Source organism: Parasteatoda tepidariorum, chromosome 2 (genome assembly GCF_982258835.1).
Source record: "Parasteatoda tepidariorum strain Cologne lab strain chromosome 2, Ptep-v5.0, whole genome shotgun sequence".
NCBI lineage: Eukaryota > Metazoa > Arthropoda > Arachnida > Araneae > Theridiidae > Parasteatoda > Parasteatoda tepidariorum.
In genome coordinates this window covers 29,207,470-29,268,417 of record NC_141756.1, presented here as the reverse complement: position 1 = coordinate 29,268,417, position 60,948 = coordinate 29,207,470, and the positions used below count along the sequence as shown (strand labels likewise).

At 28.6% G+C, this 60,948-nt stretch overlaps 2 protein-coding genes across 8 annotated transcripts in view; one reads left to right on the top strand and one right to left on the bottom strand.

Moving 5' to 3' along the window:
- Positions 1-681: 681 nt before the first annotated feature.
- Positions 682-57,798, bottom strand: LOC107453953 (sister chromatid cohesion protein PDS5 homolog A). 7 transcript variants are annotated; one of them, XM_087157104.1, is made up of 35 exons: positions 56,070-56,123; positions 54,837-54,864; positions 51,244-51,368; positions 49,413-49,610; positions 48,931-49,017; positions 48,751-48,851; positions 47,066-47,192; positions 46,900-46,980; positions 44,734-44,868; positions 43,767-43,882; positions 43,588-43,685; positions 41,918-42,063; positions 40,513-40,658; positions 39,978-40,091; positions 39,556-39,588; positions 38,957-39,048; positions 37,124-37,263; positions 35,616-35,825; positions 32,562-32,722; positions 32,347-32,476; positions 30,492-30,668; positions 29,672-29,740; positions 28,555-28,688; positions 27,413-27,536; positions 25,913-26,117; positions 23,307-23,421; positions 22,821-22,953; positions 17,600-17,719; positions 14,278-14,334; positions 12,801-12,895; positions 10,886-11,494; positions 9,024-9,629; positions 6,015-6,305; positions 1,723-1,831; positions 682-813 (listed from the first exon to the last, which is right to left on the bottom strand). In XM_087157104.1, the coding sequence occupies exons 3-35, from the start codon at positions 51,337-51,339 to the stop codon at positions 787-789; spliced, it is 5,082 nt and encodes a 1,693-aa protein (XP_087013230.1). In that variant the 5' UTR covers positions 51,340-51,368; positions 54,837-54,864; positions 56,070-56,123; the 3' UTR covers positions 682-786. The 7 variants fall into 7 exon arrangements, with proteins under 7 accessions (XP_087013230.1, XP_087013227.1, XP_087013231.1 ...); XM_087157101.1 differs by having other exon boundaries at positions 54,768-54,864; positions 56,070-56,101; XM_087157105.1 differs by lacking the exons at positions 54,837-54,864; positions 56,070-56,123 and adding an exon at positions 57,780-57,798.
- Positions 57,799-60,050: 2,252 nt separating this feature from the next.
- The window catches only part of LOC147814895 (uncharacterized), a 5,163-nt gene continuing 4,265 nt past the window's right edge, over positions 60,051-60,948 (top strand). Inside the window, exon 1 of the mRNA XM_087156532.1 lies at positions 60,051-60,948. This exon is cut by the window's right edge and continues 2,979 nt beyond it. Within this exon, the coding sequence (XP_087012658.1) occupies positions 60,051-60,948 (898 nt within the window).

Sequence of the window (60,948 nt, the reverse complement as noted above, 5' to 3'; positions counted from 1 at the left end):
AGTGTAGAGTACAAAATATTGTTAAAAAAAAAAAAAAAAAAGAATCGATTCTTTTTCAAAAACGAACTTGATGAATCGATTCACAAAAAAGAGTTGATTGAAATATCGATTCGTTCGTTTTTCGCACATCACTAATTAATTATAAATTAATTATTTAAAAATTTTTTTAATTTAAGTATTAAGTATAATTTATAGGATATATACTTTTTATATAATGCCATTACATATTTCTATTAATATAAAAAGTTTCAGAGCTTTTTATTCACTTTACTTTTTTGGGATTTTATGAACTGAAAAATGACAGTTTTCGTGAGAATGACCCATATATACTTATATATTCTAAATTTCCATCACAGCTCTGCATTTTAAAGAAACTTTTAATATAACAATTTATTTGCTGAATGTCTTAAGCAGTCTTCTAAGACATTTGCTTAAGGACACTAAGGCTATTGGTGCTTAAGAGCTCTTAAAAAGTGATTTACTCAACTGAGTTAAGTATGGTGTGTTTGGGGAAATTTTTGTGATACACTCAACGATTTTTGTCCCCAGAACTATAACAAAATGAATATAATAAATCAGGAACTTCCTTATTAGTGCAACAAAAGATATCTTGAGTAAACTAGACACGAAATTATAAAAATTCTAAGTAATAATAGGAAATGTGAAGGTCCACTACATCATATATAAAAGTGAATACATGAATGTTAATAGAAAGTTGTTGCAAGTTCATACATAACATACATTCATAACCTAAGAATGAGGGTTGAATTAAGATGAGCTTTTGTATCATCTTCGCTTTGGCCTTGATTTTGCCTGTAAAAAAGATAGAAATACTAATTAGGAAAATATTTGAACACACATTATTACAAAAAAAAAAAAAAATACTGACATAAAATTACAGGTTGACAAGAAGTAACTTAGACACTTATTTAAATGGTGGTTAGGAATAATGTAAGCTACTTCTCGTTCTTATTAAACAACTAATAAATAAATCAGTTTGATTTGAATGAAGATTTAAATGATTTTTCCTTAAAAAAAAAAATCATTGATTTCAATCAAATGATTTTTTAAAGATATCATTAATTTAAAAAAACATTGTAACATAAGATTTATTGATTTTTATAGTTTCAAAACATACTGCAAAAATAAATATAGTGCTATGTTAATAAGTTTAAATTAGCAAAAATATATAAGTAACTTAATGCAGAACAAATTACAGTGCTTTTAAAATGATATTTATTTAATAAATTACTTTATTCATGTGAATTTTTTAAATGCAAACTAAGAACAAAGTAAAGTTTAATGAAGTTATTACATATGGATTCATTTTATATTTAATAAAATAGAGAAATTTTTTAAATTTTGTGGTTGTTGGCTTGCTGACATAAACCTCAGACAAAGAAATAAAACAGAATGAAATCACATGATATTGACAGATTTTTGACTTTGCTCTTTTGAGTAGTATTCCATATTTAACTTTTTTTTAGCAGCTTCGTCTTTCTGTTGGCAACATTTTATTTCACAAACAGTGCAAATTTTGTATGAATTTTGGGACATCTTTCAGTTATAACATTATTAAAGCAAAACAAGATGAACAGTATAAGTGCTAGTCATTCAAATAGATTTTTTTTTCCTGAAATACAAAGCGAATAGCGAAATAATAAAATTAAAAGATAAGCATATTTTTTAGGTGAGAGAACTGCAATAGTTACAAGTACTCACTTCAATCATTTTATTTTTTGCTGTTCTAGCAGATGCTCTTGTCACAAAAGAGTTAGTAGTCTTTATGGAACTTGTTACCTTATGACTCCTTGTAACAGGTTTCTCCTTTCTAAGAGGAGGGGAAAGAAGTAAAGAATACCAAAATAAATGGAAAGAAACAAAAAATTGAGTAACTTATACTGTTTCAAATCATAAACATAAGTGAAAAATAAATCAAATCAAAATCACTTATTAAACACTAGTCATTCAACATACAATTCTAATGCATTTTTCAATCAAAATAAATTTGGGGTCTAAAAAGAAACTATCTTTGTGTCTAGAATTTAATCTTAGTGTTTTAAATGTCAAAATAAGTGGGAAAAAAATATTATTCAATTCTAAATGTAGTTTTGTAGTTTACTTTAATAATAATAAAAAAAAACTTTAATAAAACAAAAATCTTCAAAGTTATATGAATGGTTACCAGTGTAGCAAATCACTGGTTTTGAAAGCATAAAATTCTAATTTAATTTTTAATTTATTTTAACACAAAGGCTTAAAACAGTGGCCTTCAACCTAGAATGTGCTTTTAGGAGTTGGAGACAGATGGACTCATTATAAGTTTAAAGAGTTGTATACATTTTTCTACATGTTTATTCCTTCCTTTCTAAATGTTTTTCACACTTACTCAATATTAAGAATGATACAAAGTAAAGAAGAAAAAAATCTCATAGATTAATAGCAATTCAATATTCAAGCAATTAAATAGTAAAAAGGGGCAAGTTCATTCAACCCATAAATTTTATAGATAGCAACTCATAATATAGAGATAGCAAGTCATAAATTTTAAATTTATTTAGAGTTTAAATGTAATATGTGTGATAAAATGGGATAAAGATTAAATTCATTATTATAAATTTTCTTTTAAAATAAAGGAATTTTGTTTGATATTACTTGCAATTTTTATTACAGAAAGATCTCCCATTACAGTCTGTTCTTTATGAGAACTTATCGATTGTAAACAAAATAATATGGTCATCATCTATAAGTTCAGTTAAGTATAAGAACACTGCTTCATGAATTGTTTTTTTCTTTTTTTTTTTTTTTAAAATGGCGGGCACTTGGGGTTTGCCCCACTGGCCACAGAAATGCTAGAACTGCTACTCTCTTCTTGTTACCCAGTGGGCACCTGTGGCGAAGAAACGGTGGTGGAGCAGCGTCGCCCACGTCACACAACCACAAACCCGTTTATAGGGCGGGTCACATTCACACACAAAGGAGAAAGGACATAGAACACAAAGAGAGAGAAAGAAACATCCATGCCCAGAGCGGGATTCGAACCCGCAGCCACTGGCTCCGCAGTCAGGCCCGCTAACCGCTCGGCCATCTGGCCGGCGCTTCATCAATTGTATGGGAATAATATTTTTTTCAGCATAACAGCAATACATTTTTTAAAATATAATTTTAAAGGTCTTGATGAAAGTCTTTAAAAGTAGAGGTATTGGTGACTTCGCAAATGATGTACTAACCATACAGTTCCAGGTAGACATTTAAAGATTGTGTTTTTTCTTTCAATAAAAGCAATTTTAAGAATCTACATCTTTTTACACTAAAAAGAACACGTTTTTGAATAAAAATAAATATTAATAAAATTCATTTTATTCAAAAAGCGCCAAAGTTTTAAAGAATTAATCATTACAATAAAATTATTTGAAACCAAAATGATAATTTGAAAGTTATGATACAGTAGGGAACCGATTATCCGGAACTATCGGGACCATCGCTATTCCGGATAACTGATTTTTCCGGTTTTCTGAATCGCTACAAAAAGCCGTTTTTTTATTGTCAAACTCAACTAAAAAAAAAATATTTGGAAATTATCTTAAAGAGAAGAAAAAACAATGAAGTAATACAGTAATGATTATTTCCAAAATGATGGTAAGGTAACATCTTTCAAAAAAGAAAGAAAAATCCTAAAATCTTATGAGGAAAATTTTTTTTTAAAAAAAATGGCGGGAAAATTTATTGAATTTCGTTCCGGTTTTTTGGTTTTCCGGTTTCCGTATAACGGGTTCTGTACTGTAGTAAGTTTTCATAGCATGCTAATAGTTTTAACATATAAATTTTTTTCCAGAGCTAATAAATTAATATTGTTTTTTTAAAATAAAGTATGTTGGTGGTAGTGAAGTGCTAAAATGATTTTGTCCACTGCTGGTCTTTAATATTCTTAAGCCACCATCCAAAAATAACAAAAGTTTTGGTTAAGAGGAAAAAAAAAGATTAAGCTTGACAGAGTTAAGCCAAGGATTATCTAAAATAAAACTATGTGTTATAAAAAATATTTAAAAAACAGATCCTAAAAATAAAAGGATTGGATCTAAATTTCCATTTTATTACTACATGTTTAACCAAAAAAAAAAAAAAAAAAAAAATTAAGGTTTAAAAAAAAGATAATTAATGATTTCCAAAGAAGTTTTTATACAACATTTAAAATTAAACTTGTTCTTCAATTAAAATTTTTTTAGAATTATTAATAATAGGATTAAAAACCTAATAAGCAGGTGTAGTGTTGCTACAACTCTCTTTCCTTTTTATGACTATCAGTGAGCCTATTTCTGCCCAAACTGTCTGACTGTTTTAGATAGCCTCTCTGTAAATAAATTAAGCAGTTTTGGTCTGCCAATTTTTGTGTAAGGGTTGAAAACCTGTGAAGAGGGGCAGGAGAGAGGTGAGGAAGAGAGGGGGAGGACTGGACTAGCTGCTAGAAGAAGAGGAGAAAAAGACTTTTGGTAGAAAATTCTGAGGAATAAAGATACATCTACCCTGAAAGAATGGCTGCAACAGGACTGAACAATTAAGATATATCCAGCGAATAATATCCTGCCACTTACAAATAGTTCATCAGCTCCTCAACATTTTTAAGCACATGTGCAAGATAAGTGACTTTAGATTTTATTAACTCCAGCAGTGATTCCCTTTTCTTAAAGATTCTTCAAATCTGTTTGTCACATGTTGATATAATATAATTTGTATAGTATAATTTGATATAGTATATAGTATAATTTGAAATGATCTTATTTTATTATGCCACATGGTCAAATTAATTTTCATGAGCAAATCTTGATAATTGAGTTGATCATCATTAAAATTGCTTAAGTTAATTCTATCCCTTGTGATCATTATTTCTGGACAGATATTTTTTTCTTACTTTATTTGTATGTGTTGGTGATGATTTGGGATAGGCCTTAGTTGTAAAAATGCATTAGTACTAAATTGTAACAATTGTCCCACTATACTTTACCCAAATTCTCACCACACAGGGTACTCCAAGACTTGATTATTCCAAATTTAGAAGGCATCAAGAGGATGAAAGGTTTCGATAGATAATGAGATCACATATTTTGTTGAGAGGGTGAAAATAGCTAAGGATGCATACAGGCTTTGAGTTTAGGGACAATTCTGGACCCACTGGAGGATTTCATACTGTAGATTGTTGTCTTGTTTATCTGGGAATCACTTTACATTGATGTAGACTAAGCAATGACGTCAGAGAGTGCCATTAGGAAAAAAATCTTGTAATAAATAATCAAATAAATCCTTTAGCACTTATAATGTTAGTAAAATCTTTTGTAGTTATGCTCATGCATGGCGTCGAAACCCGCTAGGGCTTTTTCTCTCAATCTTTTCAATCTTCTCAACATGGTTTGTGACCCTTATGGTAAGTTTTCATCGTCATGATGCCTTTTATCACACCTCTCAATTCTTTACTCAAATTTCGGAATGTCCTGTAAATTTACCAGTAGTATGACTACATTTAAAAAAAAAAAATTAAGGATTAAAAGAAGAAATGAATAAATTTTCCCTGAAGCTTTAGTAACCAACTCTGAAACATATACAGTTTAAATTTTCTAAGATATAATGAAAAAACAAACAAACTTATAACTGACTATAAAAATTTAAACAAGTATTTTATCAAATGATAGTTTTCATTAAGTGTAAGAAAGCCACACAAGCTTGTCTTTTGGTGTATTAATAGTTTTAAATTGTGCAGTTAATACAATCTGAGGAATAAGGATGCAAGCAATGAAGAAAATAAAGGAGGAAAAATATTAAAGCAAATAACTAGTTGGTAGACTAAAAGACAATCTATTGAAATATATTCAAGTTCATTTAAACTGAATTTATAAAAATGAAATGGAAACAAACTAACTATAAGCTTGTAAGATAAACAGGATATTATAAAAGTAGTACTTACAATTCTGACCAAACGTTCTTAATTTATTAACAAAAAAAAAAAAAATTAATTGATTTACCTCGACAAACTGTTCTCCTCAACAGACTCGTTAATTTGATTGAACAGGATTTTAGATTTATTTTGCCATACGGCATTATTTTGGGAGTTCTGAACAATGACTGAAGCAACACCAGATTTTTTGGAAGCATTCTTTAAAATAATTGATGTAAAGCTTTGTATAGAGTCCACAGAAGAGCTCGCTTTTGTATCACTTATGGTGGAACTGGCAGTTTGTGAAGACTCTTCTTCCACAGTAGAGGAAGATGCATTGCTACGTAATGAGCGAAGCAAAGGGGCTGTATCTTTCTTCCTACAAAGAGTATTTAATAAAGTTTACATATAACTTATCACTCTTTATCAAGACAAACACAGAGTGTGGTAATTAAAGTGCAGTGTTTAGAAACTTTAACATATACAATGTACAGAGAGTAAAAACTAGATATAAAGAATACGGCATATTGAAAGAAGTTCGCTATTATGATTAGTTTCCAAGTAACCGTCAAAATGTTAATATACAAAATCGTATGTTTATAATGAAATAAAAATTCCAGCATCCCCACTATAGAGACGAGTTTTTTTAAAAATTTTTATAGAATAATACACTTTTCTACTGTTTAAGTTAGCAATGTTTAACATGCAAAGGAAAAATGGGGATATTTTTATTCATTTTAAGAGAAGGAAAAAACAAACATGCATCATTCCTCCTTTAGGCTGTGACCTACTGCACATGAACTAAGTTGGCAGAAGATTGAAAAAAATATATTGCAGGTTTGTTAGCCAAGATATGTTAGTAGAAAAATGGATTAAAACTTGATACAGAAACACAGCTGTACAGTATTCACAGTGGGCATGTATCAGAGGAACAGTTTATTGTACGCGAACAGTCTACATTAACAACTATGGTAAATAAAGAAAACAGAGTTTGTTGTAAACGAAAAACGACTACCACTATCAATACGTTTGGGCGACACAGTTTGCTGTTGATTAAGCACAACAGCTAAGTTAAATTCATTCTTACTATAGATATAGACAGGAAAAACACCACATTGTTGAAGAGGAAATACAACTGCTCGATGGCTAGAAGGTTGAAGTAATCCTTAAACTCCCTAATTTCAACCACAGTTACAAGTCAGGATATCACCTTTGTTGCTATTGGCATGACACACAGGGCTGACTCTCAACGTTCAACAACTCAGGGATACAAAATTCCACATACAGAAGAAAAAGGTATAGAATTCAGGTTTAAAATGTATATACTTGATATTTGGAATTGTTTTTTTTTAAAAATAAGAGTGAATTCAGGAGTCAATTCATTGATTCAATACTCGCAAAATTTACAATTTTGAAGTTAAACATGAAGGTTTGACTTACATACTAGAAAATGTATTTAAACAAGCCATAATTTATATCTAAACATCAAATGTTTTTCTTATATTGTAGAAATAAAATTTGAAACCAATATTGATTCACCCCATATTTAAAACTATAATTGCTATAAAATTCATTGATCTGTCTGATACACGTAAGATACTATTACTATTTTTTAATATTTATATTGGAGCAGCAGTTAAAATTTATAAAAGTAATATTTAAAAATCCCTGCTAAATAAAATATACCCCAATTTATAAGAAATATGCTTGAATATAAAGATTTTTTAATACATTTGGTATGATTTCTGTAATAGTAAACAAAATTATACATAAATTATTATTTTTTTAAATGTGTTTCTGCAAAGTAATGCCATTGACTGTTCCTTTAATTAAATTGAAATTTCATCAGTTATACTTTCTTTCTCAACCTATATAAAGATAAATAATAAAGAGTTCATAAAAATTAAGTAAAAACATTTTTCAAAATTTTCAATATATTGTAAAATATTTCTAACTCTCTATTCTTTTGTGCTGTGATATATTCTGTAAATAAATAATTTATTATTATTTTTATATTGAACTTTACGAAAACTGGAATATACTAATAAAACTACAAATACATAATAAAAAAAACTTTATTTTTTAAAAATAGTCTAAAAAGATAAAACAAGTTGTATGATGATGAACTGATGTATGAAAACCGGAATATACTAATAAAACTACAAATACATAATATAAAAAACATTATTTTTTAAAAATAGTCTAAAGAGATAAGACAAGTTGTATGATGATAAACTTACAATTAAGAAAAAAAAATTCAGAAAAGCTTTAAGAACTATTAAAAATGCATGTTAAATAAAAAATAATGTTGTCTTATAGTAGCATTTTTTTATAATATATATATACACATTGTAACTTGTATTTACAAGAATTTAAATTAAAAGTTAATTATTAGTAAAAATAAGATCAGTAAAATAAATATGTACTTTATAGATATAATAAAGATAAACAGGAATTTATCATATTTTAATTACAATCTTCAAAAGCATCAATGTTGCATTTTATTACCAAAATTGAAAGATTGCATATAGCCCAAAAGAAAATTCTTTATACAGAGTGTAACACAACCACACTGACAAACTTCTAGGGAAGATAAGGCATATCATAAGGATTAAAAACCCAGGACTGGAAATGTCATCGTACACGGCTAGGGAGCTTCCTTTTATGAACTGTTTCAAGGTATGTCTTTGAACAGGTATTTTTATTTATCAGACTTATTTTATTATTATGTTTTCTAACAACTATTGAGGAAAATGGCATTTATATTAATTCTGTATTATATATTTAATCTTAATTTAAAAGATTTGGTTTGTAGTTTGATAAGATAACCAAATTTTTAAACCAGGATTAAAAATCTGATTCTTAACCAATTTAAATGCCATTTTTGACAATAATTAAAAAACATAAAATCAAGAAAAAATTAGAAATATCATTGAAATTTCATAAAAATAATTAAAAAAGGGAAAAAATTCTAATTAGTGAAAAAAAATGACAAAAAAAAAAAACATGCATAATGCTCAATAAGAGAAAAAAAATGCATTTATTATTGAAATTCCAGTCCTAGCTTTAGCAATATAAAATAAGTATCAAACATTACTTTTTGTTATTTGTAGGCGATTCCTTCTCTGGGCTAGCAACCCTTTTTCTATTACTACTTCTTCCAGTTCTTTCAGATACTTCACTATCACTTAAATTATTCTGAAAGGAAGGAGCACCATTTTTTAATGATTGACTATTTAAAACTAAAGAGCTGTTTTTTCCCCTTTTCCTTTTGATGGGAGAAACATTGTTCAATCGGAGTGTAAATGTACCAGCATACTCTTCAATTTCATCAGAATTTAAACAAACATTGCACTCTTTGATCAAACGTTTGATGGAATCAGAATCTGATATGTTGACACTGATTCCATCCGAACTGTCCATCTGTACATCAGAATTACCACCTTCATCTGATGAGATGGTTTCAGAATTTGAAGCACCGACTTTCGTCCGTCCTCTCTTTTTAGTAATTCTTTTAGGTCTATCACGTTTTCGCACTGATCCATTTTGCACTTCAGTTACTCTTTTACTCTGGTTTTCCCTCGGGACAGCAAATTCCCCATTGCTTTGATTTTGATGAGAATTTTTAGGAGTTGTTTTTTTTTTCTTTACTACTGAAATTTCCTCTTTGTTAGCTAAATCTTCTCTGCTTCCGTTGTCAGATCTAGAATAAGTTAACAAATCAATAATAATTGATTTAGAAATAATTAAAAATTGTATCATGCAGCAAAATAAGTATGAGTGAACAAACAAAAAGAAAATAATTAGAAATCAAAAGAGAATAATTAATAAGCATGATAATTTTCATAAACAATAATTATCCTGTTATATAGAATGGATTTTTAGAATAAGACAAATAACCAAAGATACAAAGGATCTCTGGTTATTTATTTTAGTCTAAAACTCCATACAATGTAACATGATAATTAACAGAGAGATAAGACATGATGAACTTACACTTAGAAATAAATAAATAAAAATGCAGAAAACCCTTAAGAACTATTAAAAATGAACTTTAAATGAAAAACATGTTTTATAGTAGCATTTTTTAATAATATATATATATATATATACATATATATATATATATATATATATATATATATATATATATATATATATATATATATATATATTATATATATATATATATATATATATATATAGTAACTTGTATTTATAAGAAGTTAAATTAAAAGTTAATTATTAGTAAAAATAAGATCAGTAAAATAAATATGTACCTTATAGATAAAATAAAGTTAAATAGGAATTTATCATATTTAAATTATAATCTTTAAGACCATCTATGTTGCATTTTATTACCAAAATTGAAAGATTACATATTGCCCAAAAAATTCTTTATACAGAGTGTATCACAACCACACTGACAAACTTCTAGGGAAGATAGGGCATATCATAAGGATTAAAAACCCATGACTGGAAATGTCATCGTACGCTGCTAGGGGCTTTCCTTTTATGAACTGTTTCAATGTATGTCTTTGAACAGGTATTTTTAGTTATCAGATTTGTTTTATTATTATGTTTTCTAACAACTATTGTGGAAAATGGCATTTAAATTGGTTCTGTATTATATATTTAATCCCAATTTTAAAGATTTGGTTTGTAGTTTGATAAGCTAATCAAATTTTAAAATCAGGATTAAAAATCTGATTCTTAACCAATTTAAATGCCATTTTCGACAATAATTAAAAACCATAACATTAATAAATTTTTTTAAAAAATCATTGAAATTTCATGAAAATAATTAAAAAAGGGAAAAAAAATTCTAATTAGTGAAAAAAAATGACAAAAAACAAACAAACCTGTATATGGTCAATAAGAGAAAAAAAATGCAATTATTATTGAAAATCCAGCACTAGCTTTAGTGATAAGTGAAATAAAATAAGTATCAACAATTACTTTTTGTTATTTGTAGGCGATTCCTTCTCTGGGCTAAACACCCACTTTCTATTACTACTTCTTCCAGTACTTTTAGACACTTCACTATCACTTAAATTATTCTGAAAGGAAGGAGTACCATTTTTCAATGAATGACTATTTAAAACTAAAGAGTTGTTTCCCCCCCTTTTCCTTTTGATGGGAGAAACATTGTTCATTCGGAGTGGAAATGTACCACCATACTGTTCAATTTCATTAGAATTTAAACAAACATTGCACTCTTTGATCAAACGTTTGATGGAATCAGAATCTGATATGTTGACACTGATTCCATCAGAACTGTCCATCTCTACAACAGAATTACCGCCGTTATATGATGAGATGGTTTCAAAATTTGAAGCACTGTCTTTCGTCTGTCCGCTCCTTTTAGTAATTCTTTTAGCTCTACCACGTTTTTGCACTGATCCATTTTGCACTTTAGCTACAGGAATTCTTTTCCTCCGGTTTTTCTCTGGGGCAGCAAATTCCCAATTGATTTTACTTTGAGAATTTTTAGGAGCTGTTCCTTTTTTCTTTACCACTGAAATTTCCTCTTCGCTAGCTAAATCTTCTCCGTTTTCGTTGTCAGATCTAGAATAATTTAACAAATCAATAATAATTGATTTAAAAATAATTAAAAATTGCATTATGCAGCAAAATAAGTATGAGTGAACTAACGAAAAGAAAATAATTAGAAGTCAAAAGAGAATAATTAATAAATATGATAATTTTCATAAACAATAATTATCCTGTTATATAGAATGGATTTTTAGAATAAGACAAATAACCAAAGATACAAAGGATCTCTGGTTATTTATTTTAGTCTAAAACTCCATACAATGTAACATGATAATTAACAGAGAGTGTTTTTTAGTTTACTAATAAACAATAAAAATACAATATTATTAATGAAGTATTTTTTTAAATAAAAAAAAAACTAAATATTCTGATAACAAAGCATACCTGGAGGTAGGAAAAAACAGCAAAGAAACACAAAACACCCAATCAATGAATAATACAAACAAGAAATTAGTAATTCAAAAAAGGATTATTAAAATAATATTAACTCTTATTCTGTTAATAATCTTAAATTCTTTCTTTGTCTAGTAATCGATAAATTCAATAGGAATGTTTGCTTTCTTCCATATGTGATTTTTTTATGCCAAGAACTGTATCTATGAAAATCTGAATTGATAAGATTAGGTGAATATGGAAAATGTAGATTAAAATTTGTTTTATTCTATTTCGTACTTTCTTTGAAATGCCTGTTAAAGGGACAAAAAGTTCAATAGGGATGTTTGATTTCTTCCATGTGATTTTTTTATGCCAAGAACTTTGATAAGATTAGGTGAATATGGAAGATGTATATTAAAATTTGTTTTATTCTATTTCTTAGGAATGTCTGTTAAAGGGACAAAAAGCAAAACGAGTTATTACTTTAAATAATATTTTGCTTATAATACAATAATTGGCTAAACAAACAGCTTTGCTAGCCACATTTAACCAGAAGCATAGATTGTGCAACCTGATCTGAAGAAAAAATAAATGCATACCTTATTAGGAAAAAAAAAATTTGAATATCAATAATAGCAATAGAGATATAAATTACACTGATTCTACCTTATAAACAGATTCACAAATATTGGCTCAATAATTTAACAGGAACCTTGAATGAAATAAGGAATCTGAAAATTTTCAGAGTTGTTAGGGAATTTCCTTGGTCTTATTTATTTTTTCTCATAAAGCCCCAGCATCATGTTTGTAATGAACATATCAGAATGAGATTATCATATAATTTAGTACATGGAATTAACAAGAAAAATCTACTCATGAAATTCATTAGACAATAAAATGCATATTAATAGAGAGATATATAAATTACAATAATTGCATATACCTTGAAAGATTGTCTTCAATATTATTCAATGAAGTCCGTATTTGGGATGCTGCATTCTGAAGTATATCCGCAAAATCAATCTCAAAAAAAGAATGCTAAATAAATTCAAAAATAGACTTTGTTATTCAACACTTGATTAATCACAATAACTTTTGAAATTTTTTCTTGCAAAACTGATTATAGAAGTAAAAATGAGAACAAAACAGAAAATAAATGATCATTTTTTTTTTAAATTTAAATTTTCAGTGAAAAATTTAAGTTATATTCCGATAAAAAGCTTTTAATTAGGAATTCAGAATGAAATTTAAGTTATATTCTAATAAAAGTCTTTTAATTAGGAATTCAGAATGAAATTTAAGTTATATTCTAATAAAAATCTTTTAATTAGGAATTCAGAATGAAGTTTTAGTAATTTAAATGCAAATTATATTCTTAGTTATGACACATACTTATTCAGGGGTGATTGTGAGCCCAAGTCGAAATTCCAGAAAATTTCTTGAGTAAAAAAAAAAAAAAAAAAAAATGAATGTTTAAATCAAAAAATTTAAACAAGTTTTTTTCCTTTTTCTCAATATTTCTTAGTTTACTTAAAATATATTTAAAATTTTACACATACCTATACCATTTACGCATACTTATGATGACCTGGAGAAGTAATTGAAATTTACAAATATGTCTTTCTTGAGTTTATGATTATAATAACTATTTACTGATAAAAAATGAATATTAATCTTGAATATAAGCTTATCTAGCTTTCCCTTATAAACAAATAAAATAAACTGTGTTTTTAAGTTCCACCTTTGAAAATTTGATTTCCAGAAACTTTTGTGATCAATTATTTTTAGAAACGTCTGAACCTTCAATCTCCGGAAACTTCCGGATCACGGTTAGCGAAAAATCCGGATTTTTTCCGGAGCACAATCAGCCCATTGATTTAAAAAAAGATGGTCAGCACACTTTTTTACAAAGAAAATAGGAAAAAAATATCATAACCAAAATTAATAATGAAATTTTTTATATCTTTCAGCTCCGCCAATAAACACACATTTGTTTGAACCTTATTCAACCTACAGCAGTGCTAACAATTGAAACTCAAATCAATAATTTCAACAATTATTTACACATCAATGATTTAAAAGTTAACTTTTATTGAAAATTGAAATTCACACTAAATTAAAAACATAATAGCAAATGTATATAGTGATAATAGACAGTTGACTTCTAGTGATAGACAGTTGAAATACAAATCCATTATATAATAATTTCAATGACTCTTCTCAATATTCCAATGAATACTTTTAGTATATCAATATATTATCTATTAATATTATCATCAATAGTATATATCAATAATTCTAATGATAACGATTAGAAAAAATTGGTCAATTGGAATTCACTAAATGAAAGTAAATTTCTAAAATTACTAAATGAAATACAAATTCACAATATAATAGTATTTCAACAAAGCTCTGCTTACCACAGGTTGTTCTTCAAGAAATTCAGGTGGTAAATACGTTCTCGTATTGCTGTAACTCTATATAAGACAAAGAAATGACACATAAAATAATTTAAAATACAATAATAGCAATAGCAACTGCAGGCAAAAACAAATTTCTAATAAACAAGATAATTTCATATTTGAACTAGAATTTACACATACCTATGATGACCTGGAGAAGTAATTAAAATTTACAAATCTGTCTTTCTTTCTTGCGTTTATGATTATAACAACTATTTACTGATAAAAAATGAATATTAATCATGAATATAAGCTTATAAAATATCTCTCTGGCTCTCCCTTACAAACAAATAAAATAAACTGCGTTTTTAAGTTCCACCTTTGAAAATTTGATTTCCGGAAACTTCTGTGATCAATGATTTTTTGAAACGCCTGGACCTTCAATATCCTGAAACTTCCGGATCACTGTTAGCGAAAATTCCGGAAATCCGTATTTTTTCCTGAGCACAATCAGCCCTGGATTATATAGGAAACTACGATTTCTAAATGTAGAGTGCGTAGCCAAATCTTTTTCTTTTTTAAAAAAAAGCACCCTTTAAGTACTTTTTAAGCACCCAAAAAATATTTTTAAGTACATAGATACTTTTTAAGCACCCAAAAAATATTTTTAAGCACTATATACATTAACAAAGTACAAAATAATTTTCAAAGACTTTACATGATCATGACAAAATAACTAGTTTCTGACAAAGAACTCTTTTCTCGATTATATTAGCTACCATAAAAAGAGAGAGATTTTTCAATTCGATTTCAGAGAGTGGAAAATGAAGCCTGAAATGGAGAATAGCTAGCAAACTGTAGCAGATTTACACATGAGAGTGCAATAATCTCACCGAACCCAGCTCAGAACAGAAACAAAAGATACTGCAATAGAGTATTAATCGCAACATGTCTCTAGCTTCCCAGTAGCGTTCAGTGATAGAATTCCTGCAAAGTGCAGAGCAGCGGAGAAGGTACATGGAGACCATGTCCTCACCAGAACTGAAAAGAGTGCATACCGGGGAAGGAACGATACCAAATCTAGACAGATGTTTCCGCAGACAGTCATAATCGGTGGCCAAGCAGAATTCAGAAACCACTCTTCGTTTTGGGACATTTCGCAAATTTAGGATGGTAGCCCTCCAAGACTTAGCAGATGTATGGTCGATCAGTTCTTCATGAGCACAGGTCTTAAAGGTCCTGTTAATAAGCTGTTTGATGGAACAGAAGGGCATAATGTGTGCAAAAGTCTGTATAATTAAGCCCCCCTTTTTTGTTAAGTAGTCTGCATTTTCATTACCCGTAACCCCGCAATGGGCAGGAACCCACTGGAGAACAAGTTGGAGATGGCAATCCAAAATGCCTCGAGTTAAGGGATTATTTAAGGATGCAATGGCAAGCAAAGCAGCTCTTGAGTCACAGCTTGAGCTAGGACAACAGCTTTTTTAAAAAGATCGATATGACACTTTAACTGGACTAGAGCTATTCGAATTGCAGCTCCATCAAAAGCAGATCCCTGTCTCATAGGGGCATAAAAGGAAAAAGCCTCGGAGAAAACTCCGGCATTAGGACTGTCTGGTAGGAGGGATCCGTCGGCGTAGATCCGAAGCCTCTCTAGCTCAGGGTAGTAAGAGCTCAATACTTCACAAGTCAAGACTTTCAAAATAGCGGGATCCATATTGCATTTATTTACACTTTGACATAAATCCAAATAAATTTGGAAATTTCAAATTTATTGGAATGTGGGTTGGGACAAGATATTCAGGATCATAATTTATTCGGAGAGTAAAAAAATTAATGGTTAATATATTGAGTCATATCAGATCTATGTAGCGAACATACATTTTACATGTGATTAAGATCCAAATTTTTAAGAACTAATATTACCAATTTAGTTAATTGTGTAATTGAAATGAAAACATAACTCTATTCAAGAAAAAAGTTAAAATGAGAAATTGTCGAACAAAGAATATTTTGTGAAAATTAATATTCTAGTTTGACGGTTGGAAAGTTCTTGACCATTGATGGTTTTACCCCGTTTTAACCGTTGTGTCAAAAAACCTTATTGGACGTTTTTGACATTTGTCAAAAATTCAAAATTTTGGTGCATGGATAATTATTACCTATTATAAGTATGAAGTATTTATAAATAAACATACATATAAGATTATAAGTGATGAATCAATTATGTTCTTGAATTATTTTAACATTAAACTCTCTCTGTTTTGACAATCACTGACAAAAACCTAAATTTTGTTGTAGAAAATATTAAATAATTATAAATAAAAATGTGTAAAAATGCAATTTATCCAATTCGTTAATTTTTTTAATAGTTGAAAATAAAAATAGAAAAACAATTCCCGTTCATTATTATTTCAAACCATTCTTTCCCCGAAACATGTGACTACTAAGAAGTAGTTTTAGAGCCCTTTTTTACTCAATTTTTTCCTTTTCTTTTTTTTTAATGAACAAGACTGAAATTTTAATCTTTCGATTGATGCTCAGATGCATAACTAGAATGTAGAGATACTGAAACTATTGTAAAATGACAAGTGATTAGTAAATTTATTCTAATAACTGTACTAAATATTGCTAGCAAATTGATTGAAATTGTGATTATTGAAATTGATTTGATTAATATTGATTGAAAAACTTATTAACCCATAAAAACAAACATTTATATTTTTTTTGTGAACTATGATTAGTTAATTTATTAGGTAATATATTATAGCCCTGACTTATTGGAAACATTCATATACTTTATAAGCAGGCATATCAGAGCCTAATATTTCCCCAGAACAAAGTTTTCTTGGGATCAAAATTTCCCCCAAATTGTAGAGTTTGTTTTAGTATAACTCTTTTCCGAGAAAAATTTCATTTAATTTACGCAATTTTTGAATAAACGAGCATGTGTTAAAAATAATAGAATAATTAGAAATAGAATAATTTAAGAAAGGTTTTTTCTAGCAGAATGTTGCTCACTGAAAGGTTTTTTCAAAAAAGGTTACAGAATTTTTCGTGGTTTTGTAAAAAAAAAAAAAAGAAAAAAAGAAAAAAAAAACTTTGATCACATTTCTAACAATTCTATGTTTCCTCTGAGAAATTTTATCCACTGAAATTTTTAGATATTATTTTTTTTCTTCATATATATCTTTGATTAATTCTGTTCTTGATAACAGAGGTCAACTTGACAGGCATAATTGGATCATATCTTTATATAACAATCAAATTTTAACTATAACAAAAAAAAAATGATCAAATAATTACTAAATGAAGTATTAAAGAATTAAAATGAGCTTACTGGATCTGGATCAGTAAAGAATCTTCTATTAAGAGCTGGATCTGCTGGGAAGTCTCTTGAATAATAGTTTTTCTGGGACATAATTATGTTTAAAGCCAAATCACAAACAGCATACAGCCTCTAAAATTAGGAACCAAATTAAACATTCAGTGTACAGGGATGAGAGTAGTCAGAAAGTAAAAAAGAGGAAATCCAAGAATGAAAGAATATATATATATATATATATATATATATATATATACACTGGTTATCATAAATTAAGGAAAATTCACAAAAATCGCGATAACTCAAGAAATTACACATGGAATTTTATGAAACTTACCCACAATATACAACACATAGTAAGGTATTAAACAACATAAAAAGAAATTATCAGACATTAATAGTAGTATAGAAATTAGCACATGTATAAAATAAACAAATTGGAAGTATCGGTTTGCAATAGAAAAAGTACCTTTAATATGGAATATGATTGCCTCTAGAAGCAATACAGCACAAACAGCGATGTGTGATGCTTTCAATTATGCGGTCTATCAGTTCAATAGGAAGTGAGAGCCATTGCTCTTGTAAAGCAGTTGCAAGCGTGGCAAGGGTCTGAGGGGGCGGATTGATGGCAGATACACGCCTCCCTAGAGCATCCCAAACGTGCTCGATAGGATTCAAGTCCGGGGATCGAGCTGGCCACTCCATGCGAGTAATTGTTTCCTGTTGAAGATAATCATCAACAATGCGAGCTCTGTGTGGTCTTGCATTATCGTCCTGTAACAGGAAGCAATCACCAATTGCCCCGGCATATGGGCGCACATAAGCATCAAGGATGTTGTCTCGATAAACCTGAGCATTCACGGTTCCCCTTGGAAAGACATGGAGGTATGTGCGCCCTCCTAAGGATATGCCTCCCCAAACACAGACACTGCCTCTTCCGTATGCATCTCTTTCACGGATGTTTGATGGATGATAACGGGTCCCAGGTTCTCTCCATATCAAATAACGTCTACTGTCACTTTCTAGACTAAACCTGGACTCATCCGTAAAGAGAACAGGCCTCCATTGATCTGACGTCCAGTGGACATGTTGTCGGGCCCACTGCAAACGGTCTCTCCTATGGCGTGATGTGAGCGGCACGCAAATGGCTGGTCGTCTCGCATACAGACCACCTTCGTGGAGCCTTCTGCGCACAGTTGACGTTGACACCAACCTTCCGGTGGCTGCAGCAAGAGAGGATCTAAGATGTGTCGGAGTAGCGGTTCTATTCCTGCGTGCACTTAATGTCAAATATCGGTCATCGGCACTGGTCGTAACAGTTGGCCGTCCTTGACTGAACCTCCTAGATGCCGAATCTGTGGTTTGAAATTGCCTCCAAAGTCTATGAACCACAGATGGACTCACATTTAGCCATCTGGCCACTTCTGATTGACTCTGCCCTGCCTCTAGTCTCCCGATGGCTCTCCATCGTAGTTCTTCAGGCAAATGATGCCTAGAGGTCATTATTACGAATTGGCTATCTCAGATTTTCAATGTCGCAATCACAGTAAAATTTGTGTGCTTTCTCTCAAACTTGGACTTTTATGCTCCAGGCAGATGACGTAAGCCGAGTGCAGCGCCACTAATTTGCATATTGCAATTTTACTCAGCTACTCTTAGTGGACAACATATGCAAATTTTGCACGGTTTGGCTTACTTTTGAAAGAGTTATCGCTATTTTTGTGATTTTTCCTTAATTTATGATAACCAGTGTATATATATATATATACACAAAAATTTGACGAAAAAAGTGCAATTCTTAAATTTGTAAGCCATGTGATTATAAATCCCTATGATTAATTTTAAAATTGTATGAATATAAATCCCGATATGAGGCTTTTAAATCACGTGAATATGAAACTCTATATCGAATTTTAAAAAAATGCGAAAATACAAATCATGATGCGTAATTTTTAGATCACGTTTTTACGAATCACGGTGCATAATTTTTAAATAGCGCGAATACAAATCACAATGTCTAATTTTTAAAGCACGTATAATTACAAAAATCGACGTTTGATATTACAACCGCAATAGCGAATCACGACATTGAATTTTAAGCTCGCGTGAATACGAATCGCTACATAGGGTTTTAAAAGCGCGTAAATACAAATCGCTATATTGGATTTTTAAATCTCGTAAATAAGAATTGCAATGTACGATATTTAAATCGGTTGAATAAGAATCGCAACGTTCAACTTTCAGATCCGGTAAATACGAAAATCGATGTTTGATAATAAAATCGCGATTTTAAAAATGCATAAATACAAAACGCGATATTGGATTTTTAAATCTCGTAAATAAGAATCATAATGCACGATGTTTAAATAGCGTAAATAAGAATCGCAATGAGCAACTTTTAAATCAGGTAAATACGAAAATCGATGATTGATATTAAAATCGCGTGAATAACAATCGAGATATTTGCAGAGTCTGGACTTGGGATTTCTAAAAGGCTTGTTTGTATTGTTTTCGTTTAGACCTAATAAATAGAAATTTTCAAGATTAATTGAATGAGCAAATAAATATTTTCACCGCAAATCCACGTCTATACTTTTTTTTCGTTTGCTTTTACGCCAGACAACAGGGTCACGACGTCTGAATTGCAAAAATATGAGCTATCCGGCGGACGAATAAAAATACGGAAAATCTTATTTTCTGTGTATAAAAGCGGAGAAAATAGCTAAAATAAGTAAAAATATGGAAGGGTTAGCAGCTAGGACATAGTTTGAATTTTCTGTTTATCTTTGAAAATCGTAAACAAATATAATTATTTTATTTTAAAGACTGAATTTTCAGAAGGAAAAAAAAGAAAAAAGCGGGATATTTATTTAAAAAAAAAAAACGAAACTTTTAGAGAATCGGAGTTTTTGATAAAAAGGCTGAAATTCAAGAGGCAAAAACGAAAAATATCATCTCTGTATAAAAGTCAACCAGTTTTATCCCAAGGAAATGATTTTTAGAGAAACTTCAGAGGGAGGAATGAGGACTTCAATACTTTCGATCCGCGGAAAATTAAATTCCTCATAAAATATTTTAATTTGTTCAAAAAAAAAAATTTCCGCGGAAATTAGCGGGAAAAATCTGACAAAAAGCGGAAATCCGCGAAAGAATCACATCCCTGGTGTACAAAAAAGTGAAACGAAATCTAAAAATTGAGAACAAGGATTAATAATGTATCTTAATAAATAATAATTTTTTTTTTGCTGAACTACAAAACATTTTACATAAAGGTGCTTTCCAGACATATTAGTCTAGTTACAATTACTTCGAAGGGTAAAATTTTTTTAGTCTTTAAAAAATACAGTATTTTTCCTAAGCATTTTTAGAAGGGCTTTCTGCCCTTTGATACCTGAAAACATGCTCCTCTTTGTAAAAAATAAGCTACTATCTCTAAAAAACACTACCTTTTTATTCATATTTCATTAAAAAAATAATAATTCACAGTTTAAATAATAATTCCACACTAGTATAATTATCTGTGTTTATAGGTTTAATTTTGATAACTATAACAAATATATTTACTATATTCTCAACTGGTTCAATTCTTGATCAACTATTCTCTAGGGCAATTCTCAACTAGTTCAACTTTTTTTTTCTGGAGGAATTAATGACTTTAAGTGATTTTAAAATTATTATTTTTTTTAAATAAATACCTTTTTTTAAATGCAAATTTAAATGTTTGTTTACTCATAGTTTTCAGTTTATATTATAGCAAGACATTTTCAAGTTGTTTATTAATTCTTAGTTTACTTTTTTTGAAAAGAATTTATGCACTGAGATTCTCTTTCAGCACGTCTTTAATTATTTTTTATAAACTACAAATTCATCTCTTATTTTGATAATGAGTGAGAATTACTTTTTGAAAATTGTTGAGGATCAAATTCAGTTGTTGTTTTCGTGTCCATGGATCTTCAGATCACATCAAAGGTCTGGACTATTGCGGCTGCCAGCTTCGGCGCCTCTTGACTGTAGAGAACAGCTCTAAGATAGTCCTCAATTGGCACCCATCCCAATTTCAAAACATGTGTGGTGAGTGCGGGGCATTCGAAAATGTGTTTTGGTGCCAACATGACATCCAGGCAGTTTCTGCAGGGAACATCAAATTCAGTTATTAGATAGTATTACACATTTTTATAAATTTTTACGATGTTAAGTGAGTGCCCTTCCAAAACTCAAAATGCCCTTTTTTACTCCCAGGGAGAACTCTGAAAAATATTCATCATTCTAAAAATAAAAGGTAAAACTTTTTGTTACAAAAGATATTGTGTATATATAATAGTTATTTATAACCTAGAATTTCAAAGTACAGCAGTATTTTATATGTAATACAAAAACAATTCAAGATTTTTTACTACAAGAACAGAATTTGTGTGAGTTCTTTTAATACCAATATTTAATTAAAGTTCAAGAGACTTCCTTAATCAAATAAAATTTTAATGTAGGATATCAATAATGTCAAAATGAAGACACAGTGAAAATGCAGCTTTTGTATAAAAGTAACAATCCTTCAATTCACCAGTTAAGATTTCTACGATTACTGTATTGTTGATTAGGATCAATAAATTTTAAAATTAGATAAAAGAAGCGATTCAACATATATAGGAAACTACAAAATTTCATCCAACAAGATTTGTTACTGCATTCGCTGAAAAAAAAAAATAAGTAGATGTTTCTTGAATTTGTCACTGCAAATGCAAAATTGTTAATTGAATTTTTTCCCCTCTTAAAATAACTGGATTCCCCAAAAATTTCAATGAATCCTGCAAGTTAGGTCATAAACCAGAACCATGTATATTATTAGTTCACAGTCCCAAAGTTTGAAGTATCATTGCATTTTTTAATAGCATTGTAAGTTTAAAAAAAAAGATGTTGGATTAAAATTTCTAATTTTTCGATTCTCTAATTTGATTATTTTTAAATCCACATTTGAATTTATAGAAAACAAGAAGATCTGAACCCACATAAAAATCAGGAATATCAGGACAAATGAGTTAAAAATTATTTTATCAAAAAATCAGGACAGCTATGAGTCCTGATATAAGAATACTAGAATTAATGTGCCTTCCAACTATAAGTCAAAAACGGTAGCAAAAGAATACAGATTAATCACTTAATTAAATTTGATAATGATTGCTACATAAAAAAATATAAGTAGAAAATGAATATCAAATAATTTTTAAATTAATGCTCTTACTAAATTTGTATCTTCATCTTCTGGATCTTGTTTATCCCTAGTTTGCTTTATACTTTCAACAAGTCTCTCGAAAAATGTAAAACTGTAGTCTTTATTTTTAGCAATCAAACACTCCATAAACATTTGCAGGCAACTTAAATTAAATGCAAAAAATAAATAAAAAATAATGGTAATTTTTTTAAATTTTAAGCTAATATATTACAGAATTCAATAGCAAGATATTGAAGAAAAGGTGATAAATGTATAAAAAAAAAGGTAAATATCAAATCAAGAATAGTAACTCTCAATAAGGTTATGAGGCTCAAAGGCTTGAGAATAAATATGAATACACTAATTGATGTCTATTTGAACACATAAATTTTTAAAATTATTATCTTGAGATCACAGATAAAAGGGTTGATATAGAAAAAGTCAAACTTATTTTGTAAAATGAAAACTATTTTAGCTAACACCAAAAATGTCCAGGCATCATAAATAAATACTTACTTCCTAATCTTTCTTAAAGAAGAGAGGCAGCTATAATCTCCGAAGAATGGAGCATGGGCTAATAAGTGGATTGCATATGGAAGGGTGTATTCTGGCAGGTAGGATAACTTATCAGCTAAAAAAGTATATAATTTTTATGATTTTTCTTTTTAGATAACAATAATTAAATGAAAATTAATATTTAAAATTTATAAATGATACATATGAAAATTTCCTAAATTGTTCGAAATTAAACCAATACTTTTTAATAGATAACAATTTCTTTCTCCTTGATTTAAGTAATATTTGGTAGGGAATAAAAACTAAAGAAGAAATCATATTTAAAAAAGAAGTATGAAAATCTAACATAAGCATGAATTTTGAAACTTAAAATTAGATACAACCTTAATTTTAATGTTACTATACATTCAGGTGTGTATCATTCGTATCCTAAAAATTATTTATTGAAAAGATTTTATCCATGCAAGTTTTGAATAATCATTTATACATATAGCCCTGGGAATGAAATCATCATCAGAGTTCCTGCAAAAATAAAATGGGAAGAAAAGCATTGGTCTTAATAACACGTTCCATGATAGTGGGTTGGTTGCGTATCTATTAATCACAGAAAAATACATTCTTGTCTTAGCTATCACGATTCTCCCTTCTCGACGCGATGCAACCTTTTCCTGTGATAGTTCGCACATATGTGCTTCCAGGTCCAACGATCATGACTGATTTGAAAACCCCTATCATAGCTGTTATAACACCAGTGTCAATCTTGTAGCAGAATTTTTTAGAGCTTTCAGCTACAAACCTCTCTAGCACTAATATCTTTCTGCAAGATACTTTTAATAATAACAAATACACATGTTACTAATTTAAAGTAACAAAAGCGTTGTTAAACAAACAAAAAAACTATTTGGATAAAAATGAATTAGATATAATTTTTTTTATTCTAATACTATGGGCAATATTCTAATATTCCTTGTAGGAGAAAAACACTATAATTATTTCTTTTTTTGCATTTTGTAAATCATCACATTAAAAAAAACTAATTAAAAATCAAGAAATTTGTTGCAGTAACTACCAAAAAGAACGTCGACAATGTAATTATGTGAATCACTCTTTAAAAAGAGGTTACCCAAATGCACATTTCATTACGAGATTCGGTTGTTGTAATAAACATCGAATTAAAAATATAAAATCTCAAAAATCACGTAAAAATCAATATCAATAACTGCCAAAAATACAATCGAAACACTATGGATTTACGATATTATTGACATAAATTGTGATTTGCATCAGAGAGTGATAATTTAAATGCGTGATTCAAATTTTACATGTAGAAATTTTATCAACTGAGAAATAACCGGAATTTTAAAAATCGGTGAAAATTGGTAGCTCTAGCAAATAACAATTGAAAAGTTAAAAAAAATGATGAAATCGTCGCATTAAAAAAGTAAAGTATCAAATAAGCGATTTGAATTTTGCGGATGATAAAATTGCTTAAAAAAATCATCAAGGATTTCTTTAAAAAAAAAAACGTTGAAAATTCTTAGCACTAACAGTCGAAGGAACGATTGAAACACTACATGGATCAATGATGATATTAGTACAAACCGGGCGTGTTAAAGAGTGATTTTTTTAATCCGCAATTCGAACTTCGCAGGTCATAATAATAAAAAATAACGAGAACATCAATAATAGTAACTGAGCAACAATTAGGAACAGGGATTTATTTTTTAAAAAAAGTGAAAATTTGTGGCAATAATTGCCAAAAAGAAATGATCAAAACACTACATAATATTTACGATGGAATCAATGTGAGTAGTGAGCAATAAAATAAAGGCTAAAAAGCAGAATTCAAAGTTTTCCTATGAGTAATATATTAAAAATATTCGATAGATTTGATTCAACCAAAGTGAGCAGTGAGCGATAAAATAAAGACTAAAAAGCGCAATTTAAAATTTTCCTATGCATAATACATTAAAAATATTCGATAGATTTTACTCAACTAAATTTATAAAAAAAGGAGAAAATATATTGTATTGATTAACTATTTTGCTATAAATTTGAATTTATAACAAAATCTCCAATTCACCATCATAAAATGTAAAAGATGCTGTCTGTTAAAAAGAAAATGAAAGGAAAGAACATGATTTCTGAAATAAACGTTCCTTTAAACTTTCATGATTTTGGAATGAATGTTTTTCTTTTTAATAAACATTATCCACTTGAAATCTTGCTAAAGCCAGCCATTGCCAAACTTTTATTTCTCAAATGAGAATATAAAAATCAAAAACATTTCTTTCCCTTCCTATGCGCGATAAAGGTATCTTTTAAATATAATTTTGCAGAAAAGAAAAATCACTGTGTCGCCACTATTCTGTCACTTGTTGCCTGCTGTACAACAAAAAGAGCACATAACAAATATTTGTGAAGAATACATTCAAAGCTTGCTACTCCTGCATGATTTTTAATGAATACCTTTATTACATTTTGCCTATTTCTCTTGTGAAATTAAAGCATTCATTTTCACTTACTCTACATATGACCCAGAGGAATTTTAATAAATAGAAACAACTGGAGGGTATTATTTAAATTTTTATAGAAATTCAACTAACCTTGAGTAACAGCCTTCTCTCTCAGCTTTTGCCGACGCTTTTCAATATTATATTCTAGATAGTTTTTAATATTGGCTTTAAACTCCTTTCTTTCATTTAACCCTCCCAAGGCAAAAACAGCTAAAAACTGAAGTGGTAATTTAAAGAGATACAAGGCTTTATTCAGCTTTTTGGCAAAGATATCACAGACTTCTGGGCAAGGATCCTGAAAAAAAAAAAGATAATAAATAAATAAAAACATTTAATAAAGACACCAAAAACTGAATAATACTGAACAATAGATGATAATTCAAAGGGATAAAATTCAAAATATCCAAAAATCTAATGTCCAAAACTGAAGAAATAAGTAAGAAAAGATTAATCTCCTGATCATAAGATTTAACACATAAACTTTTAACAAGAATAATATAACATTGTTTACAAACTTAATTATGCATCACTTGAAAAAAAAAGAAAGATCAAGAACTCAAAATGTTACAACCATCTTAAATATTTTAAAGGAAACACACACAACTTTTAAACTGAAGGAAGCAGGGGTGTGAAGTCAATGTTAAAAAAATTTATGCTACTCTGATTAGTTCAAAGTCCTGTAAATAAAAAGAGGGAAGTTTTTTTTTTTTTTTTTTTGATAATAGAAAAACTATTCATACAAAAATATTATTTGCATGAATATTGTGACTATTATTTAAATTAACACTTATCAAAAACTTAACTAATCACAATTGTACGTTTTTTGTGCCTATGCTTAATAATCATAAAATAACACAAAAAATTATTGTAATTATTGAAGAATCCATATTAATAAATGAATCATTAATAAGGTACCTTTCAATTCTAAAACAAAATCTATTTAGCAAATTACTTAAAAAAATATGCTTTACTTTAATTTATTTTAGTTTAGAGTCAGTTTAATGTATAATTTGAAAAAATTTTTTAGTTAATAAAAATACACTTAACAATTTTTTGTCATACACATTTTTACATGTGAGAATGTGTGATATCGATATGCAGTTCTTTTCTTATAATGATTTTCCACAATTTCAAATTATTTTTTAAAATTCATTTTTTTAATTGTTATGTTATTAATACAAAATGAAATTTTAAATAAATTGCTTTTTACTTTAATCCCACAAAAAAAAAGTAGAAACATATAATTTGTAATTAAGAATTACTTATCGGATATTAATACTTGTCGGATATTAATACTTTTCTAAAATAGAATATAAGTCAGAGTCAAACTCTTAGAAAAGTCTGGACTAGGAATATTTCCACTTTCGACTCCACATCTCATGGAAAGAATAGTTACTATTCTAAAGATAATTCAATTATTTAATCATGGTAAAATAGAATCTCGACAATTCTATTGATTTAAATTAACTGTCTGATATTTGTAAATTTCAAAAATCCGGAAATTCCAAATCCTTCAGCTGATTGGTTTTTTGAGGCATGGAATGAGCAATGGAATAAGATTATATAAAAAAGGAACAAATGTAGTCTTACATTTAAAACATAACCAAGGATTTGAAACTGTTTTAGGCTAAGGGCAACAGCATAATCGGGAACATGACACAGTTTAAGCATACGGCAAGCAGCACTCAATCTCAACCATGAGTTTTCCATGGGCCTAAAAAGAGGGGAGAAAATATTACATTTTTTCTATACATTGTCATAATAGAAAAGGTCAACATACATTTACTAGGAGGCTAAGCCCCCTGTTCGTTGACGTTCATCAACCGTGATGATTGCTTTGTAATAATAGATTGCTTCTTGGCATAAAACAGTTAAAATTATTTAATTAAAAATGTACTAAAAAGAACACTTGTGCCTCAACTTTGCATGTCTAAAAATTTTCCTTATGATACTATTAAGATCTATAATTGATCATAAAAATTATTTTTAAGTGATCATTTTTTGAGATAACATTTAAAATTAAAAGTATATTGTTATAACAAATTTGGTGGTTTCACAACTGTAATTTAATATTTTTGATTCCCAAACAAATGGATATATTTTAAATACAATTTTTGCATTCATCACTTTGTGCACGAAGCTAAAAGTTAAGTTCTAAATCTCACTAACGAATCTCTTTAACCATAATTCATAATAATATATTAACATAATTTGAATCAAAAAAGGATAATTCTAAAAACGATTAATAAGATCAAACACTGATTTAAATTACTTTATCTTAAAATGTAACATAGAATTACATTACTCTAATAATAATAAAAACAATCCTCCTAAACTCTTTACTTTAGAAATCAAACAAAATCAAAAACGTAATAACAGTACAGGTAATTTTAACCTTTATTGAGTATAGTTAAGTGTGGCGAGCTCTCTGCTTATCGCTTATAGCTCTGCGTTTTTTTTTAACCTTTAAATTAGGGAAAAAAATATTTATAGGAAAACAATAACTTTATGACTTATATAAATTTTATGCTGATGACAACCAAACCAATAAGAAAATTAATAAGGGAAAACTGGATCCTACGCAATTTTCCAACCAATAAAAATGCATTGACAACAATGGAAAACTACAACAGCATCATTAGATTTTTATATATAGTAAGAAATACATGCATTTAACAGCTAAAATTAAATATACATCTTTAAACATATCATACATATATTTAAATACTCACAAGTTATGTCTTTGTTCAGTTAGATCACCACTATTTTCAATATATGTTGACAAACATCTAAAAGTAGTTATTGTGGGTTTCACAAATTTTTCTTTTCCAGTAAGCCATCGAACAATACACTTCATACCTTCAATCTATTTATAAAAATGCCCACCATATGATTTTTTTCTTACTGAATCATTCAATAATAGTAAATAATATGAATTTGTCATCAAAACACAGAAAAATAAGCATAAAACATTCAATAGTACTCTACAGTAAAAGATCTTTAAAATGCAAACCTAGATATTTTGTGTTATATAGATGATTCGACTTATCGCTTAACTTACCAAATAAATATGGCAATATGTAAATCTGATGCAGATTAATGTTTTAAAATGATTTTTAAATACAATTGATTTAAAACACAAAAATATGCACATAAGTACTTATTATTTACAAAATAAATTATAGGGTTCCCAATTCAGAAAAACTCAGGGTACTCAATTTCAGAAAAAAAATTCCCCGTCTTTTCCAAGTATATCAGGTAAATTTCAATGAAAATCAATACCATATTTCATCTATGCAACAAAATTTTTCATCCGAAAATTTTGATTCCCTTATTTGCAATGCCAAGTATTAGATTTTCTATGTAAAACTAATATTTTATGAGGAAGGAAGCATTTCAGTTTGTCTAAAATGTGAAATTTTTACAATAAATAATTGTAATAGATGTTAGAAGTATTTAACTTGAATTTCAACAACTTAGTACTGTTACTGACAATTTTAAGACTGATTTTTCTTCCAGGTATAATGAAGGAATTTTCCAGGTTTTTGTAAAAAAATTGCAACTTTCCCTGATTTTTATAGTTGAAATAAAATTCCCTGACAATTCCAGGTTTTCCCTGTTCTCCCTGACCCGTGGGAACCCTGAAATAAATAAATTATAACAGCATTAAAACAAATTTATCTATTTTGGTATGCTTTAGAGATTGTAAAGTTGATGCAATTAAAAAATAATTGATGTTTATACTGCATTGCACAGTTTTATTTTAGTTCAAATATAAATTATCACAAATCAGTATAATGGGCCAAAAATGCAAGGTAAAATAGTATTTTTAAATAAAGCAAATTATACCTTCACTTTTGATTCATCTGGGAGATTGTCATAAGGGCCCCACAGGGCAGTACCACCTCGGGGATAATCCTGAAATTTTGGGAAAAAACATTTAATGGTATGAGTGGTTTCTCTTTTCTTTTAAATATATACTTTGAGTGAATATTATTATTATTTAAGACTACAAATAGGAAGGATATAAATTACTAAACAGCATATTCCTTGCAAATTCACTGAATTACACATAAGTTAAAAACAATATTTTGACAAAAGTTACATTTTTGAATTGGTTCTTGCCGAAAATTATTTTTACCTGTATGCCAATTTGGGGGACATAAAATCTTTGTTGATAGAAAAAATATCAATTTCATAAATTTTATTTGCTTATAAAGTCAAAAAATGGCAAAAATAAAAGAATATTAAACTGAATGTCTTTAATATCAATGAAAAAACATAACATATTTGGAAGGAAAAAAAATTAGTGAAGTAAAATAGAATTTGCAATAAAAAAATTATAAATAACAATTAGTTGGTAACTGTGCAATGGAATATGAATTTTTATTAGAAATTTTCTCATTATTTTCATGAACAAAATGCCATATAGAAAATTTTATCAACTCTCGACACATTACTTTTTCTGATTTCTAAGGTTTTATATTTTATTTCATTTTATTTAAGTATTTATCATTCAATTTTTCAACAATTTTAGGATTAAATAAGAGGTGAGTAACCTGCTTATCTTTAAAATCGTTAAAAGTTTAAATGTGTGTGTGTTTGGTAAGTTTTACTTATTATGCAAGTTCACAAAACAAAAAACAAACAATATAAGCAGAGTACTTACTCTGACATGCATGATACTTATGCCATCATGTATAAGAACAGTTGAAAAGATGAAGGTGACCATGTCTTTGAATTTTGGATACGGGAACAAATGACGCCAGTTTTGAGCAATATGACCAGATGAAACTAAAGCAGTTTTAAAATGTTGAGATTTGAGAGTAAAATGAATCTGTAGAGTCTGAAAGAGAATTTTCAACAATCACTTCTTAGAACACAATTTCAAAACACTACAAACCATTTTTAAGTTTGTATCTAAGACCTGAATTACAAAGCTCTAGCCAAACAAAACACTGCATAAATTTGTGACTTTTCTGGTTGATAGCTGTGTATAAATAAGCATGTAGGCTTACTCTATATTAGGCGTGCTTGAGTATGATGTTATTGTGAGAGTTTATAAATTTTATTTTGATAAAAAAAAAATTAGTAACTGATACAGCAATACAAACATACCTGGTCCAAATAATATCACAGAGTATGCTACATCTTAACATTCTATCAGTAAACACAAAACAAAGTAAATTAGATGAAATCAAAAAACATCATAAAACCTTATGAAATTATGAATTATACTTGATATATTTCTAATATTGTCAAGCACTAGCAGTTAGGAACAGTAAGTTTATCATATAAATGAAATTATGTTTAATTAAATTAAGATAAGAAGTTAGTGTTTATACCCATTTCCAACTAATTTAAAAGCGAAGAGAAAATTCAAGATAAATGTGAATAACAACAGTCTACTCGTATTTTTAAAAATTGAGGATAGGGAATCATGGGTAATATTGCTTCGACTTCAATTAACAATTCTAAAATACTAAATTTTTTATAATTGATTTCTTCTAGTAAACACATCCATTCAACAGAGACATTTTTAGGTAGTAACCTTCTAGAATACCAGATTTAACACATTTAGACATAATTCATGTGAAAGTAAAACAAAGGAGAAATTTGTAAGATTTACCACCAATTGCAATTTTTTTGTTAGATAAGAAATTGTGAACAATACTTTTTCACAGGTGATGACAAATACTCAGAAAAAAATTCCCTGACTTTTCTCAGACTGCTTTTATTAATATTATCTGGTCTTTAACTGGTGGTAAAAACTTTATTATTAATATTTCAACTGCATCTTATTATAAAATACGTTAATATAAAGTAATGGTTAAAAAATAGTTAATTTTTTACATATTATTATAAACACATATATTTGCCATTAGTTTAGAATTAAAAAAAAAATTATTACAAGAACACTTTCAATTTTTTTTAGACATAGTTTTTTTCCGCACTTAATTTTTTTTTCTTTTTGTACAGATTCATAAAATTTAAAAACAGAAATATTTTTTTAATACATTTTTCTAACATTAACACATAAAAAAATATATAGACTGAAAAAAAATTACATATTTCTCCTTTTCGCACTTTGCAAGTTATCATCACATCAAAAAGAAAAAGAAATTAAGAAACTGTGAAATCCAAAGCAATAACGAAAAAAAGGATGGACGATAAAACCAAGAGTGTTTACCTCATAAATACACCAATTAGGTGCATAAAAAAAGGGTTAATTAAATGCACGGTTCGAGATTCACATGTTTTAATAAATAATATTCTATTAAAAATATTAATATTTTAAGAAATATGCAAAAAATCAGTAATGATAACTGTTGATAAGGACCGTCTAAATTTTTTGATAAAGCATTTTTGCGTAGGTAACAAAATTTAAATTATTGATTCCCGGAAATTCTCAAATCAACGGTCTTGAGATTCGCGGAATTCCACATGCCTGCAGTATTTTGCTATAAAGCAAACAATAGCATATACTCTACAAAACACACAGAGAAACAAACTAGTTCACATACTCGCATCAAGGTCATAAAAAATTCAGCCCTTGAATTTTCTGGCACAATTTTATTTAGAAGGAACACAGAATGCTTTGCTTGCATAGGTTTCCCATATTCTGCATATTGTAACAGTATGGGAGAAAGTTGCCTAGAGAAAAACAAAACAAACAATTTTTACAATAAAGTTTACTAAATAAACCATAATTATAATGATAAAGATGAGTGAAACTTACTCATACATGGCAAGATAATTTTCAGTTAAATTTTTACAGATGTTGCAGAGTATTTGTAAGGCTGGTACAGTCACCTCCTCATTCTGAACACGAATATACGACATGAGAAGTTTGAATGTTTCTTCATCTTGAAACAAAGCAGGATTCGATAAAGATAACACCTAAGAAAAGTTTATATTAGAATAAATACAAATTTCTTTACATTGACAAACTCTATGAGGAGTTATTTCTAACTTCAATAACTACTTCTACAAAACATTTTTGGTGTGTATTAGTTGATTTTTGTAAACCCTCATTTACAATGAAAATGGGGAGTAAACTTTTACAGGCAATGAAAGCTAAAATTTTATTTAAAGCTTCTTGATTGTTAGATCAAATTCAGGCTGACATTTATGCTACCAACAATGATCTTCTTGATTAAATTCTTTATATCCAAGATCATATCCCAGGATTATGATTTCAGTTGGATCTTCTAAAATATATCCCTGTATATTATTAAAAAAATAAAGAAATATATCTGAAATCAAACCATCCACAAGTGAGCGACAAGATATTATTGGAGGACTCACAAGCAATCAGAATTAGTAAACGGCCCATGACGATAGCTATAGCATTAATTAAATGGTCTGTTATAATTTATTTGTGAGGAAATAAAGAGAGTCGTGAATAAAATGCTTTCAGAAAAAAAATTACATATAAATAAACAAGCAAATGCTGACATTTTATTATCAATTAGGCAATGAACTTTAGTTAAGCTAATAAAGCATGTTATTTTAAAGAGTAATATAATGTTTTGGTGTTAGACTTGTTCTATATAGACTTGGCACGATATTATGCTAATTTAATAGTGGTTTTACACAACATGTGGTTTCACTGGTACATTAATAAGCTGCAAAGGGGCAATAAATATTTGTTTCTTGTACAACATATTAACTTTAAAGGCAACCAAGATGAACGCACAGCACAATTATATTTAAATGTTTTAAGTCTTCCTTTTATCTTAACACCTTAATTAACTTTTAAACAATACATTAACAAATTTTTTATTTTATTTTTACAATCTGGAAAGAGATAATTTCAAAGTTTTTTAAGCATTGAATTTTAGTAATAATTTAAAATATGTCAACAACCATTAAATTCCACAAACCACCATAAATATGAGTTCGGGATATTTCAGCATTGAAAAAGGCAAGCTCTGTTAACAATAATTGATTTGAAAGCATGAGGCACCATAACACTATTCATGTTTAAAAATCATCAAAAACAAATCTAAACTACTTTGTAACCCAATTTTTACTTTTGTAAAAACATAAAATTATTGTAAATAATTACTTAATATATAACTTACCATTCAACACTACTTAAACTATTGCTTATGACAATCTAACAAAATGAATCAAAATAAGTATTGAACATACAACTAATTTATTAACACTGTATAAATTATTACTAAAGGACCACCTAACAAAATGAATAATAAATGTTGCCAATAGATAAACATTCGAGTTGATGGTATCACATAAGAGAATAATGGAACACATAGATATTGAGAGTACAAATTAGCTTGGCCCATTTTCAAAAGATGGCTCTGGCTGTTATGAATGATTCATAGTGAAAGCTGGTTTTGGTAGTTTCTTAGAGGTTAGACATCTGTCAATAATAATCAGTTCATATCGCTTTGAGTTTCATACAAAAACTTGTTGGATAAGTCAAATTTTGTGGTAACTGAGCAGCATTTGTGGGTGGTTTTATGTTTCTGCTTTAATTGGAAGAAAAGTGAAGCTGAAGCGTATTGTATGCCTGTAGAAGTTGATGGTGACAATGCTCCAACTGATAAATCATGTAGGGAATGGTGTTGTATACTATGAGTTGCTACAACCTGGCGATTCCATTACTGGTGATCGGGATAGGCTACAATTGATCCGTTTGAGCCGTGCATTACGAGAAAAACGGCCAGAATAGGAGCAAAGGCATGAGAAAGTTATTCTTCTCTATGATAACACTCGGCCTCATGTCGCAAAAATAATTTGGAACTGCTGAAGCGGGATATTTTACTGCACCTGTCGCATTCGCCGGACATTGCTCCTTCTGATTACTGGATGTTCCGATATATGCAGCACGATCACCAGGTCACCGGTTCACTTCTTTCGCAGAAATGGAAAATTGGCCCCTAACTTGAATTGCCCTAAAAGATGAGACATTTTTTCGAGATGGAATTCAAAAATTGCTTGTGAGGGGGGAAAAGTAGTAGCCAGCGATGGAGAATACTTTGATTAATCTGTTAATTCAATTTGTTCTAAAATAAATGCATTTTTAACCACAAAAAACGGTTGGAACTAATTTGTACTCCAAATAATATAGATGTAAACATTTTTAAATAAAAACAACTATATATGTCAGAGAATGTAAAAGCAAACATGCGAAAATTATTTAGAATTAATTATTTGAACATAACTTTGGGACTTAAAAACAGCAAAGAATAAATAATAATTCACGAGAAGAAAACTAATTTAAGCTTTAACTTAATTATAAATTTTTAAAATGCATAATTTAAAAACATTTTCTAGCCAACAGTCCACCAGGGGTGATTGTGAGTCCAAGACAAAATTCCGGAAAATTTCTTGAGTAAAAAAAAAAAAGTTTACATCGAAAAAAATTTAAACAAGATTTTTTCCTTTTTCTCAATATTTCTTAGTTTACTTAAAATATATTTAAAATTTTACACATACCTATGATGACCTGGAGAAGTAATTGAAATTTACATATATGCCTTTCTTTCATGAGTTTATGATTATAACTATTTACTGATAAAAAATGAATATTAATCTTGAATATAAGCTTATAAAGTATCTTTCTGGCTCTCCCTTACAGACAAATAAAATAAGCTGTGTTTTTAAGTTCCACCTTTGAAAATTTGATTTCTAGAAACTTTTGTGATCAAGGATTTTTTGAAACGTCTGGATCTTCGATCTCCGGAAACTTCCGGATCACGGTTAGCGAAAAATCCGGAAATCCGGATTTTTTCCGGAGCACAATCAGCCCTGGTCCACTTACCTTTAGCAATTCGAATCCTCTCAAAAATGTATTTTCCAAACCTAAATCAGCTTCAATAGAACAATCTCCTTGGAATGAATTATCCACAAAAGTCAACAGATGTTTTAAGCACTCTTTGTCAATAATAGGTACAATACATGTTATCATTTGGGCAACGAAACTCGTTAATTCAGTTTTTTCAGTATTCTTAACTTCTTCCAATATTTCTTTCTAAAAAATAAAATAGAATAATAAATTGAAAGATACAAAATCTGCTTCAACTCAAACTCTAGCAGCATATGAAGAACGCAGTCATCAGATTTCGATGGGCATAAAATGTACAGGATAAATTTGATTCATATCGATTCGAAATTCTAACACAATACACCTGAGTAATGATTCTGAGAACGCAAACACTAAAGGTGAAAGAAAACAAGTCTACTCATTCAACTAAGGTGTTATCTATTCATTGCATTAAATCAACTTAATTTGATTGGTTTAGTCTATAATGTACAGTGCACAAAATTAAAAATTGACCACCCTGAATAACTATTAATCTAATGATCGGATTTTCTCATTCTAGGAGTTCAAACTTAGTTCGAAGGGGTGATCTCCAATAAGCTAGATAATTACTGCAGGCGATATTTTAAGTTACAAAATCAGATGCAAAAGCTTATCTTCTCTGAATAAATATATCTGAATGAATAAATATATCCTTTCTGAATAAAATATAGATTCAGATTTTCCACCCCCAAAATATAGGTGGTAGTATTTTTTATTATTCTATTTAATAATTATTGAAAAAATTTAGAATTGTAAGGTATACAATTTTTTACATCATTTTAAAGAATGTAATTTTACATAACATAATACAAAATTATGAGCAAAATCAGTTGAATAGATCTTGAGAAATTGAACTGATATTTTTGAATTTTGATTCTCAGGAACTATATAATTGTTAAGAGAGGGCACAAGAAACTATCACATCTTTGATTTTCTAAAATAAAAATAGTGTCTTTTTTAAAAAAAAGAGTAAACAAGAAATTGAGTTAAAGGAAATAAAAACAAGTACTGAATGTAAGCTTATCTGTGAATTCCCTTTTGCATTAATAAACCATCTTAGTTAACTGACTTTTTCGTTTAATTGAGAATTTATGAGTTTCCTTTTCAACTGTTATTTTTAGGATCTTATTTTCAATTGCTATTTTACGAATTTACATGTGCCATTTTTAAATATTTAGCGATCTATAGCTAATGTTCAACTGAACGAAAAGAATTTACAAAACAGGATTTGATTATGTACCAACCAATTAAGCTTTGAAATTCTTCCAAAATTTATCAGCCTACATTTGGAAGTATACAACAATCAAGAATAATTATCATGAAATTAATGGTAAAATGATCAGCTACTCAAAAAAATAATTGAGTTGTAACACACTTTGAATTACAGTGTATTAATTGTAATAACAATATGATTAAAACTAAAATGTACAGAAATATGAAAGTAACCAATATTTGAATATACTTACATAACGTATGGCTGCTGCAGAGCAAGAAATGCTTCCATTGGCAACCGAACCAATAAGGTTACTTAATCTAGCATTTTTTTCTAAAAGTTTACCAAAAGCAGTGGCATAGGCATTTCCTTTATTTGGTTCTTTAGAAAACACTAAAAATAAATGTTAGATGACTATTACTAAAAAACATCTGCTATATAGATCAGCAAAGACTATGATATTGAACAAAGAACAGCTATAATTTTTTTTCTTCTTTAATACAATGTAATTTATCTATCTTGAAATATTTTTTTAAATAAAACAACATATTATTTTTTAAACTTTTTTCTCTCCCCAAAATTAGGATTGAAAAGTGTTATAGTAAATAGTGAAATCTAGTAAAATTCTATTTTTCATGAAGAATAATCAAGTTATAATTAATTTTTTTTCTTTATCACCATTTAGCTGTTATTTGCTTACATGGAGATGTGATGATGTACGTAACTATGGTTTAGTGAAAGAAATGCAATATACTTACAACCAACTTTTTAGAATTTCTCAATAGTGTTAATAAAAAAGATTTACTATTTTTATAACTGGTTCAAACTAATAAAAATCTAAAGCAAAAAAAAAAAAAAAAAAAAAAAAAAAAATCATTAAAATTTTCGTTTTACTGGGGATAAAGTTTCATACGAACCTTTTTGAGATTTGCCAATGAGGTTAAATAGATTTTTTAAGGTAGTGATAGTCAATTTTAAATGACAACATGTAGTTTTTTATTTATTTAACAAACCAAAACTCCATGGGCATTTATTTGACATACATATATACAATATAATAAAGCTGTTAGCCCATCTGGATACCAGGCTCAAATTAAATTTTTTGGTTTTCAAAAGTAAGCCACAACTCATTTTTAAAAAGCATGAGACGAGCTTGGATACTTCATAGTAGTTAAGGCTAAGTATCGGCAGTAATTGAGGCTCACACTCTTTCTATGGTATTTAAAATATGGTGATAAAAAAACTTATTTTCTGTTTTTATTTTATCACCCAAAAATCATATGGTGATCAGAAATTTGAGCCTTTATTTGATTTAGTGAGAGGTAAAATATATCAAGTCATGTGTTACAAAGCACAAAATGTTGAGCTGAAAAATAAAGATGTGGCGCCAGTACTTGAAACTAAAAGCAAAAAATCTGACAAAAAAAAATTATAGCAAAAATTGTTTTAGGAAATATTCTGGAACTAGGAAGCAATTGCAAAGAATTCATTTGCATACCTTTTTAAATGAATTAAATAAATGTGGTTATGAAATGTAGGTACTTTTTCAATCATTCAGTTAAACACTAGTCTTAAAAATACTCAAATGTGATAAATAAATTTGTGATTTGTTAAAATAATATTCACACTATTCATTTAAGTCATATTTTTGTCCACACACTATTTATAAATATACATCTAAATTATTTCCACAAGATAAAAAACCTTGTTTTTCTTCTAATCTATAGGATTTAACTAACCAGAGCAAAAAGCAGAGACCAGACCAAATAAGCTAAGTCCAACAAACCGCTTTTTAAAACCATGTCTTACTTTAAGAGTTAGATTAATTTTTGATACAGAGCAAACTTTCATATTCAAATTACTTCCTATCTTTGTCTTTGATATTTTCAAGGCGTAAAAATGTAATCTAAAATAACTTTCAAAGATGAAAATTGTAAGTAATAAAATTTATTGAGGATAATATAGTGTTATGGCCATCTATGAACAAGATTTCTTAAATAAATGAAACTACATAATCATTTTGTGCAATAGTATAACTAGAAAAGACAGTAAAATTGCATGAAGCTTCTTTGAGCAATAAAATTACCTGATAACACTGGAGCAATTTTGCAGACGTTATACCGTTTCATTTCATAATTGTCCATTACTTCTAAAAGTTTATTAACATGAGCGCGCAACCTGGGATAAAACTTAGGATTATAATTACAATAGAAAAATGCAATCTGTTTTAATTTAGTGAAATATTCAAATAAATTAGAGAAAAAAAAATTGCAATTTTTGAATCAACATAACTGTGAAAAAGCAAATAATAAATATAAAAATAATTATCCTGCTTATAACAAAGCTGAAATAAAGTACACTTTGTACAATAGTCAGTTAAATGCTTTTCACAAAACTATCCAAAAATAGGTAAGTATGACTACTAACTGATAAGAACTTATATATTCTGCTTATAATAGAGCTAAAATAAAGTACACTTTGTATAATAGTCATTTAAATGCCTTTTCACAAAACTATCCAAAAATAGGCAAGTATGACTACTAACTGATAAGAACTTATTTAAAATATTTGTAAATTTATAAAAGAAGAAGTTTAGTATAATCTAAAATGCTTAAATGATTTTAATAATAAATAAGAAAGTTATGAAATGTTCACAAACCAAATAATAACAAATTTTACACTTACACATTTCTTGTCTTGATCATTCCAGCTAAGGCCCTGTAAAAAAGCTTTCTTAAATTTTAGTTACAATAATTATAATTTAATGAAAGCCTCAATATAATAGAAAATTTAGCCAATTATAAAACAAAATTATTAATTAATCAGTTAATAATTACTCAGACTGAGTTTTTAGTTTAAACATTAATAGAAGGTGTCACAAATAGCAAATCAATAAAATTCTATCACACCACAATATGTGTAGTTAAACATCATAATATTAAATAAAATATATCTAGCAATATTTTAAGAATTGAGTTCAAGCAACATATTATCCAGTTTTGCGAAATGCAATCACATGTTAATAAAAATTACAATAAAATATTATCATAAAGAAAAATCAAAGAATTAAAATCAAACTAAAATTATTGAAAGAAGCAAACACTTACTTCAATGCACGTTCATCTATTGAACAATATAACTGATAAAATAATTTCATTCTTTCTTCTGCAGGTTTCTGGTAAGGGACCACATAACAATTAAAAATCTGTTCTACAAGTTGCCTAGAAAGAAAAATTAAACATTTGACTAAAAAGCTTACATGTGATAATTTATTTTAATACTCAATATAATTACATAAATATGGTTTATTAACCTAAACAAGCAAAATCAGTTTTAAATACTTAAATTTGTGAACTAAACTTATTAATAATTATGCATAAAATGTATTTAGAAAAATCCAAATTAGGAAAAAAAAATGTATTTTGATTTAGCAAAATAATTTCAGCTCGGATGTGAACATAACACAGCTGTAAGCTGTTTCAACATAATATTTTACAAAATAACTATTTTTTCAACTATATTGTTAAGTTAGTCTGGTGCCAAGGTCAATAAATGTTTGCTTTTTTTGTGTGGATATTATTAATTTATTGACCATTTAAAATAAAATATTTTAAATGATTTGTTATGATATTCAAGACTTACTTGTTTTCAGAATATTGATGCAGGATGTTGTTCAATATCCCATCCAATTTAAAATTTGCGTCATACAGCACTGGTGGAATTCCTTTTTCAGTCCAACGCTGGTAAAGTTTTCTAAAACATGTCAGGACGGTTTGGCGAATTTCATACTGAAAATTAATATGAAACAGTTTTAAGAATAAAACGGAAAGTGTAAGTTTTTTTCTGTTCTGAGCTACTTGTAAGTCAGAAACACGCCAGGACCGTTTAACCAATTTCATAAAATATCTCATTTCATATTGCTATTATGCCATTAACAGGTATTAGATATTTCCTAGCTTTACAGTGTTATTTAACACTTAAATTTATAGTTAAACCTCTAATACCTTTCACAAACACATTCATAAAATATTTTTCACGCAAGAACGATTGATGAGAAATAAATAGTTTTTAATGACTGCTGAAAGTCAATTTAATCATTACATGTTTTGGTATTAAAAATTATATAAGTTATATCTTCCTGCACATAATTTAAATTTAACTATCCTTTTGTACTTTTCTTAATTAATTTAAAAAAAAAAAAAAAAAGCTGGAAAAAATTTATTTCTCTTCAAAATGAGAGGTGACTGCTTTTCACATACACTATATAATTATGTTTTAATCCAACAGATCGGGTCATTGTCTATTCTTTTTCAATTAACAATATCTTACAGACAATTTTTTCTATTTTTTTACTAGCTTCTAAAGAAAAATTGATGTTTTTTTTAACAAAAAAAAAAAAAAAATCCAATTTGCATAAAATACTTTTTAAAATAATTAAAACAGTAATAAGTTCAAATAGTTTTATATTATGTAAACCATACTTAAAATAACACTTGGAAAGCACATGTTTGTTTATAAAGGAATTTCTAAAGAAGTTATTTGGTCTAGCTAAAAATTCAGCAAACCAAATAATTTTTTTAGTGCTGTTATGATAGTTTTCTAGAGGTAGATAGATACTTTATTTACGTCACACTACAGCTGCACAATGGGCTATTGGTGACGGTCTGGGAAACATCCTTAAAGATGATCCAGAGACATACCATCACAATTTTGATCCTCTGCATAGGGGATGGCTCCTCTGGTTTGGTAGCTCGGCGATCTGAGCGCAAACTTGAGCACTTTACGGTAGAATAGTTTAACGAGGATTGATACCAAGCACCCATGGTCCTCACGCAAGCTGATCAAAGTGGTTACCCACCCCGCTTACTGACTGCAGCCATTACATTGACTTAGGTGTTCTACTGGGAACCGTGTCTTTACGATCAGTCAACTGCAGGACGTTTTCTCGAGGTATAGAATACTGAATAGTAGCAAATTAGTATACATTGCTAAAAAAGCTACAGATTAGGTTTCGTTTAAATCATAAAACAAAGAACGTAGAACTTACATTTGTATCTCTAGCACGTCCTTCGAATCTTTCCCACAACTTAGGATCTAGGACATCGTACAGCTCTGGAACAGTTTCTGAAATGGTTTGACAAGTTCGCTTGCGTACTTTATCATCAGGATCAATAATATTGAACATAAAGCATTCTAGAATAAAATATATTATTATTTACTTCATATTTTTTAAATATTTAAACTTATCAGGAAAATTTGAAACGAAACTAATGCAACGTAAAAAGATAAAGCCTCTCAGAAATTAAGTAAATTAAATAATAAAGGTAATAATATTTTGTAAGAAAGAATTGAATTTAAGCCACAGGTGGAGTTTGTTACAATGAGCCAATCGCATGTCAATAGAAGAGGAACGACTTGATTTTATCTTAATTTATAAAAACTGTCTCAGACCACTTTTGTACGCGAAATTTAAAGTTATATAGCTGAACATTATTTCAAAAATTCTTACAAATCTATCAGGTTTTATTTTCATAACCAACTTTTCAAATTATCCAATAGGATAATTTGAAACCTTGCTTTACCACACTCTTTGTAAAATTATGAGAGTAATTTGTTTTTATAAAATTAAATTTCAATAAAAAAACTTTCAAAAATCAAAAATAGTAAAATTTTATTAAAACCTATACACATTTCAGTAGCACATTATTACACCTTAGGGAAGGTTAAGTGGCAGGGATGACAAAACGGAGACTATGTAATTTGACAGAGGTTATATCACAGTAAAAAGATAAGTACACAGTTAAAAGTAACATAGTTAAATTGACAGTAAATGAATTAAGACTAAAATATTAATTAATCTAAATATTTGAAAAATATAGTATAACAGTAAGATCATTAACAATAGAGTTTTTGCTGTTGGAAACACTTTCCCAAAAATCAATGTTAACGTATGAAATACATGACATGTATATGAATGATGATGTGAGGAAAAATTGGACCTATAGCCTTCTGTCAAGCAAGGTTTTGCTATAGATAAGAGGTGGAGTTTTTGATTCTTGACAGAGCTTTTATGTTCTCTGAGACGATATTTAAGTGCTCCTTGAGTCTGCCAATGTACATCAATATAAAATTTTGTACATTCCCGTGTTGTTGAAGCACTTAACAGGTTGTTAGAAGATTGAGAAAACAATTTTGTTTTTTGGAGAAAAGATCACACTTAAAATTTGTATGATGTTAAATCAGATGGTCCTTTTTTTTGTTTTGATTCTTTTATGTTCAAACTAATAAAATTAAAAAAAAAATAGATTCCTTTATTGTAAGCACATTTATGAAAAGAGATCCATATTTCACTCTCTTTTCATAATTCTCATTCGTTGAATCTAGAAAATCTATCAGCAAAGTGTAAATATAATCAAAGATATAGATCATTTGATAAGATAATACTTAGAAGTATTGTGAGAGGATGGCCCGCTGCTATCCAATGAATGCGAGGAGAAACGCTAAAAAGAGCACAAGATCTTTATATATGTGCACTTCAATGTGGAACATACATGGTTAGAAATTCTTAAATTTACATTGTATTTAACAAGCATGATTACATTTTAAAATTGTACTGAAATTATGAGATTGGAGAATAACATTTTGTTTATGATTTTGAGCATAGGGAGGGCCTGTATCATTGATTCCATATAATAATAAGAAATAAAAAAACTATACCAATCAGGGCTGGTTTTGATGTTTGTGGATGATTCATTAGTAAATTTTTAGAGAACTTCATATGCAAGTAGCGAACTTTAGTGGATGCATCTTTATATCTATAAAAAAAAATAATAAATATTTTTATAACTTTTTTTCAATTATTAAATTTAAAATCAATATAAAAATCAAATAATAACCTTGAAATATAGCTGCTCCAGAGGACTTTATTTTGTGCAATCATCTTTGATGATTTATCAGAAAACAATTTTGACAAAAGTGTCAGAACCTCAATCCGTTCCTCTTCCAAGCTGGACTGTAAATAATTTAAATTAAAAAAAATTTAAGGAAAGTTTAGAAAATTACGAACAATACATTATTGTGCTTCCACAGATATGCTCATAAGTAGACTAAATTTTATCAAATATATATATATATATATATATATATATATTGTATTAAATAATTTGACAAAATTAAAAATTTTCGGCAGTATATTGTTAGTATTTAAAACAATAGTATTTAAAACCTACTTCTTATAAAAATATGTTTATTTTTATTGCAGAAAATATGTAAAACTCAAAATTAATATATAAAAATATTTTGCATATTTTTGAGAACACAAATTACGGATATAACAAGTTCAATAACATATCTAACAATTATAATCCATTTAGGTTAAAAATACAAACTTCATGAAAAATAATTAGAAATTAAAATTATATTTTACAGTACAAACCTTATAAAATTATTTATGCATTTTAGTTTCGATCTGTAGGCAGGTTACCAGACTATCTGAAGACTTAGGTTGATTTTGCATTTTTATTTAAGACATGTAAGCTTTCAAAACTAGGAATTGAATATTATTAAGTATTTTTATGCATAATTTTGTAGTTGTTTATATATTTGGGCAACAGAATTTTTTTTATTAAATAAAGAATTATAACATCAAATGATAATTATGAACTTTTGGAGGGTGCTTCACATTAAAGAAGTCATAACTACTTTAAGCATATATATCAGATACTGATACCATTCAAAGATTGAATAAATTTATTTTACATTAAGTTGCCGATGATCATATCTGAAAATGCTGTCAAAATTTATATAACTTGAAAATACGCTTAAAAAAAATTTAAAGATAAAATGAAGTTTAAATAGACTTACCATCAGTTTATTTTCTAAGTTATTTACCACCACAATAATTTCAGAGGGAATGATTAGATTCAGTTCATATATTAATTCATAAAGATGTTCAGAAATAACATCTTCTTGCTGACTGTCCATTGCTTTAATAAATGACTAAAAAAGGTCAAAAACAATTAAAACAAAAACTTTTTCCAGAAAATAATAGATTATGTTAAAATTTTGAGCCAATCAAATAATTCATGTTCGTAATATTAATTATTCTGAACTGAAATAAAATAATGGTTTTTAAGTAAAAACATATTTTTATTGTATATTTAATACAGTATTAATACAGAAACATTATATACAGGATATTGTATATTTAATATATCGAAATATGAAGAATGGTTACAACAAAAATGTTCAGAACTAATATATGCCCATAAGTGAGTACAGTAGAAGTCCATTAGTCCGGCATCCAACAGTCCGGAATGCCCGATAGTCCGGCATCGCTCCGGAAAATTGTAAAAATTTTGGTTTTCTCCAAAAGTGTGTCTTTAAAGCAAATGAAAAGGCTCGAGTGCTATTCGGAAGTTTTCGGGGTAGTTCGAGATCATCAGGAAGAGCTCGGTATTGTTCGGAAACAACAGGTGCAGTGTAGCTCCGTTAATCAATCTCGAAGCGTCTTCGCCATTTTTTTGTGCGTTGTTGTTTTGTGTCCTTTCACATCGCAGTAAACGCAACTTTTGAAACTGTTTATAAAAAAAGTGATTTTCGTTCTAACTGTACAGTGACCATGTTTTCAAAACCTAAGTCTTCGAGTTCTGAACCTGTTGAACAAGAACTAATAGATGGGGACATTATCAGCATTGTAGTAAACCCTCAGCCTACTCAAAATCTTGAAGAAAGTGACTCAGATGCCGAGAAAGAAGAGGAAAAAATCAGCTGGGCGGAAGCTACAGAATCACTAAATAAGTTTATCTCTTTTGCTGACGCTAGTACTAGCTACAGTGCTTCAGAAATTATTGATTTCCATATCATTAGAAATAAATTTTATACTAAACGCCAAAAGTCAAGAAAACAAAAAGACACTCGTGACTTTTTTAAATCTAAGTGAAATATGTTTTACAGTACGTGTACATACATTATATGAAATGTAAAATAAACTTTGTTGTATGTCTTTGCATGCTGTATTTGTAGTTTAATTATTAACCTAATTGTTCTTATAATTACTGCCCGATAGACCGGAATTTTCGGTAGTCCGGCACCGGGCCGGTCCCGTACGTGCCGGATTATCGGACTTCTACTGTAAATCAGTCTTTTATTTTATTTTCAGCGTGAGCATTTTTTGAAAATAGTTTTAAGTTGAAAGAATTTTCATTTTCTTTCTGATTAAATTTTTCATCGTTATTACCATTCTTATCAATAGAATCTGTAATTGTTTATTGTCGCATTTAACTAGATTTAATAATACTTTAATCCTAGCTATTCTATGGTGGCAGAACATAATTTATCATAGAATAAATAATGCTTTAAGCAGAGATTCGACTAGATTTTGGAAACTATGGGTCATTAAGACCCAAAACTTCCATATTTCTGGGTTCTTTCTTGCCAAAAGTGAGTCCTTATTTAAAATATGACTTCTCATTCCTCTAATTATATTCATGGTCCTCTATATCCCTTTATTAATGTTTATATTTGTAACTATTCTATTTATTAATAAATAAAACTAAAAATTTCAAAAGAGGAAGATTTATATTTGAATTGAACATTTAATCTTTGAATTGCGACTGATCAAAGAAAAACAGACTTTTCCAAGATTTAGATTACTCGTTCCCAACTTATTTTTCAGGTCTTTACGTTTTTCGGCGTATTTGACGTGTTATGGTACAAAAGCAAAATCACTATTGAATATTAGGTGTGTTTGGGGTATAATGTGTCACTGATTTAGTATAAATGGACACGAATTCATATTTGCAAGCTTAAAATTTCAATGTTAAAGTATTATTAAATCATTGAACATCAGAAATAAAAAAGCCAAATGATGATTAACTTTTTTTCTTCTTAAGATTGTTTTTTGGAACTGTACAAAAACTAAGAGAATAGCAGACTCTTCTTAGAAAGCTTTTGGTATACATCATTGTTGCAGATGAGCATTTTGACAGTCAAGTACAAAAATCTAGGACAATCTTGCAATAAACTTACAGTTTGTATATATCGTTCCAATACTGTTGCTGTCTGCTTAAGCAAATCTTGAGCCAAATTGTAAGTTCTTTCACAAGAAGACTGAAATTGTAACATAATGGTATTATAAGTACTTATAAATTAGAATAAATATCTTTATATAAAAATTTTAAGAAATAGTGATTACCTTATTTGGTTCAATAATTTGAGTTAAAATAAACAATAAAAGCTGGTGTGGTACATTATCAGATTCTGCAATCAGAGGACATAACATGTTTAATGTCAAACGACTAACTTTTAGATTGTCAAGGACCCTGGAGAAAAAATATAACATTTTAGTGAATAATGATTCAAAGTTGTAAGCTATTTAATTAAATCAAATATTTTATCATCATTATGAAATACTACTACACACTCTACAATGTGTGGTAGTCATAGAATTAAGTAATTAGTTGTTACAAAACATGGGAAATTGCCAGTCACAAAAACAGGCAATTTTGAAGGCAGAAAGAATACTACTACTCAATAACATGAAAAAACTTGCTTTCCTATGTGGAAAACAATGCAGATCAAAATGCACACTTGGAATGTCATAGGGTTAAAAGTTATGCTTTTCAACAAAAAATTTGATACAATCAGAGGTGATTGTGAGCCCAAGTCAAAATTCCGGAAAATATCTTGCGTTTAAAAAAACGAAACAAAAAAACAGCTTAAATTGAAAAATTAGAAGAAAAAAAATTTAAACAAGGTTTTTTTCCTTTTTCTCAATATTTCTTAGTTTACTTAAAATATATTTAAAATTTTACACATACCTATACCATTTACAAATACCTATGATGATCTGGAGAAGTAATTAAAATTTACAAATATATCTTTCTTTCTTAAGTTTATGATTGTAACAACTATTTACTGATAAAAAATGAATATTGATCATGAATATAAGCTTATAAAGTATCTCTCTGGCTCTCCCTTACAAACAAATAAAATAAACAATGTTTTAAAGTTCCATCTTTGAAAATTTGATTTCCAGAAACTTCTGTGATCAATGATTTCTTGAAACGTCTGGACCTCCGATCTCCGGAACACTGTTAGTGAAAATTCAAGAAATCTGGATTTTTTCCGGAGCACAATCAGCCCTGTACAATTAATTTTTACTATTAATTTGCGATAATACATTTACTATTTTTTTCCCTTCTCACTTAGCTATAATTTCTAGTTCGATTAAACAACTTTAGAGCATTTTCATCCACAAGAATTCTCTATTGTAAAAAATAGTTTAGGGGATTTTAGTAAAAATTCCTACTGTTTATTTTAATTACAAATATCATTCCATCTACAAATATTTATTAAATTTGTTTTGAAAATTTTAATTTAGAATTTACATTCAAATTGTGCAGCTTTAGTGTCGATTTTAATTAAAATAAGTCAAGTAGAAATGAGGTCTTTAAAAATAAAATGGAAAACATTGCTTATAATTTAATGGCCTTCCTTTATAACCATAGTTTCGGGTTAAAGGAAGTTGTAAATGTTTATACATGTCTCAACTCAACTTAAAATTAGATCAAATATGATTGAAAAAAATATCTAAAATTTTTTTGAAGTAAGCTTTGTATTCAGATGTGCTATTTGTCAAAAAATTTAAATTCAAGATATATCTTCTCAATTCAGGAGACTAAAAATTTCCTGTCTCATTTTTTTAACCCATCATATGATAACTTTTCAAAATCATAAATTCAAAAGCCATAATTTAATAATAATAATAAAAAAAAGCATTTATGGTTAAGGAAAACAAAACTATAACTTTAGATTTTGTATTAATACATTTAAGCAACACAGTATTTATGAAAATTTTATACAAAAGACATTATCAACCTTATAATGTTAAACATCTGTTTGAATAATGGAATCACAATCTCTTCAGGTTTCTGCATAGTATCATGGCACAAGGTGAATGTTTTCATAATTGTTAAATTCTGAAACAAATAATCAATTCAGTCAATTTGAAATAAACATTTAAAGCTTTATAAAATATTCAGAAATATTTTAAGTTACCTCAAGCAAGTAAAAAGAACCAGTGAAATTCGTACCACTTGCAGATGTTAAACCTCTTAACTGATCAATGAATAAATTAAATAAGGCCTGAAATAGATACAAATCAGAATTAGAAAATAAATAAAAAGTAACATGAAAAACAAATATTTTCTAAAAAATTATTAATTCCATAAAAGGAGATATTTTTACATTTAAAACTAACTCAATCAGTTTTCTGAAGTACCATGTAACATTTATTATTCAGGTGTTTGTATGTGAGTAAATACTTTCAAAATAATTAATGATTTTTAGTTATTTTAATACAGTTTTAGTAAAATATATTTTAGTTTTCTGCTTTTAGTTATAACAATCATAGATTTTCTAAAGTTCAATTTGAAAACTACTATTACTATTGTTTAAAAAGGTCAGAAATCATCAACAAAAGTTGTCTTTTAAAATTATAAAAAAAAATAGATACAGAAGAAAGTCAAAATAATTCATACTTCAAGAATTTTTGGGTCACTATAAGGATTGACTGGAGCAAATATACGGAAAACATCTGCAATACAAAGAGCAGCGCCACGTCTGATGTTTTTACTGCGGTGGTCTAAGAAAAAGTCAGATGCCAGATGAAATGCCAAAGGCTGGTATTTTGAATTATCATCCTCTTGACTAATTGTCTGAAGCACCTTAACACACACCTAAAACAAAAGAAGAAATGAAATGAATATAAAAGCAAATATATATATATATATATATATATAAGAAACAGTATTCTAATAGTTCAGTTTATATGACACATTCTATTACCTCTTTTACTTCACAACCAAACAATATTATTTAATCTTTTTAATATTACTGATTGCCCACAAAAGGAGAAAAACTGGCGAACAAGTGTCAAAAGTAGAGAGAAGTGGATTCGAATTCAAAAGAAGGCACTGGCCCACTCTGGGCTGTCTAGCCAAATATGATGATGATGATTGCCCACAACTGGTAATAAAGACAAGGGGGAAAAAATGCAATACATGCTTTCCATGACACTGGAAAAATATATGAAATTAAAAAAATCCAATAAAATCGTTATTATTATTTTTTTTAAGAATTACTTATTTTAAGAAAAATCATATGAATAATTTCAATTTTAACAAATAAAATTTTATTTAGTACAAGAAAGTTGAAATTTTTTCACATTTATTTACTTTTTTTAAGACATTTTTAAATTTATCATGCATAAAACCTATATCAGTAATTTAATATTAATTTGACTAAATGAAGCTAATTTTAGTTTCCTAAAAAATGTGCAATTACATCTAAATTACAATAATTTCTATTATCTTTCCTTTATTTAACGTTAACTGTTAATTCAAAAAATTAATTAAAAAAAATTCTTGTTAATTTTTTGAATAGAGAAGTATTTATTTAAAATGACTTTTGATATTAACTTTGCTTTCAATATCTGGCACAATGAAAAGAATTTTCTTTTTTTCAAACAATAAAATTTATTAAAATAGCAGTATAATTAAGAATAACTTTTTATACCAATTTTGTTATAACATGCTACATAATTTAAAATTTTATTTTCTAAAATACCTCATACTTAAAATAAAAAAATTTTAAAATGCTTTTTTTTTCATAATGTTCTGTTCAGAATATTAAAAAAAGTTTCATCAAATAAAATTTTAAATCATTATGTATAGTCAAATATATAAAAGAAGGGAGTGATTTTATCAACCTTTAAACATTTAATATTCAGGAAATTAAATCCATGTTAGTTCACCCAAAAAATGTACCTTATATAGAAATATGCAAACTTAAATGGAATAAAATAAATTTAATAAAATAAATTAAAATTTTTGGGATTTATTTTTCAAATTTTATTTACTTAAACATAATACATATTTAAACTTAAATTATAAAACAGACATTCATCATACATCAGGGAATTTCATATTTATTTTGTAAAATACAGTACAGAACCCGTTATCCGGAAATCAGAAAACCGGAACAAAATTCGATAAATTTTCCCGCCAATTTCTTTAAGAAATTTTTTTTTTCTTATAAGATTTTAGGATTTTTCTTTCTTTTTTGAAAGATGTTTACCTTACCATCATTTTGGAAATAATCATTAGTGTATTACTTCATCGTTTTTTCTTCTTTTTAAGATTATTTACAAATATATATATTTTTTTAGTTGGGTTTTACAATAAAAAAACGACTTTCTGTAGCGATTCAGAAAAATGGAAAAATCAGTTATCCGGAATAGTGATGGTCCCGATCGTTCTGGATAATCGGTTCCCTACTGTCTAAGAACAATTTTTATGATATTTCTATTACTTTTAAGCGCCGATTCAGTTCATCAGTTGATATATCTTCTGTCAATTCCTTCACTCCTGGAGGGTATACCAATTTTTTCTTCTTTTGTTGTGCCATTGATTGTGTTAAAGAACCAAAATCTATAGCTGAAAATAATAAAAATAAATGAAATATGCTTATTAACAAGGAAATCTGATTGCAAGCCCTTAAGCTACCAATTTCAGTTGGTTTAACTAGAAAAATGTAATGTTGAATTACAGAGATATCAAATTTTATTGTTATTTTTTATTATTTCATTTCTGACATATTTTTATAATTAAACCTAGCTAGATAATAAGCTTAAAATTTATTAATGGCAAAATTTAATAATTGCAAAATTTATTCATAAACAATAAGGTCCATTAAAAAACATAATATGTGCAATCTTAACTTTTTGTTTTGTTTTGGAGGGAGCTAACTTTTATAATATACTGTAGTGTTGCTACAACTCACTACAATACCTGATGTTTTGAGTCTCTTCTAGGAAATATTTTGAGGTATATTTTCAATGGCATGGAGAGTTACAAAGAAACATGGGGGAAAAAATAGAGCAACAGGAAACAATAAGCAAAATATGTAAAGCACAGGTATGAGCTGTTTCCCTGACTTGCCAGTACAGTGACAGCTCAGAATCCCCGTGTAGTGATGTACATCAGTAGAGGTGGTACAATTTTAAGTAATGTAGAATCCATTGTGTGATATAGGTATTCCTCAAACAGTCATGATCCGTCATCTCAGGAAATATTTATAATTTAAGTTGCCAATACAGGATTATCAAAATTTATTATGTTGAATCTATACTTCAACTGATTTGAGTAGAAAAATATGGAAAAAGAAAATAACCAAGAAATATTAGGTATAGCATACCAACAAACCAGTTTTCAACTCATTAAATGACTTTAAAACAAATAGCATTAAACATTGCTGTAACTTAGAAAATTCAGCTTTCATTTGAAATCGACATGAACAAGAAATTATAATCATAATATATTAAATTTTATTGTTTTTATCTGGCAGATATTATGTAATGACTGATATCTAAAAAAATTCGGAGATTAATTTTTTTGTGAGCATAAATTTTTTTAATTAACTTTGGTAGCCAGAACAAGACTGTAAAAATTTGATATTATTCATCACATCAAAATTATACTATAAATCAAATTACCAATAATGAAAAGACAATTAAATTTCTTAAAGATAAGAAAAGGGAGAAATAATCAAGTTAGGTCATACATACTGATTCCTCATTCAAGTGGCTGAATCAGAGCTCATTCTAGGCAGGGTAAGCAGGGCGCAGCACACTGCTGCCCTTTTAGTCAAAAGAATCCACCCTATTGCCCCTGAAGTAAATTAGTGTCCTGATGTAATAAGACTCCATACCAGGGTTGGGTTTTTGACGTCAAAAAGAGGTTTTTGACATGACAAGGGTATAATACTGGTTTAAACCGTCAAAAACCCGTCAAAAATGTCAAAAACTAAAGTTTGCCAAAAAAATATATTAACTTCAAAACTACCAACAGTTGCCATGCATTATATTGAAATTTAATTATACTATAGGTAATCAGCAGCTTTTAAGATATTTTTTAATTAAAATTAAGGTAATATAACAGATTTAAAATCTTAGAAATTTATATTCAAATGCATGTGCAGAAAAATTTTGCACAAATTTTTTTTAAATATTTATATTTTGAAAAAAAAAAAATTTTTTTTTGATACTTAAGAAAATTAAAAGTTTATTACTATGCATTTTTGACATATAAGGAACATATAACTAATATTTATAAGGAACTTACAAGTTATGTTGTATAAATACAAACTTGATACAAGTGTATGAAAAAAAATTTTTATGTTATACCGAATATCTTTATTATCCAGTATGTTAATTTGAATTTAAAAGTAGTTATATTTGGGAATAATGATAAATATAATTCATATTGTTTATTATATTTATTTATAATTATTACACTTACCATTTTCAAACAATTTTTACCTCTTAATTTGTTTCCCCCACTTGTATTAAGAATACAAATAATGCATATCTTGAAAGCAAGAAGTAATTATTCAACAGCTGAATATTTAGATATTCAACAAAACTATGTATATAGTATTCAGCAAAATGAAATTCACAAGTATTTGGATAAACTAAATTTTCAGCATAGTAAATGAATAGGCTGAATATACTGTAAATCGACACTAACTACTCTGTGTATTTAACAGAAAGCACTTAAATTTGTATTGTCTTATGTTAAAAAGATTACTAAGAAGATTTAAAAGAATATTAAAAAGATTTTTCTTTAAAAGATGTCTAATGAACAAAACTGCTAATGTTTATCTTTAAAAATGTCTAATTTTTAGTATAATCTATACTATACACTAAATTTGGTTAGAAATAAATTTCTTAATAATATCACTGCAGATTTTCAATAACACATGAAAATGAATACATAATATTACAAAAGATGTGAGCTTTCAAAAGTACAAGATTTTGGTTACTATTCAAAATATAAGTGTTTCTTCAAAATTTTAAATTTGTTTTTTCTAGAACATATTTAGAAACACTATCCTTTATAAAAAATATATAAATTTTATGTATTAATTAAATTTCACATATGAATATAGGTTTTTGACATTTTTGACAGTGAGGTTTTTGACGTGACGGTTTAAACTATGGTTTAAACTGTCAAAAACTGTCACATGTCAAAAACCTGCCAACCCTGCTCCATACCCTTTTTGCACTTTCATTCCTCAACACTTTATTTTTCCCCCAAACTCTACAGTGGATTTCTCAAACTTTTATTTTTAACGCTTTTTACTTAGTTTGTCATTGCTGTCAATACATAGATTTATATGAGAAAGGAAAAATAGCCAACACACCCCCTTGTTGCACTTGTCTTTGAAAGTTTGCAGTTACTTCCACTATCATTAAATCATGATTATTATTAGTCATTTTAATTATTAAATCATAACTACCGACACTTAAAAACATAAATGTATTATTTTATTAATATATGCATGCATTTTAAATATATTACCAAGCTAATTAGCTCATGAACTCGATACATATGTTAATTTATTAATGAAAATTAGTAATTTATATGATTGCTTTGCTACTTTTAGTGAAGTAAAAAAAAAATTCTTTTATTAATTGACAATGTTTTTTAATGTAACGTGTAAGGCCCATGGAAAGAAATTATTGCCTTTTTAGAATAATAATGTCCTTTTTTTAAACTTTTGCACCCTGCCCCTTTTTCTGCCTAGAATGAGCTCTGGCTGAATTAAAATAAAATGGTGGCATACTAAGAGATTTTTGAGTTTGTGTCAGCCCAAATAACTAGTTTATAATTATATGCATATATAATGTTTTTATTTTAAAAAAAAAATCATTCTACTGGCATGAGATTGCAAAAAAAAAAAAGAAAAAAAAAAGAAAAAGGAAAAGAGAAAATTGGGAGAAAAAAAAAAAGAACAGGTATGAAAAACAGTTAAAAAAAGAAAATTTTATTTACAGTATTAGTTAAAAATTAATATGCAGCAAGCTATTTTAACTTTCAACAAGAGAATTAATAAATCACTACCATATCAACCACCTTAGAAAGTCAGCATCTAAAAAACATTTATTTTTAAAATAAGATAATACTATTAAACAAAAGTAAAATTATTCATATAAATATGAAAGCCTTAAATAGGAAAATGGTGCATAGTACATAATACAGAAGTTAAGAAAAAAGGTACTTTTTTTTATTCCAATGCAAAGATATTGAGTACACATAAATTCAACTGCTTTTTATTTTAGAGGTGACAGTTTTTGTTCAAATTAAAAAACAAATAAATAATAAAAAAAAAAAATGAATAAATTTACTTATGCAAGGGAAATGAATACCACCAAAATTTATTAGTGAAATTTGATCAAACATTTAAAAAGACAAAATGGGACTTTAATCTTTATCAATTCATCGATTTTAACTTTTGATGAGTTTATAAAAGGAGGGGAATCTTGAATTTGCGAATATATCTCCTGCCTGAACTAATTTCAGTGATAGTTTATTGCATTGATACAATTATAACAGTAACTACGATTACATTTCTTTACCTTACTTTTGAATAAATTATTTTTTTGAAAAAAAAATTTACTTTGAATTTTAACTTGGTCTGTCATTTTGAAAACTTGTTAGTTGGAATCCCCCTATTTATAATATACTTTTGGTAATTCTAAATCACAAATTAGAAAATTAGTAAATATATTGCTCATTATTAAATTCTCTGAAATTAAAAACTCACAAGTTTTGTTTACTTATTATTTCTATTACACCAGAAAATATTTAACATTACATATCAATAAAAATAGAATAACAGCAAGCCAAAAATTTAATCATAACTGCGAATAAATAAAATTTTAAAATAAAAAAATAATTTTAATAGAAATATTATTCAAACGGTACTTTAACATTATCTTCAAATGTTAAAACTATTACACTACATGACGTGAACAATTAGAAAATTTATATATGATTTAAAAGATAATTTCGTCAAAAAAAAAAAAAATTAGGCCAGTAATATAAATATTTAAGATGTAACATTTTTACTGTAAACTGAAATACACACTTAAACAGAATCTTTCTTAAAAGAATTCAAAATGTAAATAGACTGCAAAGCATATCTTGATTGCAATTCAATGCTAATAACAGCATTATTAAATAGATGATAAATGCGTACACATTATTTAAATGGAACTCAAATCAACTATTAATAATAAAGATAAAGTGCATTTAAATAAAAGTAAAAGAATAAATAACATAAAGAAAACTTACTTCATTCTTCATTCATATGAATCTGCCGCGGCCATGCGTGTAAACAATCGCAGTATTGCCAGACCTTAAGATTAAAAAGTAGCGAATGGAAGCTCCAAATTTTGCAGCCCAATGAAATTACGCTATTGGCGATCGAAATGGGTTGCAGGCTGCGTAGAGCAAAACTCTCTACCTATGGCAACACTTCACATGCTTTCCCCTGTAGCGAGTGGAGAGTCATAGAGGAAGGAAGTACGTTAGTTTATGTCTTGATTTTCATATAGATTAAAATCTTTTATGTTTAAAACTATATGGAACTAAAAACTACATTAAACATAGTTCTAAAAAAACCATAACGAAAATTTAATTGCTGTAGTTGTTAAAGTTCATTTACGTCGCACTAGAGCTGCACAATGGGCTATTGGCGACAGTCTGGCAAACATCCCTGAGGATGATCCGAAGACATGCCATCACAATTTTGATCCTCTGCAGAGGGGGTGGCACCCCCGCTTCGGTAGCCCAACGACCTGCACGTGAAGTCGAGCACTTTACGGTAGCACAGTTTAACGAGAACCAATACCGCACACCCTCGGTCCCTATGCAGACTGATCCAAGTGGTCACCCACCCGCACACTGACAGCAGTCAGTGATGCTTGACTTCGGGGATTTGCTGGGAACCGTGTCTTAACGATCAGTCCACTGCGGGACAACGGAAATTTGAAAAAATATTTTTATTAAATAAATAAGAAAACTATTACGAAAAGTGAAAATATCGTAGTACATTCGTATACAATTGAAAAGAGGAGGAGAGGGAAGGGAGAAGAGCCAAAGTCATGAAACCGGTCTCTCTCCAGGTGGCGTTTCGAGTTATGCTGGTAACAATTAGTTGTTATGTTCGTAATAATTAGAGATAGTTAGGGACATTTTACTCTACCCAAAGAAAAAAAAAAATAGATATGTGTAGGTTTTTTTTACCAGTAAATTCGATTTTCCAGCGTGGTTGTCGCATTACTTGTTTTCTTTTCTAATCCTTTAAGAATATTTGTAAGTGGTTTTGCAATAACAGCGTAATTTCGAATGTGCTTTCTAAACTGATTGGTGAATCCAAGGAAACTGCGGTTTTCGCGAATTGTTTTTAGAGTAGAGCAGTGTTTCCCAAAGTGTGGTACGCGTACCCCCAGGGGTACGGGAACAGTTTAGCGGGGGTACGCGTTCTTATGCAAAATATCTTGCAACAAACGAAATTTTCAAAATTTCTTATTTAAAAACAACTCTAGCCATAAAAATTTAAGATTGCGTATTTTTCTATTCGCTATGTTTTACTGTTAATAATGAGGTTACTACAGTTAATAATGAGGGGTGTCAACAGGCAGTTGTGATTTTTAACTTTTGGACAATTTAAATTTTTTATAGTAAAAAATACATTCATTTTTTTTATCCGTGGTACACAGCGTTCTACAAAAAATTTAGAAAGGGTACACAAAAGTCATAAGTTTGGGAAACACTGGAGTAGAGTAACGTGCAACTGCTGCTGTGCGTTCTGGATCAGGGCGTACGCCATCTTAGGAAAGAATTCGAGAAAAAGGAGAAATTTCTGATACAGCAAATTGCGACTTTCCTGGATTTAGTTTGAATCCAGCTTTACGAGAAGCTTGAAAAATATTGTAAATAACTTTAAGGTGGTAATCAAAGTTATCATGTGAAGTTGAAATGTCGTCAGTATGTATTTACATTATGTTGTTGTTGTTGTTTCTTATCCTCTAATTGTCTGACGAAGTCAGACAAGATCCAGTAGGTTGTTGACCCTCAAAAAGTCGATTACAAGAAGTGGAGAAGCATATAAATTTACATTTTGTTCAGCAAGGTGGATGTAAGCACATTTTATTGCTCTTGTCATCGTAGATGGGCCGTTAGTGAAACCAAATGGCATTCGAAGAAATTCATAATATCCATCAGCGGTAACAAAACCAGTTTTGTAGATGTCAGATTCTCTGACGCGAATGGTGTTAAATGCTGATTTGACATTAATTTTAAAATTAAAACATTTTCCTACTGTTCATTTAATCGCATCTTCCATCTGGTCGATTGGGTGCGGATTAATCATGGTGATGGAGTTGATAGTGCGTGAGAAATCTACAAAAACTCGTCTTGGAGTGCTTTCATGGAAGGTATGCTCAATGATAAAAGCAGGGGCGGCGTAAGGCGAGTTAGAAGGACGACAAATTCCTTGTTTCAACCTTTTTTTGGATTTGAGTGTTCAATGACGATCTGACTCTGTAAGGCGATATGGAAGACAACGGATAAGCTTGTAATTTTTCAATTCTATTTTGAATTCCACATACGGACATAGTTCAATATTGTCATCGTCAGAATAAAACATGACTGAAAATTGTCCAATTATAGTATCAAGTTGAGTTATTGGATAGTCCTGCAAATTTCGGAAAAAATTCAATTTCAGGAGGATGTTTGCCTGTTCCAGTTTGACAGTCCCGTTAAAAACGTCGTCTAATGATGGTACTGAGAGTTCAGCGGAAGAAATACAGTTAATGCTAGATTACGATGAGTGAATACATTCGTATAGATGGAGCGCAGACGGCGTAAAAATACATAATGAACCGTTATAATCGTAAGTGCATCTAGCTTGAACTTGGTGTTACCAATGAAATCCCAAAATGAGCGAAAATGGAAGTTGGGAACAAATTCCAACCCTGGTCATTAGATGATCAATGTTTCCAACTTTGATGTTTAAAGAAATCCATCCAACAGGGCTTATTAAACTGTCGATGATTTGAGAAAGTCCATCAGTGCATGGGTGAATAACAGCATTAATAGGAACGCAAAAATGGTCATTTTCATTTGCAGGAGCAGATCATGTGAGTGAAATGTTGCGATTTGTGTTGCGACGTAAATTTGGATAATTTGAACCGGTGGCGCCGCGTGGTTCATTATTACCGGAACTAAGTGAGTGTCTAGTTGACTGGAGCTGAGCTTTCAGTAGCTTGTTGGATTCCATCGTTATGAATTTCATGATTGAGTTGAAGGTGAACTTCATTGAGGGGGAGGTAAATTGCACATAAAAGAAGCATGAATTTTTTTTCCATCGCCAGCAAGTAATATCTTGAACATCGTCAGTAGCAGGGTTATATTTACGTCGTTGTTCAACGTGCGAATTGAAATTTTTCGTCTGAGATTTCGGGGGGGACTGAAAATTTTTTTAGTTGATTGGCGTGACATATTCTCTTGTTTGATACTTCGAATAGCATCAAGTGTGACAGCTCTGTCAATTAATTCTTCGACGGTAATCGAATTCCGAGTAACTAAGGGAATCTGCCATTTTTCTTCTGCAATATCACCAATTATCATAGAAATTCGATCAGCTTGTGGTATAGTAAACGGAGCTTTTAGTTGATTATATTTATGCTAAGCTTAGTGTTGTATCTTTACTCCAGCGCCATCTACAGTAACGTTTTGTAAACACTCAGAGTAGCAATAAACAAGCTGTCATAAGGTTGTAGTGGTGCTCTCTCTCTTGTCGTATTCCAATGTTAGCATTTACCAGATTTAGAAAAATTACTAAATTTAGGTCTTACCAGCGATATTACAGTCCACACCAATTAGAAGGGAATATTCATGGTTTAATTACCCCCCCCCCCTTTTGTTACCCCGCATCAACAACATAATGGTCCGCTCAGCGCCGCAGGTAAATAATTTTACAATATATAATTAGGTACTATAATCTAAATAAACTTTCAAATTTATTGTATTTAGTAAAAGTAGTATCTTAACAATTAAAACATTCTGTATAGATTTTGGTGATCACAAATACATATGTATAGTTTCGTTTTAAATTGTTCATCTTACTTATTCATATTAAAATTTATTACTATTGAGGAATTTCTAAATTAAAAACAATTAACAATGGAGAAAATTGACAAATTAAAAAAGAAACGTACCACAATTCGATCAAGTATTTCGAAAGCTATAACTCGATTAGACGCGTTTATGCAAAATAAAGGTAAACAAACTTATGAAACAAATGAAGCGGAGCTAAACGAGTTGCAGGAAATTTTAATTAGTAAAGAATTAGACATAAAAAACTTAAATTCAGAAATTGAGGAACTTATAACAAATGCAACGGAATACGAACAAGAAATCGCAACAAGCGAAGAGTACAATGACAAATTACTGTACGCAAAAACCACTATAAAAACGTGTTTCAAAACTCTAAATCAGTCAAATTTAGAAAATACGTTAATGCAAAACCCGCAAAATTTAAAAGAAAACACCGCAAGTAAACAAAGCATAAATCTTCCTGAAATACCCATGCCAAAATTCTCAGGAAGATACGATGAGTGGCAATTATTTAAAATACAATTTGACAACATTATTACGTCAAATGAGCAGTTAAATGATATACAAAAGTTGCATTACTTAAATTCTTCTCTAAGAGGAGAGGCAAAAAACCTTCAAACGCTTGACGATACATTTCAGTCATTATTCAAAGCGTTGGAGGAGCGATACGAAAATAAACGCTTAATTATTGAGAGTCACATAAAAGCAATATTAGATGTCGAAAAAATAAACAATGAATCCGCCAAGGAACTTAGGCATCTAATTGACACAATAAGAAAAAATCTGAGAGCTCTTCATGTTTTGGAATATAAACGAAATGATTTATCAGACATTTTCGTTTTAAATATTATCATTTCAAAACTCGACAAAGAAACTAGAAAACAATATGAATTAAGTTTATGCACGCAGGAAGTTCCAAAATTAGATTCTTTCCTATTATTTTTGGAAAAAAGAGCACAAATTCTAGAAAGTTATCAAAATGTTTCTCAAACAGCACAACTAAAAGTGAAACCAGAAAAGTCAAGGTCAGGATCATTTTTAGTCAATG

What these genes read in the sequence shown, in the direction of transcription:
- LOC107453953 (XM_087157105.1), bottom strand. Translation starts at nt 51,339, where the DNA reads ATGGCACAACAAAAGAAGAAAAAATTGGTATACCCTCCAGGAGTGAAG. An exon ending in GTTCTTTTTACTTGCTTGAG is followed by an intron (nt 48,852 to 48,930) that starts GTAACTTAAAAT and finishes TATTTGTTTCAG; the next exon opens with AATTTAACAATTATGAAAAC. An exon ending in ATCAAAACCAGCCCTGATTG is followed by an intron (nt 42,064 to 43,587) that starts GTATAGTTTTTT and finishes ATTTTATTCTAG; the next exon opens with AATGCTTTATGTTCAATATT.